The sequence below is a fragment of the Setaria viridis genome, chromosome 4 (genome assembly GCF_005286985.2).
Source record: "Setaria viridis chromosome 4, Setaria_viridis_v4.0, whole genome shotgun sequence".
NCBI lineage: Eukaryota > Viridiplantae > Streptophyta > Magnoliopsida > Poales > Poaceae > Setaria > Setaria viridis.
Genome location: NC_048266.2, coordinates 20,574,045 through 20,631,703, shown reverse-complemented (window position 1 = coordinate 20,631,703; position 57,659 = coordinate 20,574,045). Strand labels below are relative to the sequence as shown.

The 57,659-nt window shown below is 48.0% G+C and overlaps 1 protein-coding gene and 1 long non-coding RNA gene across 2 annotated transcripts; one reads left to right on the top strand and one right to left on the bottom strand.

Moving 5' to 3' along the window:
- Nucleotides 1-561: 561 nt before the first annotated feature.
- LOC117853520 (uncharacterized) lies at nt 562-16,218 on the bottom strand (the record flags this gene model as incomplete). The annotated part of the gene is made up of 4 exons (XM_034735853.2): nt 562-1,299; nt 14,012-14,491; nt 14,558-14,719; nt 15,955-16,218. Coding segments are annotated over 4 exons (1,644 nt in total), but the record flags the coding sequence as incomplete, so codon positions are not given.
- An 8,630-nt stretch (nt 16,219-24,848) lies between these two features.
- On the top strand, nt 24,849-25,578 carry LOC117851687 (uncharacterized). The gene is made up of 2 exons (XR_011897944.1): nt 24,849-25,161; nt 25,237-25,578. It is a non-coding gene; the product is annotated as an uncharacterized lncRNA (long non-coding RNA).
- The last annotated feature ends 32,081 nt before the right edge of the window (nt 25,579-57,659 follow it).

Below are 57,659 nucleotides of genomic sequence, written 5' to 3'. Positions count from 1 at the left end.
TTTTACAATATACGATAAATCCCATCACACGAGAGCTTAACTTGAAGTAAGCACTTATCTTACTTACAGGGTGCTATAACGATGCGGCACAACTTCTTCATTGATCTTCTAGCGCTCATTGATCTTCTAGCGCACGAAGCGAATGCCTAGAGGACAAGACTACCAGGCATTGTAAAACATTTCCTTTGGCGCATCACAAGCAAAGAAATAGGATAGATAGGGGACATTTGGATGACTTGTAGTCGTACTTGTTCTACATTATTATTATTATCCTGCTGAATCCAATCTTGGATGATATACTTATTTCGTATTTATACATGTTTTATATTTTTATTATCCCGTTGAATCCAATACTTTGCAATATAAAAATTTTGTTGCCCGTATGCACGGACACGATCCTAGTCAAAAAAAAAGGCTAGAGTTTGTTGACAACATGCTATCCCCCCGTTGCAGCTTTGGTGTACTCAAGGTAAAAGAAATACGCCAAGTGCAGCTTGGAACACACTATTAGCAGCCTCCTTATTTGTCATCTTCATGGACTCATGCCAATGGTCACTTGCATCAGTCACCTTCACTACCGCCAACCTGGTCATCTTCACTATTTTCAATGACGTGTGCAAGGGAATTAGCTTGCAGCTTCTTAAAATGGCTTATAAAGTCAGTTGCTTCCGAGATGAGAGCATTTTTGGCAGCCTTCAGATCACCAGCTTTCTTCTTAGAATGAGCCTTCACAGAATCAGCAGCTTTAAAACCTGGAATCTTTTTGCAAGGTCTTTTTGTGCCTTCTCTGCGAGACAACTGGTCAATGTACTTCTCCTGTAAGACAACATTCTTTACAGGTTTCAAAACTCCTGGGCTTGGTTCATCTGGCTTATTTTTCAACCGTGAAAATGGTTTCTTTTGTCGTGAAGAACTTGCGCTGAACCTGGGCAAAGAACCTGAATTGATACAACTGTGAGGAGTCCCAGGAGAATCCTCAAAAGAAATGTTCAATTGTAAGGCACTTGGTGAGGATTCAAATATTGAGAAGTGATCAGCCTCATGAGCATGGTCAATGAGGCAATGCTTCTGCAGTAAATGTCTCACTGTCTTCTGTGCTGCTAAGCTCTTTTGTTTAGAAGTCCTTTGCCTCCTGACTGCAGGTTTCAAGAGATTTGGAAGTTCAGGATCGGACAATGAGAAATTTGCCAGAGGAGAATACTTTGCTTTGCATGTCCTAGGACGAGGGGCAATAGGAGTAGGTGTTGAGAGATCAGCATGGATTCTGTTGAAGCACTCCTCAGCAGATCTCCCTGGTACCTGCAAATAAATAGAACTAAGGTTTGCCTTCACTAGTAGAGAATTGACTTTCGATGCGCCCCCTTTTGTCCCGGTTTAAAGTTGGCCCGGGACAAAAGGAGGTGCGCCACGGTAGGCAAAAATTGAGGGGAGAGTTAGTCCCGGTTGGTAATTGCAACCGGGACTAAAGGCCCCCCTTTAGTCCCGGTTGCAACGGCTAGTGGAGGGCTGTTGGTGGCGGCACCCTTTTATCCCGGTTGGAGGCTCCAACCGGGATAAAAGGTGAGTTTAGTCCCGGTTGGAGCCTCCAACCAGGATAAAAGGGTGTCCCTTTTGTCCCGGTTGGAGCTTCCAACCGGGACTAACCATTCAACCGGGACAAAAGGTGTTCCTTTTTGTCTCGGTTGGAGTTTTTAACCGGGATAAAAACTCATCCCCATTATATACGGCCAAGACAGAGGACTTTCTTCCTCCTCCAGCCCGAGCCAGTCCAGCACATTGACAGAGAGAGCTGAGCTTCACCTACTCTTTGGTGCTGCCCGAAGTTTTTTCCCTCATTTTCGTGGGAATTTCACTCGGCCAACACAAGTGTTGTGAAGGTTTGCTACTTCATCCTCGTGTTATGCTTTGATTTATGCTTTGGAGATGGAAAGATTATTTGCTAGAATGTGATGATGAAGTAGAAAAATGGAGAGGTATTTTGAGCTAGAATGTGAGGGAGATTGATGTGTCATATATAGTATGCATTATTGCAGTGGTTTAAAAATGATGCTACCTTGTCTAGACGGTTTATCTTATCAAATTCAATATGGTTTTTTAAATCCATACTTGTTGAACTTGCATACCGTGTTCATTTCTGCTAGGATGTTCTCCGCCGAGCAGCAACGTATGTCAAGAAGGAGGTTCGATTCTATGAGAAAGAGTGGATACGGACATTGTGACCGTGTCCCCTTTTCCGTAGCATCTAACCTCTTTCATGACGAAGTGCGGTGCCGCCCAGTTGAGGACATGCTCGCGAAATGATCACGGTCTTCAAGTTCAACAACTTCTGTAGTGGTAAGGAAAGAATTTTTGTACATAGATGACTTCTGCTACTTGTTGAACTTATCAAATTCAATAAAGTTTTTCAAATCCATACTTGTTGAACTTGCATACCGTGGTCATCTCACATAGGATGTTCTCCGCCAAGCTGCAACATATGTCAAGAAGGAGGGTCGATTCTACGAGAAAGAGTGGATACGGACATCGTGACCATGTCCCCTTTTCCGTAGCATCTAACCTCTTTCATGACGAAGTGCGGTGCCACCCAGTTGAGGACATGCTCGCGAGATGATCACGGTCTTCAAGTTCAACAACTTATGCAATGTTAAGGTAATAATTTTTGTACATAGATGGCTTCTGCTACTGGAGGAAGTGGCGATGGTGGGGGCGATCGTGGTTCCTATTTCGGCAAGGGGAAAATCATAGTTGGCCCTCAGCATAAGCCGAAGAAAAAGAGCGCGCTGGAAAAAGCAATGCTTCGTTATTTGCAGCAACGTCATGAAGAAGCTGTTGCCGCGGGTCAGGAACCTCCTTTTGGTGGTCGTTATGCTCCACCCTCAATCCCGGGTGTTTCACGTCCTCTTAGTACTACCGTTTCAGGCGGCACAAATAAACCTAAGGATATGATTGGGTCAGCGGAACCTTCGTCTTCACCGTCCAAGGATGCTTAAAGTCCTACTTGATAATAACCAGTGGATGGCTTGTTGTATTGTATCATGTTGTTTGGGACTTTAATTTAAATATGTGTATTTGGATCTTCATGTTGTTGTATTGTACCATGTTGTTTGGATCTTTAATCGATTTTCACGCGTAATCCATTGTCAAGTGTAATCCATTTTCATGCGTAATACGATGCAGATGGACCGGCAATGGATGTATAATGCAGACAGGCGGAGCAAGGCGTTTATTGATGGCTTGCATTATTTTCTTGAAGTGGCCAAAGCGAACAAGCTAGAGAATGGGTTCGTATGTTGTCCATGCTTCCAATGCAATAACAAGAAAGAGTATTCAAAGGATTCCTGGGGGACTATTCACAGCCACTTGTTTAAATACGGTTTCATGCCTAACTATTTGGTTTGGACCAAGCACGGTGAACTAGGGGTCGTAATGGAAGATGGCGAGGAGGAGGAGGAAGATGACACTATTCCGGACTGGGTTGCAGGCCAAGCTTTTGCAGGTACTACAATGGGCGAGGCTGATGAAGATGAGTTTGCAGAAAATGGCCCTACTGATGACCTTGGTCAGGTGATACGAGATGCATATAGAGATTGTAAAACTGAGAAGGAAGCAGCAAAGTTGCAGCGCATGATAGATGATCACCAAAAATTGTTGTACCCAGGTTGCCAGCAGGGCCATAAAAAACTAGGTACAACACTAGAATTTGTGCAATAGAAGGCAAACAATGGTGTGTCCGATAAGGCATTTCAGGGGATGTTGAACATTGTCAAGAAGATTCTCCCCAAGAATAATGAATTACTGTCCACAACATATGAAGCTAAACAGATTATTTGACCTCTCGGATTGGATGTTCAGAAGATACACGCATGCCCTAATGACTGTATCCTCTATCGTGGTGATGAATACGAGAAATTGGATGCTTATCCCGTCTGCGAAGCCCTGCGGTATAAGATCAGGCGAGATGATCCTGGTGATATCGAGGGGCAGTCTCCCAAGAAGAGAGTTCCCGCGAAGGTGATGTGGTATTTCCCTATAATACCACGCTTGAAGCGCTTGTTCAGGAACAAGGCGAATGCTAAGTTGGTGCGATGGCACAAAGAAGACCGTAAGAAAGATGAGATGCTGAGACACCCCGCAGATGGGGCACAGTGGAGATCAATTGATAGAACATTCCCAGACTTTGAAAGTGAAGCAAGGAACATAAGGTTTGGTTTAAGCACTGATGGATTCAATCCATTCGGTGAGTTGAGTAGTGTCCATAGTACTTGGCCTGTGACCCTTTGTATGTTCAACCTTCTCCTTGGTTGTGCATGAAGCGGAAGTTCATTATGATGCCGGCGCTTATCCAAGGCCCAAAACAACCCGGCAACGACATTGACGTGTACCTAAGGCCGTTGGTTGATGACCTTTTACAGCTCTGGAAGGAAGAAGGTGTACGTGTGTGGGATGAGGATAGACAAGAGATCTTTAATCTACGAGCATTGTTGTTCGTAACCATCAACGATTGGCCTGCATTGAGTAACCTTTCAGGACAGACAAATAAGGGATATCGAGCATGCACCCACTGTTTAGACGACACAGACAGCATGTACTTGAAGCATTGTAAGAAGGTCGTCTATATGGGTCATCGTCGATTTCTCCCTGCTCACCACCAGCTGAGAAAGAGCGGGATGCATTTCAAAGGGGCACCAGACCATCGTAAAAAACCTGCACACCGTAATGGAAAGCGTGTGTTCGAGATGATGAAGGATGTAAATGTAGTCTTTGGAAAGGGACTTGGTAGCCAACCTGTTCCGAACGACGATAACGGACATGCACCCATGTGGAAGAAAAAGTCAATATTTTGGGAGCTACCTTATTGGGAAATCCTAGAGGTTCGCAACGCAATAGACGTGATGCACCTGACGAAGAATCTTTGCGTGAACGTGCTAGGGTTCATGGGTGTTTATGGAACCTTAAAAGATACATTGGAAGCACGACAGGACTTGAAAGCCATGGGGCAACGAGATGACCTACATCCGGAAAAGAGAGATAATGGACATCACTACTTACACCCTGCCAGTTACACTCTCAGCAAGGAAGAGAAGGATAGCATGTTTGAATGCTTGAATAATATGAAGGTCCCGTCTGGGTACTCCTCGAATATAAAGGGAATAATAAATATGAAACAAAAGAAGTTTACAAATCTCAAGGCTCATGACTGCCACATGTTGATGACCCAGTTGCTTCCGATTACACTGAGGGGTGTTCTACCAGAAAATGTCCGATTGCCGCTCGTAAAGCTATGCGCGTTTCTCAATGCGATTTCGCAGAAGGCAATCGATCCATCCAAGCTATCAAAGCTACAGAACGATGTGGTGCACTGTCTTGTCAGTTTTGAGTTGTTATTTCCACCATCCTTCTTCAATATTATGACGCACTTACTGGTTCACCTAGTAAAAGAGATTGGTATTCTCGGACCTGTATACCTGCACAATATGTGGCCTTTCGAGAGGTTCATGGCAGTCCTAAAAAACTATGTTCTTAATCGTGCCCGTCCAGAAGGAAGCATCGCCAAGGGATATGGAACAGAGGAGGTGATCGAGTTTTGTGTTGATTTTATTGATTCAATTGACTCGATTGGGGTTCCAACTTCACGTCACGAGGGGAGGCTCCGAGGAATGGGCACCCTTGGAAGGAAATCAAGTTTGAGCAATGATACTGATTTGTTCGACAAGGCACACTACACTGTTCTACAATAGTCATCCTTTGTGTCTCCGTATATCGAGCAGCACAGGCAGATGGTAGCTTCCAAAAACCCGACCAAATCCGATGCTTGGCTTACCCGTCAGCACATGGAAACTTTTCCCACCTGGTTGCGCCAACAACTTATGGGTAACTCTGAGATTCACCCACAGCTTGCCTGGTTAGCCAGGGGACCTGCTAGCTCAATCGTCAAATTCCAAGGCTATGAGATAAATGGTTACACATTTTACACGAGAGCCCAGGACCAGAAAAGCACGAACCAGAATAGTGGTATCCACATAGATGCCATGGACAGAAATAATAGCAAGGAGTCGTATTATGGTTTCATACAGGAGATATGGGAACTCGAATACGGACCGCTGTACATCCCTCTATTTCTTTGCAATTGGGTGAAGCTAACTGCCATAACCAAAGATCAGTACGGAATGACAATAGTAGATCTGAGCAAGACTGGATACAGTGATGACCCATTCGTACTTGCCAATGATGTGCATCAGGTGTTCTATGTGAAGGACATGTGTAGCAAACCCAAGAGGAATCCAGAAGAGACATGGGAGCCAATGTGCCACATAGTTCTTCCAGGTAAAAGAAAAATCGTGGGAGTCGAGGATAAAACAGACCAATCAGATGATTATGATCAGTTTGATGGCATGCCTCCATTCGCCGTTGAAGTTGATCCAAGCATCCTGTTATCCAAAGAAGAGGCTCCGTACTTACACCGCGATCATGATCAAGGAACTTTCGTGAAGAAGAAATTTTACAACGTTGTATTGTAATGCGTTAAATGTACATGACCTTTGTGTATTAATTGATACAATTTTTAATTTACCCTATGTATGATTTCATGTGTTCTTAAATTTGTTAGGTGAAGATTTTTTAGATAAACATGAACAATGTTAACCACATACAAACATGGATTTTTCTGCGCATTGAAATTATTTAATTGAATAATTTCTTGATCACAGCGATGCAGTAAAATAAATATTTTAGAGGCTAAATGAACTGGTATAGAATTAATGATTAATTCATACTTATTGTCAATTTACTCGTTAATTAAATATATTTTTGCATGTACAAAATATGTGAAGGTTTTGTTTTTCATCCTGAAATGCAGTGAAAAGATAAAATAAAATCCATTTCCAAAAAACAGGCGGGAGAAGAAAACTAGGAAAAAAGACCTTTTGTCTCGGGTGCCAACAGCAACCGGGACAAAAGGCCCCCCTTATATCCCGGTTGCAAACGGCAACCGGGATAAAAGGGTACTTTTCGTCTCCCGCCCGGACGTACCCTTTTATCCCGGTTGCCAACTGCAACCGGGATAAAAGGCCCCCCTTTTATCCCGGTTGGTGGTGGCACCTGGGATAAAAGGGTACGCTCCCAGCCCCACCTGGCGGACGCACCCTTTTGTCCCGGGTCCCGTCACCAACCGGGATAAAAGGGGGGGCCTTTTATCCCATTGGTGACGGGACCTGGGACAAAAGGCCCTTTTGTCCCGGGTGCCATTACGAACCGGGATAAAAGGGGGGGGTTAAAAGGCACTGTACTCCCTTCAACCCCCACGCCAGTTACACTTAGCAAAATTTTCGCCAAGTCCCACGCGTTCTGCTTCGCCGTCGCCGCCCGTCCGCCTCCCTCGCCGGCCGCCGCCGCCGTCGTCCCCCATTGCGCCGGCTGTCGTCGTCCCGCCGCTGACCGCGCCCAGACATCCTCCTCCTCCATCGCCCCGGCCGGCCCGCCTCGTTCCTCCTCGTCCGTCGCGCTCGGCCCCCACCTCATCGCCTCCGGCCACCGGCTCCATCCTCGTCGCTGCCTCGTCGCCCCTCGTCGCCGCCTCGTCGCCGTCCCGCCGTCTCGCACGCCTTGGCTCTGTCATCGTCGCCTCGGCCGCCGTCCTCGCCGCACCGGCCACCGCCGTCCCGCCACCCGGCCGCCACGGTCCCGCCGACCCGGCCACCTCGTCGCCCCGGCCACCGTCGACGACCGTGCGCGAGAGGTCCGCCGCGCTGGCCGGCATTGGCGCCGGGAAGGCCTTTTTTTTAAGTTAGAAAATTATGTTATATTTTTATGATAGATTTTTAAGTTAGATTGTTAAGTTAAAAAATTAAGTTATATTTTTAAGTTAGATTTTTTAGTTAGATTTTTAAGTTAGATTTTTAAGTTAGATTTTTTTTAAGTTAGATTTTTTTTAAGTTAGATTTTTGTATATGTGTCACCTTCGCCGTCCCGCCACCGTGACCGCCGCCGTCACAACCTAGTAGGCACCACCCGTGGTTCCGGGGAACCGTCCCCGCCTCCGCCGTACCGTCGCCCTGACCGCCGCCGTCACAACCTAGGCACCGCATGTGGTTATTGCTAGAAATTCGTAGAAATTTGTAGAAATTCGTGGAAATTCGTAGAAACTTGTAGAAATTCGTAGAAATTTGTAGAAATTTGTATAAATATTCCGGACTTTGTAGGATTCATGTTATTTTATGATTTCATTATATACATGTATGATTCCGGACTTTGTAGGACTTTGTAGAAATTTGTAGTAAGATGATTTCTATGACTGTCATGTATGATTCCATGTATGTTTCAATCAATAGTTGAAATGGCAGACGATGAGACCGCAAGGTATATCATGGAGCAGATAATCGCTGGTGATGGTAGTGGTGACAACGTTCCACTATCGTACACGGATGAAGAGGGCACCCAGGCGGACATGTTCCTCAACATGTCCGCCGATGGGAATGAAGAGCAACAACTGTAGCAACACCTTGCCGTGGCGGAAGGTTCTGGCGAGGTATATATAATGATTCTTGTATTGTTTCACGCTACCGTTACTACTATGTACTAATTAACGAATCTTGAACTGTTAGCCCTCCGGATCAACGCAAGGGCAGAAGACCCGAGGTCGTACAAAGGTGATGGAAGGGAGGCTTGTCATCACGGAAGTGACAGAAGAGGGCAGGCCGGTTGCTCCCGAGAAAGTAGCAAAGAAGTACGTGAGTCAGATCGGGGCAATCGTCCGGGACAACGTGCCTATCAGCATCAGAGAATGGAAGGGCAGAAGCACTAATCCGTACGCCCTCCTGGAGACAGAAAAGAATATGCTGTGGGAAGATGTGAAGAGACATTTCACATTCTCCGAAGGATATAGTGAGAAGGATGTCAAAGCGTGGACGCTTAAGAAGATGGCTACACAATTCCAGACATTCAAGAAGATGCTGGATACTCACTACATTAAGAAGGGCCGAACTCCAGACTTCAACGCGTGGCCAAAGTTGAGGGACCACTGGGATGCATTTGTTGAATATAAGAGGAGTGAAGACGGTGTGAAAAAGATCACGACCAATACAACAAATGCTAGTCAGAAGGGCTACCACCATCATTTGGGGCGAGGTGGGTATGGCTCAGCAATTCCCAAGTGGAGGAAGATGGAACAAGATCTGATCCAAGGGGGAATCGTACCTGCAACTATTGAATGGCCCGAACGATTAAAAAATTGGTACTACGCTCATGGAGGCTCCCTAAGCCAAGAGGATGGGACGTTGATTTTTAATGACACAATACGTGAGAAGGCCGATCATCTTGTGAAGAACATTGAAGATTCTAAGGCTGGGAGGTTGAAGGTGGACCGAGAAAATGATGAGCTCACATTGGCCCTCGGTAATCCGGAGCACCCAGGACGTTGCCGAGGGTTCGGGGTGGTTCCGTGGAAGTTTGCTTTCCGAGGTGACATCGCCTCGTACAGAAGCCGGAAGCGAAGAAAGGAACAGATCGAGGAGAGCTGGCGGCAGATGCTAGAATCTAAAGTGCAGGCACAGGAACAAAGAATGATGGATGAAATCAATCGGCGGGTGGCCCACGCAGTTGCGGAGTTGGCTCAATCTGGAGCATTGCCGACTCCTAACACCGCCAGCCCTTCTCAACGCCTCTTGAGCAGTTGTGCTTCTACAGGGGTCCTCGATGCGCAGACGCCCAGGTTACCCGTGGAGGAGCAACGGTTCCCCGTGGATGCCATCACACAACGGACCTCATGTGAGCTGCATGCACCGGTCGGCAACCTCACTATTAAGGTATACTTATACATAATATTTATGCAATCTTGTCAATTGATCCAGGCCTCGAGATCGGAGTTGAACTTGTTTACTACTGCTATATGTACAGGTAGCGTACGGGAGTGCGTTAGCAACCCTGGCGGGGCAGAGCAGTCATGGCATGGAAATTCCACCGGGCTACGCCAGCGTCCGCGTAGAGCAAATAGTTGATAGCTAGTATGAAGGTCTAGAGCTCGACCTCCCGGGAGGCGATGGGGAAAAGACATTGGCAGATGCGCTTCATGGGATCATTCTATGGCAAAAACGCTACATCATTATTCCCGGCACGGAGCCATCTCCTCAGAGCTCAAGACCGCTCCCCGTAGATCCCCAACAGCGACCTTCTCCTCATACCTCGAGACCGTCATCTCCTGCTCCAGGACCGTCCCTTCCATCTATATCAAGGTCTCCATCTCCACCACATCCTGGTGCTGGGAGCGATGATGACAATAACAACACCCCTCCCCGATCACCGTCGCCGGCACCAAGAGCGGCCCCCTTGAAGGAACCTGCACCACCACTAAAGAAGTCACGAGCACCGCCTCCGAAGCAAAGACAGAGAAAGAAGAAAACAAAGGAGCCTGAAGTGACTCGTAAGGAATGCTGGGAGGCAATGTCTCATGCGGAACAGTGGGCAGAAATCCAACGAGAGGCCAGTGAGTGGTTCAAGAAACAAGCCGAAGAAAAAAAAGCAAGGGAGATGGAGCCACCGCCAGTAAGTCGGCGAGATTTAAACTTTTTTATCAGGATGGAAGAAGGAGCCAAGAAAAGGATACCACTCTTATCAAACTATGAACGGGCTTTAGTAAAGGCTGATGAAAAGGATAAAAGGAAAGGAAAGTCATCTTCCAGCGGTCCTGTCCCCGACCTCAGCCATTTATCAAAAAAAGATGCTCAACGGGTAAAAGCAATGCCCTTGGATCAACAAGCAAATGTATTGAAGTTCATGGAAGAAACAGGTCTGGGACTTGATGAATGCATAGGGCAAGTTGAGACGCCAACTGCACCGCCCCCTGAGCCAAGATGGCCTTATGAGCTAGGCAAACCTCTAGTAAAGCCTTCATTGGTACGGAAGCTATCAACAAAGATGTACGCATTCCATCAATGGTACATGATGGCATCCGCTGACTCGAGGGAGATGATCGGCCTGAAGGTAAAACCGATAGATTTTCACGGTGAAGGGGAGAAAGTGCTGTGGCTAGACTTCAAGGATATATACAAAGTGTACCATCATGATGCCCTAGACGTCTCTCTGATCAGCGCTTGGGTTCTGTAAGTGTCCGTTTATCTCTACATGTAAATTTTGGCGTGCGTCACCGTACTAACTTTGTCTTCCATTTCATGTAGGATGCTAATTTAGACATGCTGCCGAGAGGCGTACCTACATGTAGGCTTCATGGATCCATCTGTAGTTAACCAACAACAGATACAATTAGCGCCGGAAAAAACCTTTGCGGAAGTATACAATTTCCTAGACAAACAAACATTCAAGGATTTCATACTACTTCCATACAACTTCAAGTAAGTGTGTGTATACCGTCTACTTTTGATGTCTTTTTCCTTATCTCTACATGTTAGTTAGCTCTAATATGCATGAACATTTTACGCGCGCAGCTTCCACTGGATCCTTATTATAATTGAGCCTGAAAGAAGCCACGTCACTGTCTTCGATTCGTTGAGGAAAGATCTGGTGGAGTACCAAGAAGTGCAAGACATGCTAGGCTTGTAATAATTCTGGACCTTTATCTCTATGCAAAAGTTTATTTCCTAAATTTTATCCCTGTTACACTATATCATTCATTATTCTAATCCGCAGCGTATGGAAACAATTCATAAGGACACACAAAGGTCCATTCAAAGAAAAACTTACATGGAACACAGACTTCCCCGTACGTATGAAGTCTGCACATTTATTACATTGTATAACACGAATATTTCATAACTTATTTTTTTCCGCACTGAAGTGCTTAAGAGAGGAACCCGGGAATAATCTATGTGGCTACTACATCTGTGAGCACATGCACATTTTTATGGGACCCAAGGGGCTGAAGATGACACCGCACAACTTTAAAGTACGTAAAATAAAACTATTACTAGTTAATTATTTTCTAGCTCCTTATATGTATTTGTTCGTGTAACATTCACAAATTTCCAAATTATAGATGTTAAATATTCAACAAGGACTCTCGAAGGAAGAAAGAGTAGCGGCAATATGTGAAGGTCTCATTGGATTCCTAATGGACGAGGTGGTAGATCCAAAAGGAGAATTTTATTACGATGGACGACAATAAGACACTCCGATCAGCAACACCACGACGGGAAGATTGTAGACAGATACTTTGATTTATTTGTATATATAATACGCGCTAATTATGATCGATTTGTACTAAGCTAGTTGAATTGTGTATATGAATTGTGTATAAGAATTATGTATATATATAGTAATTGTATAATTACAAATCCCATTCGTTTAAATACTAGTTGATTTCGTTCTAAAAAAATCTCAACTACTAAAGGTTAATAAATTAAAAGGGCCGTGGTACTACGTACGTGATGCATGCATGAAAAATTCAGGCGCCGGGCAGTGCCATGCAGGCGCCATTTAGTCCCGGTTGGAATCCAACCGGGACTAAAGGGTAACCCTTTAGTCCCGGTTGGGAAATCCAACCGGGTCCCGGTCGCTTCTACCAACCGGGACTAAAGGGCCTGTCCTGCGCCTGGCGTGGCAGGCCCTTTAGTCCCGGTTGGTGACACCAACCGGGACTAAAGGGGACTTTTACTCCCGGTTAAAAGACCTGGGACTAAAGACCCCCCCTTTTGTCCCGGTTGGTTTATCCCGGATGGATTTTCGAGAGATATGCACCCTACCAACCGGGACTAAAGGCCAATTCTCTACCGGTGCTTAAAATGTTAAAACAACAGTGGCAATTAACTTGCTAAAAAAACTCGACCTGCGGGGTAAGATAGCCCCCAGGCATTTTGCTAAGAAGAAAACCTTCTCACGCAGGCCGAGAAAATTCCCGAACCCCTGCCCCACCCTTACATAGCGGGGCAATTAACTGACTGGCACTAAAAATACTAAGACAATAAATGCTAACAATATTAACTTCTTCAAAGTTGGCGTCAGTAATACCGGAGACGACAGAAAATAATACTAGCTTTCTTGTAAATGCTGATGTTCATGATGGCATGTGTTACTTTCCAGCATCTACAAAGTACTTAGATTAGCCTATTTTTTATCTACTAATATGTCAGGAATTACACATTTAAAGAGGCAAGTAGCCCTTAGTGCATATGTTTCACAACTAAACAGGCAGCACTTGGTTCGCAACTACTGCTTTCCCGTGTAATTTGCACAGGTGGGTAAGGATCTGATGATCAAGGGTAGGGCCAGCCTTGGCAGGCCAGCCCAGAGTTGTTCTCCCACGCTGTCAGCCAAGGCTCTAAGATCGGTTGGAAAGGAGATGTTACATGGACGGCTGGCCATCTGCCTTTAGCAGGCCAGGCAGGAGCTCTTCTTCCATGCCATCAGCCAAGACCTGAAGACATTTAGAAGCAGAGACTAGTGAACTTATTTGGACTATTCTTGCTTGAGAATAACAATTACAATAGGCCTACTTATAAAGAGGACTTTCCTAACGAGTAACAATCATTTTTCTCGAACAACGCAGAACTGCGTGTAACAAGTAACAATTATGAATGAATAATACAAATAAGAACCCACCTAACTAATATATAAGTTAAAAAGCTGATTGTGAACAGTTTTGGGGAATAGCCATCCTTGTTGGGAAAAATGACACCATCTCAATCTTTGGACTGGAGCGCTCTCCTTTTCCATTATAGCTGAACCATACATCTGCCAACTACTCATCCCATTTTACTAATTACTATTTAGCTTATGTTGGAGTTGGAGCCTTGCACTTTACTGTTTCTGTTGTACATTGTTCATAAGAGGAATACTACCACAAGGAGTAGCACCAAAACCCATGAACAACCCATGTTCACTGAGGGAATTCCTAAATAGATGCAAAATCATTCGGACCACGCTACATTAACTGCATCATTCTCGTTGTATTTTTATGATAAACAAGACAAGATAACAATATAGAATAATGGTTCTTCGGGTAGCTGTTGCAATTATGATGAAATGATGAAAACAGTAAAGCAAATAACGCAAGGACTGGAATTACCAGTTTGGAAACTCTCTTCCAGAAATGCGGGGATGGTCGGGCACTGAAGTATGCATGGCGCAATGCGACGTCCTGCTCTTCTGTCCAATCATCTAAGCCATGGAAATGTTGTTTTCTTTCTCTTTCAATCCCACTTGGCACTTCATTATTTTCCTCAGTGTTCATCAGTCTTTCATCCCCAAATTGGGGCTGCACCACCAAAGATGAATTCCTTTTATTTTTACCTTTTTTTTGGCTGACTTTTCTGGTTTCATTGCTAGTTGCAATTTCTTGGCTATCTGGAGACAATGATTGGAGCTCCTGGTAATTTTGCCTCTTTGGTGAGGACCTTCCTTCAGTGCCTCTCTTCCTCTTTCTAGTCAGCACCTCACGATGGCTGGGGTTTAGCTGTTTCTTCTCTTTCCTTTTGCAAGATAGATCTGCAATCTTTTGCCTGATAGGAATATCTTGGGAATTCGAACGCAGTGGCTGCGGTTCCTTGTGGTTTTTCGTCCTTGGTAAAGCCTTTGCTGCAGCATTTCTTTGGCTCCTCCTACGATTCTTTATATTCTTATCTTTCCCTGAAACATTCGGAGTCTTTCTGTTATGAGTAACTTGAAGAAACTTTTGAGGCAGCAGTTGTGTGCCCAAACTCTTATCTGCTGGGTGAAACCGTGGGGATCTGCGCCGTGGTGTGATTGCTGATTGATAATCCCTGACCTCCCATTCCTACAAGGGTGTGCAGAAATTAACAATGCCACGTCCTACAATCTAAGAATCCAATCACTAGTAGAAAATTAGGCTTTAATCCCGGTTGGTAAGGTGCAAATATCCCGAAAATGCATCCTCTTTTATCCCGGTTGGTATCCCGAAAATGCATCCTCTTTTATCCCGAAAATACCAACCGATTTTTCACGCGAAATATGCGCGTGCGCGGTTCGTGGGATTCGAACCCACAACCTCCAGCCTCGCGCGTAGCTTCCTTGCCATCCCACCTACACACCACATCTGACTATGTAGGGGATACTATCCTTTTGTATTAACTCGTGGGGGACCCTTTTATCCCGGTTGGAAACACCAACCGGGATAAAAGACCCCCTTTTATCCCGGTTGGTGTTTCCAACCGGGATAAAAGGGTTCGAGGATTTAATCCCCTTCCAGCCACCTTCCAGTCACCTCGTTAGGGGTCCTTTTATCCCGGTTTGAAACACCAACCGGGATAAATGACCCCCTTTTATCCCGGTTGATATTACAAACCGGGATAAAAGGCTCTTGACCCTTTTATCTCGGTTGGTAACACCAACCGGGATAAAAGGGGGGGTCTTTTATCCCGGTTGGTGTTTCAAACCGGGATAAAAGGCCTCTCAGAGTATTTTTTTCCCACTAGCCTTTGCAACCGGGATAAAAGGTCCCGGTTGGTGAGCCCCCCACCAGTGACCAAGTTTTAGTCCCGGTTGGTGAACCTTTTGTCCCGGCCAACTTTAAACTGGGACAAAAGGGGGCGTATGGAAAGCCAATTCTCTACTAGTGAATGTGAACAGAATGGAGATCTCTAACTAACGAACATGCTAGTATTAGGGCTGGATAAACACGAACTAGATCAAAATGGTAGTGAGATATAGAAATCAAGAAACAGCTTAGGAACTGTTACTAGTGAGCAGTGAGACAAGTAAATAATTCTGATAGCAACAAACAAGACAGAACAAGATTTTTCTTGATAGCCATGGCATCCTTTGTATCGCGTGACTATTCAGTATGTATTTAAGAGAGCGCCTCAAATCAAAGAACAATGACAACAATAGGGTAGAAAATTGGGTTCCTAAAAAAGGTGAGGGGCGGAACAAGCAAATCAGGGGTCAAATCATAGAATTTTTTCCCCCTTTAATTCTAGAGAGGCAGGATCCAGTCAAGCGATCGTAGCCCCAAACCGAACCCAATCCCCAACAATCAAGAACGCCCCCTACCTCGATTCCGTTATCTATCAAAATCAGGTGATCCGGATCCCTGCCCGCGAGCCGCGGCGAGCGGCGCGGGAGCACTCTCGGCGCCAGAGCAGCCCCGGCGTCCTCAGCCCGGCTGCCGCCGCATCTCCACGTGTTCTTGGGAGTGGCCTGTTTCTTAGCCGTCTGGGGCTCCTCCGCCTCGTCCCAGTTCTTGGCACGGGAAGGGAGCCTCCGCAAGAACAAGCTTCGCAAGGTTGCGTGGTGCGAGCGTAGCCTTGTGTCTCGTCATGCTTCTTGGTCTTTTTTTACATTGTCTCGTCATGCTTCTTGGACTTTTTTTACATGGGCGCTTGCTAGCGCCCGGACGTCGGGCGTGAGCAACTTCCATCGGACGCATGCATCACCATCCGTTTTAATTCTGACGGTCAATAAATATCATTAATTATCCGACATTCCGTTGCAACATCAAAATAAAATAGCTGCAACATCGAAAATCTATGGTTGCAACATGAAAAAGATGCGAAAAAAATAGCTCAATGTAAACATAATATTCGTGAGGGAAAATTCCCACCGCAACATTGAACACATGTTTCATGCAACATTTCCAAAAAGTCATCATATGTTGAGTTGGGGTTGAGCTCGTACAGGAAGAAATATTGCAACATGAAAAATTGACAGATGAAACAACAAAAGCTAACTATTGCAACATCGAAACATCTCAGAAAATCAATCGTGCAACATCAGATGATACGTTCATCCGCAACACCCGTGCGCATCTACAGCACTTGCAACATCCAAGAATTTCTACTGCAACATCGTGAGATACCTATTGCAACATGGCAGTCGGGGGGCTATCCGTTGATGATGAGAAAAAAACCCGCCGCAACATCTGTTTCGTGTTGCATGGAACATTCAAATCTTTTATTGAAAATGCAACATCCAGATAAAACATGTGTGAAACATATGCAACATCTAGATCTACTTTGCAACATCCAAATGAAACACTTGCAACATTCTTCTCAAACACTTAAACTATACGCTTGCAACATGAAGCAAACCTTATGAAGCGTCCCTACATAAGTAGAGACTAAATGTGATACAAATATCAGTCCCAGGAGGCTGATAACACATTTATTCGACAGATAATTCAGTTACCGTACAACTCACGAGGGAGTGGGCGTGAGAGCCACGCAGCAATAAGAAGTAAATAAACAACAGCGGCTAACCAAGCGACTGCCAAAAGACAGCACTCGGGACTACACGGCAGTAGCAGCATCTTGGAAAGGCCAACACCACAGGCAGCGTTGGGTGTGGACACAACCTCTACTCAAGGTCCTCGGCGATGAAGTCCGGGTCTTCCTCTGTAGTAACGAAGCAAGGGTGAGTACGAACGTACTCAACAAGTCCAACCCCATCCACGGAGGGGGATACAAGCAAGTATATGCACAGGATATAACAAGGATAGGCTAGGGTTTATTTGCAATAAAGCTAGATTTTCAACACATGCATGGGCTCATTTTCAAACAAGTTTTCGTAAAACTTTTCTTTAGTAACCGAAACATGGAGTGGGGTTGATCCTACACAAAGGATCCAAGTTTTATCGCTATCGGACTCCCCGTCCGCCATAGCTCACGGCACAACTGCCGGACACTTCCAAAATCCAACACACACACACACGCACACGTGACCATCCATGCCCAAGTACTAGTTATGTGACCAAGCCGTAACTCGTCCAATGCCGTGGACACGGCTACCCGGATAGGTTTTAACTCTGCAGAGGTTGTACACTTTACCCACAAGTAGGGTACCGCAGCACGATCACCTTAGTGCCGGTGCGGATCCTAACAAAGCCATTACCCACCTTAGCTGCGACTGGCTAGCCCTCACGGAAGCACCCAAGGGGTTCACGGCCCATCCATGAGACCGTAACCGGGACCTAAGTCACCAACATCTTACTCCCTTTCCATAGGCTCCGTTGCTCACCAGCACCCCTGAGGACTAACAGTTTAGCTAGTGGGATTTATGCTAAGCCGTTGCCCATACAACGGTCGAGTGGTTGCACGATGGTGGAATTAGGCAAGATGACACATCAACTCGGTCCTTAATCATGACAAGATGGATATCTCCCGACATCGCTCAACCACTAAGGTACGAGCACAACATCCTGGTATTTCACACAAGAAACACCCATCCATCTCGTCTACACACCCCTTTCCTTCGAACCTAGAAAACCATTCTACCATACACACACACATATATTTTCCAAGTAAACCAATGTAATGGTGAGTGCAGTCGAGTAGCAATTTCCTAAGCATTCTAGCGGTGGTTATCAACTAAATAGGACGAGTCATATTTAGAGACAACCATAGGATAACAAGGAATGTTCATAACAGTCAAGGGGTGGCTATCCAACCATGTCTTGCAATAAAATAAAATTATATGCATTTTATAAAACAGGCCAATAGGTTGTGTTTGAAAAACTAGGTATTAAGTATGCATCAACGGGTGAGATTGGACTTGCCATCTTCAAAGCCTTCCGGGAGCTCCGGCTCGTGCTGCTGGTCCTCGGGCTTGGGCTCGCAGTCAAACTCCTCCTCGGGCTCCTCCTCGGGTAAACCGCGATCTACGGCACACACAAACGGACACACAAATAAATATAAGAAAATCGGTTTTTAACCGTGAGCTCCGAACAGAAAACGCGAACGGAAAATAGGTAGAAGTAGTATTTTTGGGAAATTTGGATATGGATCGGCGGAAGTATTCTGGAGGATGACGTGGTAAAATTTGGGATTAATTGGAGGAAGTTTGGTGCGTGAAATGACGAGTTAAACATGAATTAGAGGCTTAAAAAGGAGGTTTAGGACTAATTCGTAATAAACCAGGGACCTATTTGTAAATATTTTCAGGAGTAGAGGGGCGGATCTGCGAGAATCTCTGGAGAGTGGTGGAGGGACTAGTTTGCGAATAGGAAGAAAGAGGGGGTCAGATCGGAATTTTGGGGAATCTTTCCCCTTCTTCTTTCTTGGGCCGGCTTGGAGATTGGGGAGGAGTGGGGGGGCGATGATGGCCGGCCGGCCGGCCGGCCTCACCGGCAGCGGCCGTGGGCGGAGGAGGTGGAGGAAGGAGAGGGGGCTCCATTTTGCCCTTTACCTTGGGGAGTGGGGATGGGAAGGGGGCGGCCGGGGGTGGCTCGGGTGGCGGCGGCGTACGGGCGGCGGCGGTGCTTGGTGAGGGAGGGAGCAGGGCGGCGTGTGGATGGGTGGGGAGAGGAGCCGGGCGGTGAGGCCCTTTTATAGGTCGACGAGGGTGGCCGGCGGGATGGCCTTGGCGGCATGGCAGCGGTGGCGTGCTGGGGCGAGGAGGTAGGGGCCGGCGGCGGGCGGCGTGGAGCGGGGCCGAGGCGGCCGGCGCAGGAGGGGTGGCGTGCGGGGCCGGGGCGGCCGGATGCCGGAGCGGGCGGTGCAAGCGACCGGGGGCCGGGTCGGGCGCGTGGCCCGAGGAAGGCGGCGGCGTGGTCGGCGCCGGGCCGCAGGCGCGCGGAGGCCGAGCGGCGTGGCGCCAGTAGAGGTGGCGCCGGGGGGAGTTAAGGAGCTGGTGCCGGTTGTGCGGGCGCCAGGAAGAAGAAAGAGGAGGAGAGAGAAGAAGGAAGGAGGAAGAAGAAAGAAGAAGGAGGAAGAAAGGAAAAGGAAAAAGGAAAGGGAAGGGGAAAAAGAGAAAGAAAAAAGAGAGAGACCGGCAGTGTTTGCGGCACGCGGTCGGAGCACGCGCGCGGCGTCTGGCAACGGCACGCGGCGAAAATTACGGGCACGGTTAAAAAGATATGGGTCGGCTTGGATGCCGGGACGGTGGAATTGCCGGGAAGGTCTTGGAATTCTGAGAGCTCAGCGGTAAAAAGATTTTAAAAGCGATTTTTAACGGGTGATTTTAGTTGGTGATTTCCGCGGATGTTACACCTTAGCAAGAGGAGCACTGCACAGCAGGATCCGACGCTAGGAAACGGTGCTGGAGGAGGATGGCGGCAGCCGGCACAGCTCGTCCCTAGCTGTGGGGGAGCTACAGCCCGCGCCCGGTAGCGCCCCAGCGCCCGACAGCCTTCCTCGTGAATCTCCCAGGCGGCCAAGCTCATTGCAGGCGGAGCAACTCCTTTAGCGCCCGGCGTGGCTCGCCCCCTGGCCACGGGGGAGCGGCGGCTTGTGCCCCCGATGCTCGAGCAGCACCCGACGCCCTTCCCAGGCTCCGGCAGCGTGCGTAGATCGGCCACGACCTTGCCCCACAGAATCCATAAGCTCATGGGAATTGGGCGAAATCACGGCAATCCGCTGCCTCGCTCGTTGGAGTGCTGCCCGTGTCGCTGTCGCGCTCACCACACTAACGCCGCTTCTCGCTATCACGCTCATCGAAGTGCCAAAGCGTGCTGCTTATTCCTCGCCAGTCCGAGCGCTGCCCCGATGTCATTGCCCCATGCGGTCGCTGCGCTCGTCGGAGTCTTATCGAGCTGAATGGTTGGAAATTGGAGAGAGAGCAGTTGTGAGAGATAAAGAATGAAAGTAGAAAAATGTGTGATGCAAGTTAGGCCACGTCATTTTAACATAAAGGTGATGGGATTAGAGCGTCCGATGCATCGGACATCCGCTCCTGAGCATTACCCTTTTTATATATAAAGAGAAAAAGTATGAAATTTAACACAGGCCATAAAAAATGTCTTTGCCACACCACACTATAATTTTGTGGTAATTTGGTGCTGGACACTGACTATTATTATACTCGTTTTTAATACAAAGCCACCCAAAATGACCAGTATACCCCATCCTATCCTATGTCCTTTCTCTGCACCCAAACGAACCGACGCCGTCACCAATTCAATTCGTCGAGGCCTCCTGCGACGGGGCCTCCTGAGAACCAGCGACTCCCTCCCTTCCTAGTGGCTCTATTCCCGGTAACTGCCTCCCGGCGTCTGCCCCCTCCTGCTGCACATCCCATTCTGCTGTGGGTGCGGCGCCAATGCGGCGGCGGTGGGCGACCGCGAGGGCGACGACGAGGGGATTTCGGCGTGTTCGAGGGCAAGGTCGAGAAGGGGTCCAAGGCCGGGCCGTGGGGCCTGTCGTGGGCGCAGGTGGAGGCGATGACAGGCGGGTTCACCTCCACCGTGGTCGCGCGAGGGCGGGTTCAGCACCGTGTACCTCGCGCGCCTCTCCGGCACGCTTGCCGCCATCAAGGTCCACTGCAGCGAGTGCCTCCACCGCTCGTTCCGCCAGGAGTTCGACGCGCCCTAGCGCGTCCGGCACCCACACATCGTCCGCCTCCTCATCTTTTGCGAACAGCAAGGTTGGTGCCCCTGCTGTGCTTTCTATGTGTGTTCCAGCGTCTCGTGATAGTGCGCGATGTCATGCTGACGGGTTCTGGATTTTGTTTGATGGAAAAATCTGCTGGCAGAAATGTTGTGATAGTCTGGCTATATTGCTGAAATAAAGTTTGAAGGGGCAAGGGTATTGTTGGGGGAAATATTAATGACCTCCTAATGCCGCTTAAAGCAACAGTCATGAAGGCCCAGGCCCACCTGCGGTAATTACGATTACCGCCGACCCAGTAGAGGTAGAGAACATCCCACTCCGTCTCGCCCGACCCAGGGCCCCGGGGTCGGACAATCCCGACCCCTCGATGGCGGGACTCCGCCTCGCCCGACCGCGGTCCTAGGGTTGGGAGCGCCCGACCCCTCGCCGCAAGGCTCCGCTTCGCTCGACCCCGGGCGTAGGGGGTCGAACTCATCCGGGCCCACGAGACAAGTGTCCACCTCGGGCGCAGACCGACGGACGAGGGCGCGGATCTTGTGGCCCCCCAGCGGTCTTGCCATAAATGCACCGCGGCTCTGGCACGCAGAAAGGCGCCCGTGCCCCTCGACGTGACACGCCACAAGTACCCGAGCGGAACACTGTAGCCACGATCGGACAGGCTACAGTGGCCGCAGATCCCCCTGATTTGCAGCAGGGCACTCATGGCTTGCGCCGCCCGGAGCAGGAGGAAGTCGCGCCCGTCCTCGCGCCCCACGCATCCGGCGACAGGGACGCGACGTCCACCTTCCACGGGCCGTCAGCAGATAGCGGGATCCGCCGCCTCCCCCAACAGACACAGGTGCCATGACGAAACACCATCATCACGCCTGGCGGCGACAGCCGTCGAGGAGACCATCGACGGGACGCGACGGTGGCCGCCCTCCTCCGGAAGACGCGCCGGTAGGAGCCGAAGGCCGGCGAGGGCACCGGTGGCCTGGGGACTTGGTCCCTCTCCTTGTGTTGTATTCTACCTAGCTTTATTTATCTCTTTTACTTCTCCTGACAGCTGGTCTCACCTGTAACCTCGGTGGCCTCCTTGCGCTATAAAAGGAGAACCGGGGGCCTGAGACAGGGGGGGGGCTTCCAAGCCAACAGAACACACTCACACCTACTTAGAGCATCAGTGCACACCCAAGAGGCCTGGGATCAGCTCCCTCTCTCGCACTCCTGTAACCCCTACTACAGAACCCCGCGTGGGCAACACGAGCATATCCCGATACTGGACGTAGGGCGTTCCTTTGCCCGAACCAGTCTAAACCCCGTGTCTCTCACGCCACCATCCGAAGCCTTACGTGCATAATAGAAATTTACTAATCTAAGTCTTGACCCGCTAATCTTGACAACGACAGGTATACTTATCCTTTATAAGTTTATTGATACATGTTTGATGAGGATCTATTATTATATGGGTTATAGGGTCTAGCACCAAATTGCCACATAGTTATAGTGTGTTGTGGTAAAGACATTTTTTTTTGGCTGGTGGCAAGTGTCATGTTTCTTCGGTGTCCGGCAACAAATTTTGCCTTTTAACTAGGATGGATATGGATGTCTGAAAATCCGAATTATACTTATTCATATCCGCCTTAAACGCTAATATGGATATCTGTATTCATATTCGATTTTAATATGAATGTCAAATGCATATATTTGAATTCGATTTTTGGTATTTTTCTCTATCCGACTAAAGATTCGTATTCGAAAAAAAGTGAAATATCCAACATTATCAGTATTCACGAAGAATAAAGTACCCATAAACTCATCTTAAACTTATTTTTTGACTAATTACTAATGATAAATGATGTTAACTTTAATATAACTAATAAATTAATTGTGTACACCATTTCAACTATTAAAAGTTATCTATTTGACAAATGACTAATTATGTTAGTCCAATATTAATATTAATATATAGTGATAAAGTTTAATTAATTTTAATATGGCTAATCATATTAGTTTTAAATACATTACCCTATATTATTTAATTAATAAATTATATTTATATGTAATAATGTAAATATTTTCTTATTAAATAATTTATATATTTATGGAATTATTTATTTAAATTATATTCATTTGATATATTTAATAATTGAAATATTTATTAATAAACATATTATTTAAAATAAGCTATCTATTGTGTATTATCTTCATAATTTACTCTCTACTTGGAGCATGATTTTTCATCTACTATAAAACCATCGACAAAGAAAAAGTATACTCGATATGACGCTATGTTCCAAGTGGAGTAAGTATTTGAATCCAAATCTAAATTTGAACTATTTGTTTTGTATTCGTATCTGATATGATATGATTCGTATTCGAATTGGAATTAAAATGTGGTAAATAGTGCTATCCGAATTTGATTCCATGCGTATTCGATCCGAATCCATCCCTAATTTTAACGGCAATGATCTCTGGAGCTTCGTGAAACCAGACTGAGTTAGTCACTAACTAGCACAAACATCATAGGCCAGTTTGCTAGGGTTTTGGGTCCTGCAAAAACAGCTCCGGCTCTTGCTCCTTTGGTGAAGCAGCTTCCTTGATGGAGCTGAAACCATTTTGGAAAACGATTGGTAATACGGCTCTTCCGGTTTTCCATGAATATATGAAAAATGTCACATGTCCAATATGTCCCTAACTACATGACTTTGTTATATAGATGAATTTTATGTTTTTTAAATTTATAATGTGATTTCATATAAAATGTGAGAAGGATTAATTAAAATAATTATAGATTAAGTCAATATTTTCTCTTTCTTTTTTCTCTCTCTTCCTTATCGATTCCTTTATCTTTTTGCACAGCCTTTCTTTCTTTCTCCCTTCTTTCTGTTTCATCTTCGTTATTCGTTCCTCCTCTTTCTCCACGTCGAGTCACCGAGTCACCGATCCGGTCCAACCTTGTGACACCGCTTTTGCTCTGCCACACGCCATGTCTCCATGTCCATACGTTGCTGTTGTTGCGCCGCTGCTGCTCTGCCGATGCAGCACCCACCCGTCCGAGGTGTCCGTGCTCCAAGCGAGGCCTGGCCGCGCGGCTGCGTCAACACTAGCTAGGTTTGGAACGAGTCAAGGGATGTGCCCAGGCCCACCGCCAATGGCCTCCCGGCCGCACGCCGCACACCGCACGTTGACAGTAAGCGAGAGCCAGAGAGGAGGCGCGGTGGCATTTGTGCCATAATAATTCTGAACTTGGGGGCCAATTTCGTTCCTATACCTGCGGGGATCATCTTCGGAAACCTTCGGACGGAGCTACATTTTCTGGCTCCACCTTCTCAGTACATTTTTGGCTCCAGCTCCAGGGTGGCTTCAGAAGCCCTTTTTTCAAGGCCATTTGGCAGAGCTCTGGCAAAAGCTTCGGCAGGAGCCAGAGTTGAAGCCCTGCCAAACTAGCTCCTAACAATACACCGGAGGCTCTTGGACTTGTCCATGTGCCACTTAGATCCACGAACTTGCAAAATGAGTTTCAAAATGAGTTTATGGCACCATCAACCTGCTATGTTGTGCCATTTAGGTCTGTAACCCTTCGCAGGGACCTTTTCGCCGACATAGCATTGCCAGCGTGGACATGACCGTGTTTAGGCAGGAGTTTTGCCGCTGTCAGAGGATGGAGTTTTTGCACATAGGTCCCTACCATGCTCATAAAAGCAAAAGAGCCCATCTTCTCCAATCGTCTCTGTGTCTACCTGACTCCCTCCGCCCCCTTCTTTCCCGTTGCTTGAGCGCTCCCTCCCCATGTCAGATCGACGGCATGGGAGGCGATTCAAGCGCGTCCGCCTCAGATCCACAAGGGTTGCCGCTGATTTGGTGCACGGAGTGTGGAATGAGGCAAGTGGTTCGCCGTATCTCGCAGAAGACATGGAGCTTAGGGCGGGTCTTCTACTTGTGCACTAGGTACAAGGTGAGTTAGGGTTGAAATTGGAATGGGTTTGCGTTCTTTGTGTTTTTCCTGCTGATGATTTTGTCATTCTTGTAGTGTGATGGAGCCGGTTGTCCATTTTGGTTTTGGGAAGAGGAATATGTGGATATGCTGGTGGGCAAAAGAGGAAATGGTGATGGCCAAGGAAGCAGGAGCAATGTTGGCAGAGCAATTGCACAAGAAGACTACTACATGAAGAGCGAAGCTACAATTGGTGTTGGACACGGTGTGGTGAACAAAGAAGCTGAATTTGTAGGACTTATGAAAGAAGCAGTTGTTCTGATGAAGGCAATATTCATAAGTTCAGTGTGTATCCTCTTTGTGATGTTGTTGAGCCTGTTTGTTCAGCTAATGAAATGATGTTGTACTGAAGTGATGAATGAAAAATAATTTAATGTATATGATGCTACTACTGAACTCAATATTTAAGTGGTGAACACCAAACATAATTTTGTTGCTTGGAGTAACAGCAACCATTCCATCATAATATTTGTATAGACATTGTTTTGGTGGGACTTGTTTGTTAACCAAAAGAGCAAAATATGCAATGCTACTTCCGGCATAATTTCTGTCATGCACTACCTATCTTTGATGAGTTAAGTTCTGGAAGAACCAAAAGAGCATTACAAGTTTGTGATCATCCTATACAAAAGATTCACAAAACTAAAAGCAGTTTGTGTTGCTGCTGTACAAAAGCACTACAGAGACAGTTTGCAGTTAGGTGGTGGACGTTAAGCCTTCTTTTTTGGCTGTGCAGCCCTGCTTTTCTTGCCAGCTTCCTGGGTGGTAGACTTTGTGGCGTTCCTTGACTTATTAGCAGGATCAGCAGAAGCCTTGCGCTTAGTAGCTTTTGATCTCCCTTCCTTTGTTGCTGTTGTAGGTGGTACTGGCCTTGGAACAGGTATGTTTGACTTGATGAATGCAGGTTCTGGCAATGGTGGAGGCTACTGCTGCCTTGTGCTTATCTGAGAGGACTGACAAAAATAGGTAGTTAGCTCATGACATAGCAATGCATGGACTGACACAAAAAAAGTTGGTGTGGTTACCTCTGCATCCAGTTGAGACTTGAGAGACCATAGTGTTTGACAGTTGAGAGAGTAATGGTTGACTTCCTTCTGCAAAATGCATGGAAACCTAGCTTATAACTGCTTCCTCATTTCCATATTCTCCTTCAAACAAGTCTTGTGTTGGCACTGATGTATTCCTTTGATGTTGCAGTTTGGGCCTGATTCCAGCTTTTCTAAGTTCACATCCTCCCCTGTTGTGGCCCATTCCTCCACAACAACTGCAATTGATTATTGTACCATGCTTGGACATTTTAGGCCCATACTTGTCTTCCACCTCATGAGGTTGCTTCCTTCTGTTCTTTGGAGGCTTACCAACCTTCTTTTCATACACAAGAGGCAGAATTTCAAGTCCTTCCACTTTGTGCCACGTGCTCTTATCATTGCAAGGCCAAATCTTTGAACCATATGCAAGTAGGTAACTAGCATAGTAGTAGCATTCATGGACAACTGATTCTGGAGGAATCCTTTCATTCCTCAAGCAAGCTATTGTATGGGAGCAAGGCTCTAACCAAGTTTGTGGAGGCATCTTTTCTAACCACGCGAAAGCTTTCTGGTTTAACGTTCTCATTTGTCCATGTTCTCATTCCATCTAACTACTGTTGTAGATCTAGCACAAGCCCAAAGTTGGCTCTTCAAGTTCTCACCTTTGAAATGTTGTTGGAAATTGGAGTAAAGATGCCTCACACAGAACTTGTGCTCAGCTTCTGAAAACACCGTGCCCAGTGAAACCATAACCAATGTGTCACTGTCTGAGGCAATAATTCACCCATCTGAGATATCCTTCCCAGGTAACAACCAATGTATCTTCAAAGTACTTGATTGGTGATAGTTCAGTTGCTCAGCAAAATCATCTAACCACAATGGAGACCAAGTATCTACTTCATAGTAGTCGAATCAGTTCACTTTCTGATCAATGTAAGCCCTGTTAGAACCTGAACCAACAAAGAAACCACCATGCCGCACCTAAACCGTGAATTGATCACTATCAGCACCTATATTACAACATCCGCACAACATTACAACCACAAGCCCCAAAGAAATCAGTCAATATCCATAACCCTAGCCGGAAAAAAATTGCAAATTTCAGCACGCAGAACCAACTAAATCCTCTACACAGACCTCCTACAATGATAACTATCATGGATTGGGGGTTTGATTAACTCACCATATATGGGTGGCGGTTCCCCTTCTCGACACAAGGTGGGCACCATCCCTTAGATTCTCCAAGATCGTCATGGGAACCCGAGCTCAACGAACGGCCCTCGACCCTTTTCCTCCACTGCTTCCTCCCAACGCTGCTCCGATTGCCTTCTTGGCGCTTGCCACCCTATCGTCGCCCGCCTCTTCTCTCTCCCCCAGTGACGAACTCGAAGAGGAGGGAAGGGGAAAGAAAGGAAATTTTTGGGTAAAGGAGGGGGCTCCGTGCTTATCTCCGCTACCGTCCTCATGCGCTCATCATGTGCCTAATGTTGTCCATGCTAGCGATGCCACGTTGATGAAAAGGTCCCTGTGAAGGGTTACGGACCTACAAGTAGAAAAGGTCCCACCTTTTTCTTGCGTCATCCCCCTGTCCAAGCGCCGAGCTGCCGACGTGGGGCCTCATGCTCAATCCCCACTATCCCCGCACTATCCTCATCTGGCCGACAAGCCCGCCGACCCCACTTCCTTCTCCCCGACCTCCTTCTGCCCGTTTAGCCCGCTGCCTCCCAAGTGCCCGTCATCGCCTGTTTCGACTCGCAGCAGCCGGCGTGGCTACGGCGCAGATGGGCCTAGAAGCGAAGCACGACGATAAGGGGTTCATTTAGGATCCACTGCTAAGTGTGGTGCCGGTGGTGGCCGTGGCGCAGAAGGTGGGCGTGGCACAACCGTGTGGCGGTGTCGCCAACCAGTGTTATAGCAGTCCACGATGGCCTTGTTTTTTTTAATTTGAGCAAAGCATCAGTGAGACAACTTGACTGCGCACAATTCTCCAATTATCCTCCTGATAGTTTAATTTCACATGGCCTTGATTGTTTAATTTGAGCAAAGCTATGTTAACCAAATGAGTACTCTGACAACATTAATGTTCATGTCCTGAACTTTCTTTGGTTTGAGATAAGTTCATTTATTTGGCAGTGGGAACAAGTCATCTTTTAATTCATTTCCCGAACTAGATATTTGCTTTCTCTTTTAATTGGATACATTCCTAGTCCACTTGCAGTAGTTGTTGTTCCATAATCAAAGTTGCTTCATCATGTTGGTCGCCATGGTTACTCGAGTCAGAACGTATTAGCTATTTGTGACTTCGGCATGAGATTCACGTTTGCGGTTGCGGGATGGCCGGGATCTGTACATGACATGAGGGTTTTCAAAGATGAGGATGTTGACATGAAAGCATTTAGAGATTCTATAGCAAATGCTTTGTTTGCTAATGAAGAGCAAAGTCATTGTGAGAGGGTCGTATTAACAAATATTATGTATGTGTGAACTTGTATGCTGTTTCATTCATGCATTATGGATTGTTTCTTTTGTCTCGTTCAGTGATGTTGAGCAGCCACATCTTGGGCAACAAATGGTAGCAAGGGCATAATGGGTATATAAACAAACATCCATAAAATCTAATTCTGGAATCTAGGGATCCAAACATGTCCATCCAGATTTTGCCCAGAATCCAGATTTTGAAAATCCAACAAAAATCCAGCTTTTGAAAATCTGTGATATGATCCAAGTGTTGCCTAAGCAGGTCACGAGGATGAATTAGTCGATGTTGCTACCAACTTCCATCCTACTCCAGGGCAGCGACGAGTGGGATGTGTTTGAGTGATGAGAGGTGAATTCTATGGGGCATCGGTGGGGGCAGTCGTCGGTGCATGTGTCCTCACGTACTCATGCGCGATGAGGGGGACGCAGCTACCGCTGAGGTGAACTCAAGAACGACGGCCATGGACAGGGAGGGAGTGAAGGCACCGAAGTGAGCCTATGCTGCTGTGCTATAACAAGTCTACTTAAACTAAACTTGGTTAAGCTGAAATAGGAGGCTTAGACACTAATCTAGCACGTGAAAAGTCCTTTTTGCCCTTAAAAGCTTAAGTTTGGAGTTAATTCAAGACTTGAAATTTTGTATAGAAACTTAAAGTTTTGCCAAACTAAAAGTTGTAGAGTTTTACATTTCTAACAACTTTCTTTATAAGCACTTTCGCTAGTTTGGAGTGAAAGAGGTTCAAAAACTAGATCAAAATTAGTAGCTTTTGAAACTCACTTCAAAAACTCAAGTGCTGAAAACAGTGCAATTCTTTAACTTTGCAGTCCTTTTTCTCAAAGTTTCTAATGTGAACTCAAGTCAAACCCTATCTAAAATTTTTAGTTCTACAAGTCTTTGACAATTTTGATTATTGGAGTTTGGCCAAAATCTGCACAAAAGCTTTTCAAAGTTAGGTCAAAGTTGACCAAAACAGTCAACCCAACCAAAACATCAAAAATATGCTAAGTCTGAGAACAGTCGAAAGTATGTATCTTGGCAAGCAAGTTACTCACAAAACTTACACTAAACTTCAGAAAAAATCCTTTATAAGATTTTTAGTACCAGTCTGTAAAACATCTTTGTCAATAACGCTTTGGCCTAATTCAATTTAAAAACTGTTCAAAATTCGGGTCAAAGACAGCCAAAACCCTGAAATCAGCAAACTTGGAAATCTGCCTAAGTCTGGATGACCGGCGTTCTAGCAAACTTTGGAACCCCATAACTTCAAACTATTTTGTTTTGGAAGTGACACCTTTTCTAAGTTTTAAACCTTCACTTAAGGGCTAACAATCTTAGAAAGGAAAAATTTAAAGTTTAGTTCAAAAATCCCGCTTAAACTCAGCCTAAACCTTGACCCTTTGGCTTGCCTCGTGAACGTCGACGCCAGAGCGCGCCAGCACGTTCTCCCGTGCACCGCCCGCCGTGTGGCTCTCGCTCACCGTCGAGCTCGCCGACGGCCAACCGGCGACCATGACAAGACGACTCGCTCGTCCGGTTGCCCAGTAAGCACCCAACCCGATCCTCCCCTCTGTCATGCATCCCCTTTGCCCCAAACTGAGTGAGCTCTACCCTCTCCCGGCGCGCCATGCCACCGCCAAGAACCGGCCGAGCCACCTCCGCCAACCCCGGTCGCGACCGCGACAGCACGAGGCTCCCGCTTGCCAATAGCTTCACCTGGCAAACCATTTCCGCACGGTTGCTATCCCGCCGGGCCAATGCCCGCAAGATTGCGCCCTGGAGCTTCGCTCCTTCCGCCAATGGTGCCGCCGCCCAATCCCCTGTGCGGCAGTCGCTCCCCTCTCCCCTTCGGCCACACCAGCATCGCCCGTTGGCTCTGCCTTTGCCCTCTACACCTCCCCGACCCTATAAAAGGGGCCAATGCGCCACCTGCGCAGCTCCTCGCACTGGCCAAGCTCCGCCGCCCCTCTGCTCTAAGTGCCACCGCACCACCCTTTCTGTGGAGCCCCCTGCTCCGCGCCACCCCGCGCCTCGCCAACACCTCCGCCCGCTTCACCGGAACCATGCGCACCTCTCCGCGCCGTCCGTTACCCACGAGGAGCCCCTGGAGCATCGGAATGCCGCCGGACTTCGCCGCCACCCGAGCCTTCCTTCCCCACACTGTTCCACCGTCCACATGTCGTCTCCGCGCCCCCAATCGCCACCAAGGCCCCCATAGTGAGCTAGCGCACCTCCCCAGCTACTTCTCCCCCGCGATTAGGCCGGCCATCACTAGAATCGAAGCCGCCCGCCGCCGTGACTCCATAAGGGCATGGGTGTGATTGGGAAAGCTTCGCAGAGGCCTAGTTGTTAGAGTTAAGGGCTTGTCTGCGAGACTTTGAAAACCTTAAGGGGCTCGATGTAAAACTATCTCGATTTATGTGTTTTATTTTGGTAGAAAAATGAAGGAACTTTGGAAATGCACTGAAAAAATTAGGAAGCTCAGAAAAATGTCAAATAAATTTTGTTGGACTCACTGAAGTACCAAGTTTCGTTGAAAAATAACCTTACCCATGTTACTGTTAGAAATAGTGCTCTATGGTTTTATCTCTTGCTTAGGCCTTTTAAACCATGGTAAATCACAGAAAAATGTAATAATGACAAATCCACTTCTAAAGTGTATGTTTCTTTGAATAGAAGCTTGGAAAAATAGTTAGGAACCTGGTGTAGAACTTTGAACCATTGTTTTAACTTTATCTTCAAAATCTAGGGTTAAATCTTCCTTTTTGTATAAGTTTTAATCTAGAGTAGAGAAATTGTGAAACCACTTGAAGTAGCTTAGTTCTGAAGTATAGTTCTTAGGAAAAATATGGAACACCAAGTGTAACTTAATGAGATGTGCCTTTCTATTTGAAGAAAGATAAATAGAAGATAAATATGGGAAGTAGTTGTCCTTCACTAAAAATCATGAAAAATTTGACCCAAGTCTCTGTAACACACTTTCAACCCACTTTTTGGCGCTAGAAATCAGCCGATTGAATTTCTAGCGTCGGACACACGACCTGGGAGAATCTGCTTAACTCCTGTTCGGGTGATCGCCCTGGTGCGGTTCGCACGGCGTGCCAGCCAATCTGACCTATTGATTGGCAAGGAAAGAAACGTGTCAGATCCCAGAGGTTGCAATCGGCTAAGGTTCCGATCTCGAGGAAGCTTATCAGTGAATCGGCCGATTTGCTGTAATAAAGAAATCGGCTATAATACAGCCGATTACCAAGTAACGTTGGTGAAGAAAACTACTAGAGTAAACTAAACAACGCTACAGTAGCAACACTAGGAACAGATCTAATCGGCTATGCAAAAAGCGGTAGATTAAGCAATAAAATACAAGTAAGCCGAAAGCTCTAATTCCAAGCTGGATAACTGGTGATAAAACTAGAAAAACAGGCAAAACCTAGAATTCTAGTAAATATCGATAACTGATGAATAAATCTAAACGAAACGACAGCGATGCGCCCGAAGTTAAAGCTTAGATATTACTCGATAAATGGAACTTACAGAATCGGCTGGAGATCAAGTCGATGCAGCCCTGCCAACCCGTACGAACTCGTGAAAGTAAGAAAAGTATTGGCGAAGTCGCCTACTTGAAAGTAAAGTGCGAGGAAATAGTAGATTGTTGTATTGATTTGATGATGATTACAGATATCTAAAGATGGCTATTTATAGCTTGTTACAACCAATCTCTTAACCGATTAGGACTTTATCTCTAAGTTTAAATGAAAATGAATATTTACAAGCATAACTCGTATCAGAGTTGGTCGTCGCGCTCCTATGGGCCGATCTCCTTTTTACCTTCATAATCCTCTTAAAGCCCATATTGGCCCAACTGCTCCAGCCTCTCAATCGGCCGATCTCCATCAACTCCATCCGCCGAAATACTGCAGTACCAATCGGCCGATCTCCAACTGTAGCACCAATCGGCTGATTCCCAATCATGACCTTGTTGCCTTGCCGCATCAGCCAATTCTCTCCCTTCTTGACGTCGATTCCATATGTGTCAAAATCTAGCGTCAACACATGCCCCCCAGTTTCGGAGTAAAACATAATCTTTACTTCGAAATTCCTTTCAACTTCCCTTCCGAAACAAATGCATTAAAAATATCCTTCCATTTCGCGGTCTTCTGCCTGATGATTGCAATCTTTTCGAAACAGGCGCCCACGACAACCACTCCTCCCGAAAAAATTGAACCGCCGGAGCGGTAAAAATCCCGCTTTTACCCCTTCTCAGACCGTTTTTAAATATCAGTACGTCCCGTACTTCTTTTTCACGAGCCCACATCTTCCTTCTTTGGCGCACTAATCTCCTTCTTCCTCCGGTGTCTCCTTAGCTCCCAATCTCTCCCTCCGATGACCTCTTCCATCTACATTTCATCCAACCTCCCCGATGGCGACACCTTCAGGCACTTCACCAACATCCGAGGTCCCGGAGACGGCTCCACCAGCAGCAGCTCCAGCAGCAATGGCGGCAGCTCCATCGGCAGGAGCGGGAGCTCCATCGGCGGGGGCGGGAGCTTCATCGACAACGGAGGCCCCACCGACAGCTTCGGCATTTGTAGCTCCACCGGCAATCCCGCCAATCACGATGAGCTTCATACCGGAGGTTTTTGCTGAAACTTTCCTTTCCATTCTTTAATGCCAATGTATTTACCTTAGATCCGTTCTTACTTCCCCCCTTTTTACCTCTTTTAGGCGGTTAGGCACCAAATTACTATTCGCCTCACCAAAACTCCCGGTCTTATCTGTCTTGGTCCAATGGGAAACCCAGATCCAACTGACCTGATCAATTTGGAAACCCATAGAATTCCATTTAAGCAATCAACCATGGACCTAGATCACTGGTCAGGCACCTTCAGATCATGGCCGAATGAAACCCCTGGCTGGAGAGAATGGTACCAACGGATAGCCGCCTCCAAAAGAGTTCAATGGGACGAGCATAAAATCGGCCAGTGTATCGACCTGTCTTTGTCCCAAATGGAAAGGAATGAGCCTTTAGTAGTAGCAGCCTCCTACTTTTGGTCCGACGCTCTCAACGCGTTTCTCTTCGGACATGGGCCCATGACTCCCACCTTGGCCGATGTGGTCATGTTGACCGGCCTTGACATCTCCTCCCTTGATAATCCTTTCCGTTACCTGGCCAAAACATCCCATCGGCTGGAGACAAAGGGAATCGGCGGGTGGAAAGGATTTATCAAGAGCAACAAGAGGACCGGGACGGTCGCAGAGAGAGAGAGCACGCAGCCTTCCTGATGATGTGGCTGGAGAAGCACCTTTTTTGCGGGAGAGCAGCTGGTCCATCCTCCAATACACAGGCTCTGGCCGAGGCACTATCGATAGGAGCTTATGTTCCTCTCGGTAAGCATCTACTGGGATCGGCCTATCATATGCTTCACAATATCGGCGTCAAGTTATCCAAGGGAGAGCCGATTGGAAACCCAGGTGGACCCTGGTGGTTCATCAACTTGTGGCTCAACCTGTACATGAGCAAGATCTCTCAGCAGTGGGTAGAGTACATGACGTTTCCCAACATCGAATCGGCGGAGAACCTCACTATACGGCGTCGGTGCACTTCTTTCGGCGAAGCAGCGTCGGCCTTCTCGGGTTGCTCATATTCTGCCACCAAGGTAGCTGAGTACTTCAGATGCTTCTACAATGGCTTCACTGAAGATGCAACCAGCTGGTTCCCTTATCAATGGGAGGAACCACTCTTTGAGCTCCCTTCTTGCTTCGACTCAGCCACCAACACATTTGATGAGGACCTTACAGATGAGTTGATCAAGCCTGGGATCCTGCCGGCGAATTTCTTTTCGGGGAAGGACACCCCCACTTATGAGTTTTACAACCCTTCTGTCGCAGCACGGCAATTCGGCATGGGTCAACTGCCGGTTTATGCATACTTCGTCGACCGAGCAAAATTCAGAAATGAGCTCACCAAAGGTCTCGACTACAGTCGGCTGCACGATCGGATTTCAGACTCCAGCACCATAGACCTAGCCGATTGGATAGTGGCCCCTTTTGCCATCCAGCAGTTCAAGCTATGGTGGGCAGAATGGAAGCAACATCTATTCTGTGCTTCTGCGGCGATATATTGCAACATCCTGGACCCCGACAACATCGATCCGAACGCAGAGGTATTGCTCCTCCTTTAGCCGATTTTCAACTCCCTCCTTTTATATGCTATTGACTCTTATTGTTTCTTTAAGTCTGAGAGCCGCGTTCCCCCAAAACGCAGCCGGAGTGGCCGGCCGATAGCGGACCGTTATCCATACATGGAATTCCCCCTCATCGGCTATCACGCCCCCTCTGTTGATGATATAGCTGGCCGGGTGAAGCAAGCACAGAAAAAGATCATCAAGAAAACAAGTCGCTGGGTGCGCACCCACATAGAATTGACCAATCCACCCGCGGCTACATCGGCGGAAACTTTGGCTGCGCCAACCCTTCCAGTCGTTGAAGAAGTTGACCTCCAAGCAGCTACAGAAGCTAGAGCGGATGCCGCGTCATTGTTGGTGGAAGCCATTCAGGTAAACTCACCATTAAACTTTCTCCTGGTCGTCACTTCAATACTGACTTTTCCCTATACCAGGCCGCACAAACCACCCCGGTGGATCCATAGCAATCGGTGATGCCTCAAGCAGAAACTGAAGTACCAGTGCTTCCTCCTGCTGAGGTATGGGGTCTCTCAACTTAATTCTTTTAATATTTAAATGATAACCTTACCAATTTTGACGCAGGTCATCGGCACGCTAACTGTGCTCCCTGAACAGCCGTCTATCAGAGAAGTCCCTCAAGAAGCCGGCCCGAGCAGAACGCCGATCATCGTCGAATCCTCTTCTTCCAACGAGCCAATCGCACCAGTCCCCGAGCGAGGGTAACGATGCCGCAGGCGCAGATAGAGGAGATTCGCTTCAAGGAAGTAAGGAGTCTTATTACCCGAACTGGCCGATTTGCTGCCACCATCGGTTGTCTTATTTTTTCTTTTATTTATCACTCTACTGGAGCAGGATACCCCCAATAATAGCCTCCTCTCATTTGCGGTTGCACTCTCTGATGACAAAGAAGTCGCTTCTCATCAAGTCACCTTGAGCTCAGTACCCGACGACGTCCGTGCCAAGCTCGAAAGTATACGGACCCTTCTCCAAGAAGACATCGGCCGATTGGTAGAGGACGCCTCACCGATTCGGCAGCTCTTTGGTGACGTCAGCGGCCGAGTCCCAGAAGAAGCCGAACAAGCCTTGGCACCCGCTGCATATATTGAATCGATGCGGATCCCGGTTTTTAGGGCTCTGCGTCACATGGCCGATCGTGCCAAGCTGGCCAAGACTCGTGAGGAGGAGGACTCGTACAAGCATCGGGCCCAAGAGGTACACCATCGAATTCACTTCCTCGAGAACTCCCGTCCCGGAATTGTCGACACGATAGATCACCTCAAGCGCCGAAGGGCAGAACTCGCCAAAGAGATGGAGCAAGTAACCAAAGAGATAGCCATTGAAGAGAAGAAGCTTCAGGAACTCCCCTCCGTTATCGCCGATTTGAAGCAGGAGAGGCAGCATCTGGCCCACGAGGCCCTCAGACTTCATCGTCACATGCCAGAAGTCCCGGGGTCGGTGGAGGATGACCAGCGAGTCTTAGACTCGGCCGATCAGATCAGGCGATGAGCGATCGCGGCCATTAATGCCCTTCTGGGATGATCTGTAAAAGTACTGGCCATTTTGTAAGAACATTAATACCTTTTGACCGTCCTTCATGGCGCTCTTTTATTTATTACCCTTTTATTCTGACGGGACACGTCTTACCAAACCTCCACCCTTTCTCTTCTTGTAAATACCGGCCCTGATTTCGCTTTCAAGAGTACTTGCCCCACTCGATTCCTTTCCCCCCGATCACTTTTTCATCGGAACATTTGCAGGCATGTCTTCTTCGTCTTCTTCTTTCTCCTCTTCTTCCGTCAATCAGGTATGAGACCTGTCTTCGTTCCTTCTTTTCAGTTTGATTCCTTTAAACCATCCTAACTTTTAGGCGGTTATATGTTAACCTTTTCAGCCAAGACGCCTTAGCCCCGAACTCGAACGGGCGATCGGACTCATGCACTACGACGAGCCATTGTCACAAAAGGACAGGGAACTGATCAAAGCACACCGTGAAGAACTCAGAGATCACGTTCCTGCCGACGTCCAACGGATCTGGGACTTCATTGATGGCAATGGTTACAGACGACCGCAAGTTGACAGGAGTCACCCACTCCCTCGTCCGGTTGTCCTTGAAAACGCTGCGGTGGGGACATCTCGCCCGGTGCTAGATCGGAGCCATCCTCTTCCTCGCCAGGTTGAGGCGGAGGCTGCAATGAAGGATGTGGAAGAACGGAGTGCTCATCTTCTGATGGAATTAGATCAGATCGAGAAAGAGTTTAAGAAGAAGCGTAGTTAAATATTTTTTGTTCTAAGGGCGACTTGTACCACGTCGGCCGTGTAACTTTATCGTCTGTACCGAATGATAAATCGGCCAACTTGAACGATTACTCTTTTCTCCTCTAGGCGATTTCTTCATCGGTTACGTGATTATCTAGGAAATAACCACTCTATCTCGTCATAATGACTTTTATGCATCGACCCATATACTGGGGTAATATCTTTTCAAGTACCTTCCGTTCAAGGCCCTAGTGAATTCTTCCCCCTCGATTGTCTCCAGAATGTATGCGTTTCCCAGGGCACATCGGCCGATTCTATACGGCCATTCCCAAGTGGGAGACCATTTACCGAATTTAGGATCTTTAGACCCGATCGGTAGCACCAACTTCCATACCAAATCCCCTTGGGAGAATTGCTTGACTTTGACCTTCTTGTTGTACCATCTGCTTACTTTCTTTTTGTTCTCCTCAATACTGATCAAGGCTCTCAGACGTTGACCCGCCAAATCGTCGAGTTCCCTTTTCATAAGCGAGTAGTAATCATTGGCCGTCAGCTGATCTTGAAGCGACGTCCGTCTTGATCCCGTTCTCAATTCCCATGGCAATACCGCCTCATGACCGTACACTAGTTGATAAGGAGATATCTTGGTAGCCCCATGGCAAGCCATTCTGTACGCCCATAGAGCTTCAGTTAAACATAAGTGCCACTTTTTGGGTTGCTCTTCGATTTTCCTCTTGATCAACTTAATTATCCCCTTATTGGAAGATTCGGCTTGGCCGTTAGCCTGAGCATAATACGGGGAGGAGTTTAGCAGCTTGATCCCCATATCGGCCGTGAACTCCTCGAATTCTCCCGACGTGAACATCGTTCCTTGATCGGTCGTGATGGTTTGAGGGATGCCGAAACGATAGACAATGTGGTCCCTCACGAAATCGACCATAGCAGCCGATGTTACGGCTTTTAATGGAATCGCTTCCACCCATTTGGTGAAATAGTCTGTTGCTACCAGAATGAATTTGTGTCCCTCACTTGATGGAGGGTAAATTTGTCCGATGAGGTCTATTCCCCAACCTCTGAACGGCCACGGCTTGATAATTGGATTCATAGCCGATGCGGGGGCGCGCTGCACGTTCCCATATTTTTGACAATCTTGGCATCCCTTATATATTTGAAACAATCTTCAAGGATCGTCGGCCAATAATATCCATTATTTCTAATCATCCACTTTATCTTATGCGCCGATTGATGAGCCCCGCACACGCCTTCGTGGATTTCTCCCATTAGGATTTTTGCCTCCTCTGTCCCTAGGCATTTGAGTAGTACGCCATCAATCGTCCGGTAGAATAAATCATCTTCTAGTAATACATACTTTGTGGCTTGAAAACGCACCCGCCGATCCACTTTCCTGGACGGGTCTTTTAAATAATCGGCAATTTCCTTTCGCCAGTCGTAGGCTGCAAGTTCCAGAGTCATGGCGCCTTGAATCGGCTGATACCCGGATGCGTGCTGGGCGAGTCTGTTGGCTTCTTCATTATAATTCCTGGGCATATGCTCAATGACCGCGGATTTGAACTCTTTCAGAAGTTGGAGGCAATCCTCATAATAAATTCTCAAAACGTCATCTTTGCATTCGGATCTTCCTATCAATTGGTCCACGATGAGCATGGAATCTCCAAAAATTTCCATGGCGTCGGCCTTAATCTCTCTCAACAACTGTATTCCTTTTAGGATAGCCCGGTATTCCGCTTGGTTATTAGTAACGGATGCTTCTATCGGTAGAGAGAAATCATAACTTGCCCCCCAAGGCGATATGAGGACAATGCCGATTCCTGATCCAGCCCCACACGATGAGCCATCAAAATATAGAGTCCATGGAACTGGCTCTACGACAGCGACTTCTGGTCCGCAGTGTTGGGCGATGAAATTGGCCATAACTTGACCTTTGACGGCTTTAGCCGACTCGTATCGTAGATCAAACTCTAATAAAGCTAGAATCCATTTTCCGATCTGCCCTTTCAAGATTGGCAATGACATCATGTATTTCACCACGTCGCCTTTGCATACTACCACGCACTCCGTCGATAATAGGTAGTGCCTGAGTTTGGTGCATGAGAAGTAAAGACACAGGCATAGCCGCTCTACCGGGGGATACCTTGTTTCGGTGTCCAGAAGTCTTCTGCTGACATAATATATCACCCGTTCCTTTCCTTCAAATTCTTGGACCAGTGCTGACCCGATAGCCCGTTCGTCGGCCGATAAGTATAGCTTGAATGGCTTGTCAGTTTGTGGTGGGACCAATACGGGTGGCGAGACCAAGTATTGTTTGATATCCCCCAGTGCCTTGCGTTGTTCTTCTCCCCACACGAATTCTTGGTCGGGTTTCAACTTCAATAATGGCGTGAAGGCCTGGATACGTCCGGATAGGGTGGATATGAATCTCCTGATGAAATTGACTTTGCTGATCAAAGATTGCAACTCAGTTTTATTCTGTGGAGCCACGACTTTATTGATAGCCGCTATGGTCTTCCGGTTGATCTCTATCCCACGCTCGTGAACCATGAATCCCAAGAACTATCCGGCGGATACGCCGAAAGCGCATTTGTTCGGGTTCATTTTCAACCCGTGCTTTCTTGTGCATTCCAATACCTGCCGCAAATCGGCCAGATGTTCCTGGTGTCCTCTTGATTTGACCACAACGTCATCGATGTAAATCTCTACCAGTACGCGGATGAGTTTGTGAAATATGTAATTCATGGTTCGCTGATATGTAGCGCCGGCGTTCTTCAACCCAAAAGTCATTACTACCCACTCGAACAAGCCAAGGTGGCTTGGGCACCTGAAAGCTATTTTTGATATGTCTTCTTCGGCCATTAGTATTTGATTGTATTCGGCATTCCCATCCATAAAACTAATGACTTTGTGACCTGCGGCGGCGTCTATTAACACAGTGGCTGTTGGCATCAGGTATCCGTCCATCGGCGTAGCCTGATTAAGGTTCCTGAAGTCAATACACAGCATAGCTTTCCGTTCTTCTTGTATACGGGCACGATGTTGGAGATCCACTCGGCATAACGGCATTGCCAAATAAATTTCGCTTCAATCAACCTTGTGATTTCGGCCTTTAAGTCAGGTAGGATTTTAGGATTACATCGCCGAGCGGGTTGCTGATATGGCCGATATCCCGGCTTTATGGGCAGCCGGTGTTCGACAATGGACTGGTCTAATCCAGGCATCTCATGGTATTCCAAAGCAAAGCAATCTTTAAATTCCTTCAATAAATTTGTCAATTTACATTTGTACTCCGGATCCAGATTAGCACTAATGTACGTCAGCCTTGGCTTGGTGCCATCACCTAGATCTATCATCTCTAATGAATCGGCTGACGTAAACCCATGCCCTAGCTTCCCGTCTTCTCGGACAAACTGATCCATTTAATCTGAATCTTCAGAGCCGATTGCTCGGATTGGCTGTAGGCCAAAATCGGACACCTTTAGGAAATCGGTGTCCCAAGTCCTCCCGGATATGCACTTGACGTGCTCGCAGCTCCATTGCTGTGTATCGGCCGCTGGGACACTGTATGCGGAATCGGCGGTGACCACTTCGATGTTGTCGCCGACCCATTGTACGAGGCATTGATGCATCGTAGATGGGATGCAGCAATTTGCGTGTATCCAGTCTCGGCCGAGTAGCATGTTGTAGGACCTTTTGCCATTGATAATAAAGAAAGTGGTGGGAAGAGTCCTACTGCCGATGGTGAGGTTGACGCAAAGCGCACCGCGGGCGGGAGACACGTTGCCTTCAAAGGTATTGAGCATCATGTCCGTCTTGGTCAAATCATCATCGCTTTTTCCCATCTTCCAGAACATGGCATACGGCATGATGTTGACTGCAGCGCCTCCATCTACTAGCAGCCTGGTGACAGGTCGGCCATTGACATGTCCTTTGAGGAACAACGCCATGAGGTGCTGCCGTTTTTCTTCCTCAGGTTTCTCGAATGTGGCTGTCATTGGCTCCAAAGCCAATTGCGCCATTTGTTCTTCTATCGCCGACATGTTATGCCGGTCAGCGGGAGTTATGAACTCCATCGGCAGAATGAAAATCATGCTGACATCGGCTGCCGATTCCTGATTGTCGTCGCCTCCCCCGTCGTTTCTTCTGGGGCGCCACACCCGAGGCCTGTCGTTTTTCTTGTTCATCACCTGTTGTTGCTCCTCTTCCTATTGTTCCCATTGGCGGAGACACTGGATTCTTCATTTTTGTGATTTGGTCAACCCGTCAGGGCACCACCTGCGGTTTACTGGTTTAGCCGATGGCCTGGCTCGTTCCCATTCTGGTTCCCGTCCCAAGGGATTCTCATCTGATACCCAAGCATCGACCATCTCTTCCAGCCGATCGTGTGTGCTGGCCCTGCCCTCTGGTTGGTCGCACCGATCGAATCTGCCCCCCGACCTATCGTGTCGCTCACGCCTGTCTTCCGACCAATCATATCGGTCACTTCTGCCTCCCAGGCGATCACGTACTGAAAGGCGCCGATCTTCTTGCTCACGCCAGTTTCTGCTGATCGGCTCTGGCCTTCTATCTCTAGAGTGAGATCTTCTAAATGGTCGATTGTTGCGATACGGGCCATTGCACTCTGAGCAATTGTCAGCCGACGGCAACCTAAGGTTACTCTCCTAGCAGTGGATGAAGAACGGGCATCGCCAGTGATCTTCATGTCGTCGCATCATCTCTTCCCAAAATCTTGAACTTTCTTGTTGCCGTTGATACTTGTTGAGCAGAAATTGGGAGGTGATGGGCCTGCATGGTTCTCCCGATCCTTCACCTTCATCCTCCATCTGTCGTTTCCCTTTGACGTCTTCGGGCGCCGCTTGATTCCTGGGGTCTACGGTGCCGCTCTTTTTAACCGATTCTGATGTTAGCACCTTGGTCTGGAGTGAGTTCCTTCCTGTATCAACCATGTTGGTGGGGAAGGGATGCTGATCGATCTTCATCGACTTTGCTGGCTTCATCGGGACCTCAAACTTGAGCCTGCCTTGCTCAATGGCCGATTGTATTTGCTGTCGGAAGATTTTGCATTTGTTCGTGTCACGGGAGGTGGCATTATGCCACTTGCAATATTTCATCTTCTTTAGCTGCTCGGCCGACGGGATCGTATGGTATGGTGAGAGCTTGATTTGTCCTTCCTGAAGGAGGAGATCGAAGATTTTATCGGCCTTTGACGTGTCGAAACCGAATGCCTCCGGCTCCTTTTTCCCGAACGGACACGATATCGGCTTCTTCCCTTTAACCCACTCTGCCAGGCTGATTTCTGCATCTTCTTCAGACTCGGATCCTTCTAAGTATGCCACTTTCTTCTGGAAGTTCCTCCGTGGGTCAAAGGGGCGTACTTTCTGACCAGATAGTCGATGTACGATCTGACTCAGGCTCTCGAACTCCTGTGAAGCATATTTTTCTTTGATGTGAGGCAGGAGACCTTGGAAGGCTATATCAGCCAATTGTGCATCGGTCAAGACTAGGGTATAGGATTTGTTCCTGACTTCCCTGAACCTCTGCACGTACGTGACACCGGCTCATCACTCCTTTGTCTGAGGCTGGTTAGATCTGAGAGTTTCATCTCATGCACCCCTGCGTAGAAGTACTTGTGGAACTGCTTCTCCAAGTCAGCCCAAGTGACTATGGAGTTTGGTGATAGTGTAGTAAACCATTGGAAGGCCGACCCGGACAGAGATGATGAGAAGAGACGCACTCGTAAAGCATCTTGTGTAGCTGCCTCCCCACATTGGATGATAAACCTGTTTATGTGCTCCACAGTTGAGGTATCGTCAAGCCCCGAAAACTTGGTGAAATCAGGAACTTTGTACCAATGGGGAAACGGCAGTAAGTCATAGGTAGGCGGGTATGGCGTTCTGTATGTGTAGGTTTGCACCTTCGGATTTAAACCGAATTGCTCTTGAATCACTTCTGCTATCCGTGCCGTCCAGTCTGCTTGTTGTTGATGAACTATTGGTTGGCGAACCGGCACGTGTTGGTAGATCGACGGAGGGATGACCGGGTGATGGACGAAAGCGTGCGGCACTTGTGGTGACGTAGCCAGTTGTGTAGTCGGCATCGGTTGTCTCAGTGAACCGGCCGTTTCATCATATAGTACAATCAGCGCAGCGCCCCGAAGTGCTTCTGCTGTTTCTGCCCCCCCTGCCCATCTCCGGCGCGGCTCATTGATACTGTGGAACCATCGGCCGTACGGCCGATTGGATAGGTGCCTGGATCAGAGAGCTTCCATAGCCGGCCGACTAATCTTGGCTGACTGACACTGATGGTGCCCCCAAGGCACTGAGTTCAGTGAAGATGATTGCGCAGAAGAAATCTGAGTGGGTTGAGGCGGCGCATGCGACTGAAGGTATGGTGTGCCGTTGTATCCTGGATGCATTGATGAGGAAGGAGCGCTAGATCCTCCAATCTGACCTTGGATCGGCTGTGGAGCCGAGTAGGGTATATTTGGAGAATTCCTGACCGGGGCTGTGATAGGTGGGGTGTACGCTGGCCCCTGGTATCCTTGAGACATGCCATTGGTGATGAGGACACCACGAGTACATCTACACCAGCAGCACCTCAGGCGCCTCCAGTTGCTCCTCCACCTCAGGCGCCTACAGTTGATCATCCAATTGGGCCAATCACTCCGACCCGTGCGAGAGAATTAAACTTCATCATACTGTTAAGGAACGAAGGCCCAGCAGAATAAGAAGATGGCCCAACAGGCCAGCCCAGGTGGGGCGCCTAGGGTTGGGAGCCGCGGCCCTCCCCCTGGTCGCGCGCCCCCCTCCTGCCGTGGCACCTCCTCCGGACTCCAGGGGCTGCGCCCCCTTTATTTAGTCGGAGTCCCTTTTGTTTACGACTTGAGTTTTGTTTTACATCTAGCTTTAGCTACTCTCGAACACGCGCAAATACGCGCTGTCCTTGTGTGATTCAGAACTCCACCTTCGAGTGATATTTAGATTGCTCGCTTCTTTTTCTTGTTCGTTCTTCGATTGCGGACAGAAATTGATCTGATTAGGCTGATCTTGCGCTGGCAAGGTTGGTAACCACAGGAAGTTGGTTCAGCGATTGCATTGGCGCTTCGGGTTCGCTCGTCGTAGTCGGATCGTGAGGGTCTACTTCCACCAAGTCGAATTTATCTCCACTCACCGAAAGATCGGGCACTCCGACTCTATCAAGTGGTATCAGTTTTCCAGGTTGATCGGTGAGTTTATCGAGTGTTTTTCCCCTTCCTACAGTCCACAAAAACCAAACAAAAATTTCTTTTCAGGTTAGATCTTTGTCCCAGCAACCCTTTTTGAGCCTTGCACCTTCTTTCAATAATTTGCATTGTTGAATTTGTGTGCTTTCCGAATCAATTGTTGCTGGTTACTTTGTGTTTTCTCATCTTTTGTTTTTCCCTTTCGTTGTCTTGAACCCTAGCACGCCGCCGCCCTTTCCCGAATCGCAAGGCAGGCGCGTCGTATCCCCCTGATCGCCTCCTCCTCCCTGCCTTGTGTGTTTGGCAAGTCAAAAAAAAAGGGAAAGACAGCAATCAAAAAAAAAGAAAGAAAAGAAAGAAAGAGACCAATCCGCACGGGAGAAGGACTCCGATACGATCACGCGGGTACGCCGCGCGCACCATCTTTTTTTTACCGAAATACCCCTGTACTTCGGGTAAAAGTGTGTGTGGTGCCTTGCTGTTTCCGAGTCATTTTACCCCTATTTCTCAGTTTTGGGCACCCTGAAAAAAAAAGAATCAAAACAGAAAAACAATAGAGGTGCGCCCTCTCCACCTTGGCCGTTTCTTTGCCTCTATTCCTTCCGGTTTCACTTGTTACCAGCAACTTTTGTTACGTGTTTGCACTATAATTCAACTTTGCATTATTGTTTGATTGTGCTAATCCTTCAATTGAGTGTAGCCTTCCCCGAACTCCACATAGTTCTACGACGAGCATATTTTGTTTCTCCAGGCAATCGCTCCTCCAATCTTTCCCGAGTTCCACCAATTGGTTGCAGTTCGCCCCTGTGTGCGTGGTAAGAACGGATAAGAATTTGATAACAGCACTAGTGTGAGAGCCTTGTGAGCTATTACACCCTTGTTTTGTCGTCGGTTTTGTTCTTGTATTTGCGCTAACCATGGCAGATGATGTCGACGCGGGGGATAACCAGCTGCAGGGCATACGGGCACAAGTTGAAGGGCTTGTCACCGACATTCAGACGATTCATGAACGGCTGGACTCGACGATCTCCTCGACGACCGAGCAGTGCGATCAGCTAGACCTTGCACAGACGGCCGCTAAGGCCACACTCGACTCAGTTGTGGCACAACTCGATGCATTGCACACAACAGTCACAGAGTTGCAGCAGGGTTATGGTGGTGACTCGGACCAGGACGATGGCGACCGCCGAGGCCGTGCCCGCCGCGTGCCACGTCGTCCCGGTAATGATTCCTTTTCCAAGATTAAATTTAAAATTCCACCTTTTAATGGCAAATATGATCCTGCTGCATATCTTGATTGGGAATTAGAAGTTGAACAGAAATTTTTATGCCATGATATTCTTGCTAATTCTCAAGTTAAAGCTGCTATTAGTGAATTTACTGATTTTGCTTTAATTTGGTGGCGTGAATATAAACACAAACATCCCAATACCATTCCAACCACTTGGGATCAATTAAAAGCTGCTATGCGCCACATATTTGTGCCTTCTTATTATGCCTGAGATTTGCTTAATAAAATGCAACGTTTTCAGCAAGGTTCCAAATCTGTTGAGGAATATTTCGAGAAATTACAAATAGGCATGATTCGTTGTGGGTTATTGGAGGAAAATGACGCTGCTATGGCACGTTTTTGTGGTGGTTTGAACCGCGAAATTCAGGATATACTTGATTATAAGGACTACACAGATATGACAACATTATTTGAATATGCTTGCAAAGCTGAATGTGAAGTGCAGGGACGCCGCTCGAAGACATATTCTAACTCTTTTGCAGGAAGAAGCTCGACATCCAACTCCGCACCCGCTCTCCCTGTGCCACCCACGCCCACCACTACACCGCGCGAGAGAACGGCCAAACCTGCAAGCGCTGCCCCTTCCACAGGCGCCGCCCCTCCCACAGGCCGTACACGGGATATTCAGTGTCATCGTTGCAAAGGATTTGGCCACGTGTTTCGGGACTGTCCGAACAAGCGCACTTTGCTTCTTCGTGATGATGGTGAGTACTCTTCCGCTAGTGATTCTTAAGATACTCGACATGCGAGCTTGCCACTGACCATGCAGCTATGGAGGTACATGTCAACCCGGGTGGCGCCGATAGGTATGAAAGTCTTGTTGTGCAGCGTGTTCTTAGTACACAGGTCGCCCCATCCGAGAAGAATCAGCGACACACTCTTTTCCATACCAAGCGCGTTGTGCAGGAGCGGCGATTTGCATCATCATCGACAGCGGCAGCTGCAACAATTTGGCGAGTACCACGCTGGTTGAAAAGTTGTCTTTACCCACTCGTAAGCATCCAAATCCATATCACATTCAATGGCTTAATGATGGTGGGAAAATTAGAATTACTCAATCGGTCCGTGTTCCTTTCTCCATGGGTGCTTATTCTGATTTTGTCGATTGTGATGTTATTCCCATGGAAGCATGCTCTCTGTTACTGTAACACCCAAAAATTTGAATAATTTAAATTCATTAAAATTTGCTCAAATTAAGGTGTCATTTAAATTCTAGGCATTTAATTTCATTTTCTTTAAGTAAATTAATTCATCATAGGAATTATTTGTGCATTCATGCTGGTGCATTTATTTTGATTGCTTGAGTCTGATTTAAATCTTGAATTTCCAAATTTGAATTCAATTTCCAAATCAATTTCTATTTCTCTTTCTCTCTTTTTCCTTCTTCTTCACCTGGGCCGAAACCTTCCTTCCTTCCCCTTTCTTTTTCTTCCGCGCGGCCCAGCCGCAGCAGCCCGCCGGCCTCCTCCTTTTTCCTGCCGGCCCAGCTCCCCGCCACTTCACCCCTCCTCCTCTTTCCTTCTGCCGGCCCACGCAGCCGCCCCGGCCTGCTCCGCCCGCCCGCTCGCCCTTCTCCTCGCGGCCCAGCGCCCCGCTCGCCCGGCGCCTAGCGGCCCACGAGCGCACGCGCCGGCCCAGCTATCGCGCCAGCCCGCCTTCGCCCGCGGTCGCCGACAGGTGGGGCCCACCGCCGTCTCCCACCTCCGGCCGAACTCCTCCCGCAACCGCCGCGCGCCGTCTCCGCCGCGGACTCCCTCCGCTCCGCCTCCTTCGGAGGGGTTTAAACCCCCGGGGCTCTATCTCTAGGCCCCTATAAAAGCCGCCGCCTCCTCCCGGTCTCCTCCGCCCAAACGCAAGCGCCGCAGCACCCGAAACCCTAGCCGCCCGAGCTCCTAGCGCCGCCGCCTCTTCCTCGCCGTCGCCCGCCGCCTCCGGTGAGCTCCCGACGACGAGGACCCCCAAAACGGGTTCGCCATGCCCTCCGCTCTCTTTTGGTGCAACCCGCGCTTCAATTGGTGCCCCGGAGCGCCGTTTCGGCCAACTCCGGCGACCCGCCGCCGCTCGCCGTCGCGCGCCGCCGCTCGCCGCCGCCGCCGCTCTGTTTCCCCGCCGCTGTCGCGAGTCGTGGATGACCGTGGCCGTCCGATATCGATCTGACGGTCGGACGCGAGTCAATCAAGATCGCGTACCGGTCAACCGAGCCGCGCCGCGCCGCTTTTGCACCTGAGCCCCTGTCTTTTCCGCAAATCAACCCGCGGTCCAGATCGCGTTGAAAATAATTCCAGATCTGCCCTCGCATCTTTCGGTTTAGCCCTTGAGCTTTCCAGAAATCAACCCACCGTCCGGGTTTGGTGTTTTTACGCGTCAGACCCTCGGTTTATACGCATAATTATGTATAAGCCCTCGGTTTTCGCGGATAGGCCCTGAAACTTTTGTTTTTCTCACAGAAAAGCCCCTGGATCTTGTTTTAATCATATCTTTTGCATCTTAACTCCGTTTTTCGTGTTCTTTATATCCACGTGTTCGTTTTAAAGCATAGATCATCTTTTCAAGCTTATTTTCTCTGTTTAACTATGTTTGGTGTACTGTTTCCTTACTTTTTCCCATGTTTGCTTGTATGTGCTCGTGTGACGCGTGTAGACGCCGCGCAGTTCGAGGGAGTTGCCGATCAAGCTTTCGAGGAGTACGAACAGCAGGAGCAAGGCCAAGAAGGCAAGTCGTGTCCTTGATCACTACCTTGTTGTCCTACACACCTTTACTTTCTCGTACTTAACATATATGCTATGCACATGTTAGGATTAAATTGATGGGTCCCAATTAAGGTTCGCCTAGATTGATTCACCTTTGCCTTGACCAACCGGTTTACTTTATGTTGGGTAGCTCATGCTTAGTGCTTACTTGGTACATGGTGGTTTAACTTTACCCAATGCTTAATCTTGCTTTACTTATGTTATACCTTTCATTTAAGACAAGATCATTATTTGTTAATCGGAACATGGAGAACCACCCAGGAAAATAGTGCTACCACAAGACTAAATGGCTCTGGTCTTGGCTGATTAATTAGAAACCTTAGTCTGGGGTAACCTTACTCGGGATGAGGCAAGAGGGGGGACTGAGTCGTTGCATTTACCTGGGATGGGTGGTGCACGCCAGACACCGAAACCTTAGCGGGTTACCACTGACTAAGGAATCTTTGTAAAGGCCTCGTAGCGTCCCTATGCAATCACACCTCGGAAGTGTGGTATGGTGCCTTGCAAACACCGCGTGGTTGGGTCCAAAGTTCTTATGAACTTTTACGCGACTTGTGGGTAAAGATGTGCCACCTCTGCAGAGTGTTAAACTGATCGATCAGCCGTGCTCACGGTTAAGAGCGGCCTGGACCCTCACATGATAATATTATCGAAAGATGGATTAAACTTGTTATCATTTCATGCATTTGTTGCTTTATTTATGTTCATGTTTAATTTCGGGTGGTATGAACTTATACGTAGTTAATTGCTAATAAAATTTGACCAACTTAATTAAAAGCGAATGCTAGTTATGCCTTAGCCAATCCTTGAGTTCGCCTTACACTACACTATTCCCCATGACTTGTTGAGTACCAACCATAAGTGTACTCACCCTTGCAAAACCGCTGTTCAGACCAAGCTAGTTGGGAAGAGGAGTACTTCCCCGACTTCGAGGAGTTCTAGGCGTACGTTTCTTCAGTCAGCTGCCTGTGGAGTCGTCGTCATCTTTGGAGTTCCGCTGCGTAATAATTAGACTTTGTGGTTTATGTGAGACTTTCGGTCATGTAATAATGGTTAATACTCTCTTTATTCGATTGAACACTGTCTTTGATATTCACTATTGTCGTACATGTGTGTAACTTGATCCTGGCGCACATGTATTTAATGCACTCGATTTGGTCCTTTAAATCGGGTGTGACAAAAGTGGTATCAGAGCCGTGTTGACCGTAGGACGTTAGCCTAGTTAGAAAATGGTCGTATTTAAGGATTATAATAATCTAGTAGCCATTCCTACCTTTCTTAATTTAAATCTACTTAACTATTCTTAAACTTGATTTGTCTCATCCTTATTTCTATTAGCTAGCTTCGTTCAAAATTTTATTCTTTCTTTCTGCTAGATGGCTCGCACCCGGTTGACCGCACGCAAGAGCACCCGTCCGCCGCGTCATGGCATCGCGCCGTCGCACGCCCCCGTGGATCCTTGGGACGAGGAAGAAGAGGAAGAGATCTTCCAGCAACCGGGGGATGACTCGGACGAGGACGCCGTGGCCGTGGAGCAGGAGGCCACGCCGCCACCAGCACCGGCGCCAGCACCGGCGCCCGCTCCTACGCCAGCACCGGCGCCCGCTCCTGCACCAGCCCCGACGCCCGTACCGGTCGTCGACTTGACGGATGAGGAGCCCGAAGCAGATACCGAGCCCGAGACATGGACCAAATGGGTGAAGAAAGATTATGGCCAAGGAGTGCAAATGGCCGACATCCTCAGGTGGACTTGTCACCGCTTGGGGTACAGCATGAGGCCACTCTACAAGTGCTCTCGGTTCACCCACCCTCGCTATCCCACTTTTTGGGAGGTGAAGGTTGTCCTTCGTGAGGAGCACGAAGGAGGATGGGAGGTGAAGGCTATTCACCATGATGTGACCATCAGGAGGACCATGGAGTCCGGCATTGCCGAGGCCGCCAGAAGGGCACTTGAGGTCGTCTCCCACAATGAACGGCCGCGACTGGAGCACACTTATCATCGGTTCCTTCCTTACCGAGCTAGTGGGGAAACAAGAACCTTCATCGCTACTAATGAGGGGGTTGACATGGCTACAGACTTCCTCCGCAAGTACACGTCGGCAGCTCTCACCGCACTGAATGAAGCAAACAACCACATCCAGGAGCTTCAGCAGGAGGTTCAGGAACTCCGGTGGGAGAGGGATGCAAATATGGCTGCCGCGACGGGAGCACCGCCGCCGCAGGAGTTTGCTGTTCATCCCGCTTCGTCGCCGTCGCCTAAGCGTCCCCGCTACGACTCGCCCGGCGCCGCCGCAGAAGACCTCTAGGAAATTAGGAGTGTTTTAGTTTAAATTCTTGCAATCGTTAGAACGTCGTTCGAGTGTGTTAGATAAAGTGTGCTTAGCTGTTTGGTTTTGTGCTACATGTTTGAGTGGGATTTTGTAATGAGTGCGGTATGTGGGGCAATTGCCACACGATACTGGTCTTAATAAATAAAGTGCTTAGTTGGGTTTTATTTCTGATCTAAATCAGTATTTAATCTTCCTTAATCATGATCTACCATCTGTCTAAATCTATCTATCATGCAAGCTAAGCGACAATCAATTCTGTTCTCGACATTAACTGACACGCCAGTACTGTTTTATTTATATCTCGAGCTACAGAAGTCCAAATGATATGAAACCAGTGGGGTTAGTTTCAGAACTTTGTGGAGAATTTGCTGTAAATTTTTCAGAATTTTTGGAGTATCTGTCTGGGAGATGTATGCGAATTAGTAAAGCACTCAGAATCTGAAACTGTCGACCGACACTGACAGCTTGTTAATTTTATAACTTGAGATCCAGAAGTCCGATTAAGATGATTCCAGTTGGGTTGGTTCACCAATTTAATAAGTTACGACCTGGTAATTTTCCAGTATTTATGGACACTTCTTCTGACGACCACACCTAGTTAAATGGAGCTAACAGAATCTGTCTTACTTTTACATCTTGTCGCTTTATCTTTCTTAATTATTCTTTCACACATCTATCTAAATCTATTGTCTCTAACGCCAGATGGTAAACACCAGGTCCGGATCAGGGGTTGACCGTACCGCGGTGCCTCGCCTCAGGGACAACAGCAGCAACCCCAACACCGCTCCGCAGCAGAACCAGCAAGCACCTGCAGGGATGGAGCAGTTTCTAGCAGCTCAGACTCAGCTTCTCGCCGGACTGACCAACACCGTGGCAGCTTTACAAGCTCAGCTGAACAATAACAACAACAACCAGCAGCAGCAGCCGCCGCCAAGGGACAGGCACAGGGAGTTCATGAGCCACAAGCCCCCGACGTTTTCACGATCTTCGGATCCATTAGATGCTGAGGATTGGCTGAAAACAGTGGAGAAGATGCTGAATATCGCCCAGTGTACTGACAGGGAGAAGGTCCTGTATGCTTCAGGACGCCTGGAAGGGCCAGCTGCTGATTGGTGGGATGCTTACACCGCCGCACATGCCAATGCTAATGGCATTACCTGGGATGAGTTCAGGACTAGCTTCAGAAGTCATCATATTCCTTCTGGGTTGATGAAGCTTAAGAAGAAGGAGTTTCTTGCTCTCAAGCAGGGGAACATGACAGTGGCAGAGTATAGGGACAAGTTTATCCAATTGTCCCGATATGCTCCCGAAGATGTTGCTGATGATGAGCAGAAGCAGGAGCTATTCTTGGATGGGTTGATTGGACCACTCCAATATCAGCTTATGTCGCACACCTTCCCCAGTTTCCAGAAGATGCTAGACAAGGCGATTGGCCTGGAACACAAGAGAAACGAGCTCGGGGAGATGAAGAGGAAATTCAATTCCCAGTCATCTTCAGGAAGCAACACCCGCCCTCGCTTTGCTCCACAGCAAGGGACGCCGTTCCGCGCAGGGGGCCCGAGTGGGAATTTTGGGCAGCAGTCATTCCCGCGCCCTGCTCAGCAGTCATTCCAGCGCCCCAGCCCTCAGTTCCAGCGTCCAGGGATGCAGACTCCGCGCCCCGGCTTTACGCAGAACCGCCAGATGACCCCTACTGGCACTCCAGCAAGGCCCAATGCTCCAGTGGGTCCTACTTGCTTCAAGTGTGGCGAGGCTGGTCATTATGCCAGCTCTTGCCCTAAGAGAGGTGGACCAGCTACCCCTGTGCAGAACAGCAGTGCTCCTCAGCAGAATCAGATGCAGCAACCGAGGAACGGGAACCAGACCCCACAAGGCAATCAGGGGCAGCAAAGCTTTGTCCGTGGCAAGGTGAACCACATGGAAGCCGAGACTGCTAAAGAGGCTCCAGATGTAGTGCTCGGTATGTTCTTTGTCAACTCTGCCCCCGCATCAGTTTTATTTGACTCTGGAGCATCGCATTCTTTTGTCACTAGTCATTATGTAGCAAAACATAATTTACCCATGCATACCATGAGGCGCCATATGCTAGTAAGTTCACCTGGGGGGTCAATGAAGGCTCAATACATCTGTCCACAAGTTAAACTGAGAATAATGGGTATAGAGTTTCCGGCTGATCTTATCGTCCTTGAGTCCGGTGGAATCGATGTAATTCTGGGAATGAGATGGTTAGCCGCTTTTGATGCGACAATTCAGTGTGCCAAGAGGACAGTTCTGCTCACAGGTCCTGATGGAGAGAAAGTGGAGTTTGTAGCTACTCTACCCTCAGCGGCAGATTGTGCAGTTAATCAGTTGGCTGGAAAATCCTTGGAAGATATCAAAGTGGTGTGTGACTATCCGGATGTGTTCCCCGACGATTTACCAGGTATGCCACCTGACCGCGACATTGAATTTGCTATTGATCTTTTACCTGGTACTGCACCTATCTCCAAACGTCCTTATAGAATGTCGGTTGAACAATTAAAAGAATTGAAACAACAACTAGAGGAATTATCAGCAAAACAGTTTATTCGGCCTAGTTCATCACCATGGGGAGCACCGGTTATCTTTGTGCCAAAGAAGGACGGTACTCAGAGGATGTGTGTGGATTATAGAGCACTGAACGAGGTGACCGTCAAGAACAAGTACCCGTTGCCTCGCATTGAGGATTTGTTCGATCAGATGAGAGGAGCCAAGGTATTCTCCAAGATTGATTTGCGATCGGGATATCATCAGATGAAGATCAGGCCGTCTGACATACCCAAGACCGCTTTTACTTCCAGATATGGTCTCTTCGAGTACACGGTAATGTCGTTCGGGCTGACAAATGCTCCAGCTTACTTCATGTATCTGATGAATAAGGTATTTATGGAGTACCTGGATAAGTTCGTTGTGGTGTTCATTGATGATATTATGATTTACTCCAAGAGTGAGGAAGAACACGAGGAACACTTGAGGTTAGTGCTTCAGAAATTGAGGGAACATCAGTTGTATGCTAAATTCAGCAAGTGTGAGTTCTGGATAAAGGAAGTCTCTTTCCTTGGTCATATCATCTCCGATGGTGGAATTTCAGTGGATCCAGGCAAGGTTAGGGATGTCTTGAAGTGGAATCCGCCGCAGACGGTAACTGAGATTAGGAGTTTTCTCGGACTTGCCGGCTATTACCGCAGATTCATTGAAGGATTCTCCAAGATAGTGAAGCCCCTCACTACGCTCCTAGAAAAAGGAAGGGAATTCAAATGGACAGAGGCATGTCAGGCAAGTTTTGAGGAACTGAAGAAGAGGTTGACCACAGCTCCAGTATTGGTAATGCCAGATCTACACAAAGGGTTCGACATATATTGTGATGCATCTCGACAGGGTTTAGGCTGTGTTCTGATGCAGGAAGGTTATGTGATCGCCTATGCTTCCAGGCAATTGAGGAAACATGAGCAGAATTATCCGACTCATGATCTGGAGTTAGCCGCCGTGGTTCATGCCTTGAAGATTTGGAGACACTACATTCTGGGGACTAAGTGTCAGATCTATACTGATCACAAGAGTCTCAAATACATTTTCACTCAGAAGGACCTTAATCTGAGACAGCGACGATGGCTAGAGCTCATCAATGATTATGATCTGGAGATTCACTATCATCCTGGTAAGGCTAACCTGGTTGCAGATGCTTTAAGTCGGAAGGGTCATGTTAACTTAGCCTTAGCATTCCAGCTACCTGATGAGTTGATGAAAGAATTTGAGAGGCTCAACTTGAGCGTCGTTGCGCATACTGAGGGAGCAACGATGGAAGTGGAGTCGACTCTAGAGCAAGAGATACGGGCAGGACAGCTTGAGGATGCCAAGGTCAAGGAAATCAAGGAGATGGTTAAAGAAGGAAGAGCCACAGACTATACGGAAGACTCTCAGGGAACCTTATGGGTCAAAGGAAGGATTTGGGTACCCGATGTGGGAAATCTCCGAGAGACGATCTTGAAAGAAGCTCACGATTCTGCTTATTCCATCCACCCCGGCAGTACCAAGATGTATCAAGATCTTAAGCAGAAGTATTGGTGGCCCGGAATGAAGAAAGATGTAGCTGCACATGTAGCCATATGCGACATATGTCAAAAGGTCAAGGCTGAACATCAGAGACCAGCTGGATTACTTCAGCCATTGAAGGTGCCAGAATGGAAGTGGGAAGAAATTGGGATGGATTTCATTGTGGGCTTGCCTCGCACTCGAGATGGGTATGACTCTATATGGGTCGTAGTGGATCGGTTGACCAAGGTAGCTCACTTCATACCGGTAAGGACTACCTACACTGGATCCAAGCTAGCAGAGTTGTATATGGCAAGGATTGTGTGTTTACATGGTGTGCCTAAGAAGATTGTGTCTGATCGAGGTACCCAGTTCACGTCACGCTTCTGGCAGAAATTGCATGAATCTCTAGGCACAAGGTTGAATTTCAGTTCTGCTTATCACCCTCAGACAGATGGACAGACCGAGAGAACAAATCAAATATTGGAGGATATGTTAAGAGCATGCGCATTAAAGCATGGAGGCAGTTGGGACAAGAGTCTACCTTATGTAGAGTTCTCCTATAATAACAGTTATCAAGCCAGTCTCAAAATGTCACCATTTGAGGCATTGTATGGTAGAAAGTGCCGAACACCCCTTTATTGGAGTGAAACAGGAGAGAGTCAACTATTCGGGCCAGAAATTATACAAGAGGCGGAAAGACAAGTCCAGATCATCCGGGAAAACTTGAGGACTGCTCAGTCTCGACAGAAGAGTTATGCTGACACCAGGAGGACAGAATTGACCTTTGAAGTAGGTGATTATGTGTATCTCAAGGTATCGCCCATCAGGGGTATGCGCAGATTCAAGGTCAAAGGGAAGCTATCACCTCGATTCATCGGTCCGTTCAAGATTCTTGAGCGAGTGGGACAAGTAGCCTATCGATTGGAGTTGCCTAATCAGTTGTCGGAGGTACACGATGTGTTCCATATCTCACAGCTTAAGAACTGCCTCAGAGTTCCCGAGGAACAGTTGCCAATGGAGGAATTGGATGTTCAGGATGATCTCACTTACACGGAGCACCCCATTAAAATTTTGGATACTATGGAAAGGGTTACAAGAAATCGGACGATCAGAATGTGCAAGGTTCAGTGGAGTCACCATACAGAGGACGAAGCAACTTGGGAAAGAGAGGATGAATTGCAGAAGGAATTTCCCCATCTCTTTGCAGGATCTTCCGAACCTCGAGGACGAGATTCTTCTTAAGGGGGGTAGGATTTGTAACACCCAAAAATTTGAATAATTTAAATTCATTAAAATTTGCTCAAATTAAGGTGTCATTTAAATTCTAGGCATTTAATTTCATTTTCTTTAAGTAAATTAATTCATCATAGGAATTATTTGTGCATTCATGCTGGTGCATTTATTTTGATTGCTTGAGTCTGATTTAAATCTTGAATTTCCAAATTTGAATTCAATTTCCAAATCAATTTCTATTTCTCTTTCTCTCTTTTTCCTTCTTCTTCACCTGGGCCGAAACCTTCCTTCCTTCCCCTTTCTTTTTCTTCCGCGCGGCCCAGCCGCAGCAGCCCGCCGGCCTCCTCCTTTTTCCTGCCGGCCCAGCTCCCCGCCACTTCACCCCTCCTCCTCTTTCCTTCTGCCGGCCCACGCAGCCGCCCCGGCCTGCTCCGCCCGCCCGCTCGCCCTTCTCCTCGCGGCCCAGCGCCCCGCTCGCCCGGCGCCTAGCGGCCCACGAGCGCACGCGCCGGCCCAGCTATCGCGCCAGCCCGCCTTCGCCCGCGGTCGCCGACAGGTGGGGCCCACCGCCGTCTCCCACCTCCGGCCGAACTCCTCCCGCAACCGCCGCGCGCCGTCTCCACCGCGGACTCCCTCCGCTCCGCCTCCTTCGGAGGGGTTTAAACCCCCGGGGCTCTATCTCTAGGCCCCTATAAAAGCCGCCGCCTCCTCCCGGTCTCCTCCGCCCAAACGCAAGCGCCGCAGCACCCGAAACCCTAGCCGCCCGAGCTCCTAGCGCCGCCGCCTCTTCCTCGCCGTCGCCCGCCGCCTCCGGTGAGCTCCCGACGACGAGGACCCCCAAAACGGGTTCGCCGTGCCCTCCGCTCTCTTTTGGTGCAACCCGCGCTTCAATTGGTGCCCCGGAGCGCCGTTTCGGCCAATTCCGGCGACCCGCCGCCGCTCGCCGTCGCGCGCCGCCGCTCGCCGCCGCCGCCGCTCTGTTTCCCCGCCGCTGTCGCGAGTCGTGGATGACCGTGGCCGTCCGATCTCGATCTGACGGTCGGACGCGAGTCAATCAAGATCGCGTACCGGTCAACCGAGCCGCGCCGCACCGCTTTTGCACTTGAGCCCCTGTCTTTTCCGCAAATCAACCCGCGGTCCAGATCGCGTTGAAAATAATTCCAGATCTGCCCTCGCATCTTTCGGTTTAGCCCTTGAGCTTTCCAGAAATCAACCCACCGTCCGGGTTTGGTGTTATTACGCGTCAGACCCTCGGTTTATACGCATAATTATGTATAAGCCCTCGGTTTTCGCGGATAGGCCCTGAAACTTTTGTTTTTCTCACAGAAAAGCCCCTGGATCTTGTTTTAATCATATCTTTTGCATCTTAACTCCGTTTTTCGTGTTCTTTATATCCACGTGTTCGTTTTAAAGCATAGATCATCTTTTCAAGCTTATTTTCTCTGTTTAACTATGTTTGGTGTACTGTTTCCTTACTTTTGCCCATGTTTGCTTGTATGTGCTCGTGTGACGCGTGTAGACGCCGCGCAGTTCGAGGGAGTTGCCGATCAAGCTTTCGAGGAGTACGAACAGCAGGAGCAAGGCCAAGAAGGCAAGTCGTGTCCTTGATCACTACCTTGTTGT